Source organism: Phodopus roborovskii, unplaced genomic scaffold (assembly GCF_943737965.1).
Source record: "Phodopus roborovskii unplaced genomic scaffold, PHOROB, whole genome shotgun sequence".
NCBI classification, from domain to species: domain Eukaryota; kingdom Metazoa; phylum Chordata; class Mammalia; order Rodentia; family Cricetidae; genus Phodopus; species Phodopus roborovskii.
Genome location: NW_026125397.1, coordinates 10,510,016 through 10,582,104, shown reverse-complemented (window position 1 = coordinate 10,582,104; position 72,089 = coordinate 10,510,016). Strand labels below are relative to the sequence as shown.

General features: G+C 40.4%; 2 protein-coding genes across 3 annotated transcripts in view; both read right to left on the bottom strand.

Annotated features, from left to right (window-relative positions):
* Positions 1 to 1,857, bottom strand: part of Kiaa0408 (KIAA0408 ortholog) — an 11,912-nt gene extending 10,055 nt beyond the window's left edge. Inside the window, exon 1 of the mRNA XM_051175476.1 lies at positions 1,579 to 1,857. Within this exon, the coding sequence (XP_051031433.1) occupies positions 1,579 to 1,752 (174 nt within the window). The 5' untranslated portion in view covers positions 1,753 to 1,857. The remainder of the gene's footprint in view (positions 1 to 1,578) is intronic.
* Positions 1,858 to 18,144: 16,287 nt separating this feature from the next.
* Soga3 (SOGA family member 3) lies at positions 18,145 to 54,560 on the bottom strand. Of its 2 annotated transcripts, none has more exons than XM_051175475.1 (6): positions 53,426 to 54,560; positions 52,734 to 52,958; positions 51,259 to 51,417; positions 27,276 to 27,347; positions 19,917 to 21,083; positions 18,145 to 18,483 (listed from the first exon to the last, which is right to left on the bottom strand). In XM_051175475.1, the coding sequence occupies exons 1-6, from the start codon at positions 54,521 to 54,523 to the stop codon at positions 18,373 to 18,375; spliced, it is 2,832 nt and encodes a 943-aa protein (XP_051031432.1). In that variant the 5' UTR covers positions 54,524 to 54,560; the 3' UTR covers positions 18,145 to 18,372. The 2 variants fall into 2 exon arrangements, with proteins under 2 accessions (XP_051031432.1, XP_051031431.1); XM_051175474.1 differs by having other exon boundaries at positions 18,146 to 18,483; positions 19,908 to 21,083; positions 53,426 to 54,559.
* Between the last annotated feature and the right edge of the window lie 17,529 nt (positions 54,561 to 72,089).

Below are 72,089 nucleotides of genomic sequence, written 5' to 3'. Positions count from 1 at the left end.
CTAGTTTCTTTGGCAAAGGACACAGCCGACAAGATCAAACGGCAGCTCACAGACTGGGAAAAGATCTTCACCAACCCCACATCTGACAGAGGGCTGATCTCTAAAATATACAGAGAACTCAAGAAACTAGCCACCAAAACACCAAATAACCCTATTAAAAAGTGGGCTATAGAACTGAGAATTCTCAATAGAGAAATCCAAAATGGCTGAAAGACACTTAAGACAGTGTTTAACATCCTTAGCCATCAGATAAATGCAAATCAAAACAACTCTGAGATACCATCTTACTCCTGTCAGCATGGCTAAAATTAGAAACACCAGTGACAACTTATGCTGGAGAGGATGTGGAACACTCCTCCACTGCTGGTGGGAGCGCAAACTTGTACAGCCATTTTTGGAGATCAGTATGGCGGTTCCTCAGGAAAATGGGAATCAGTCTACCACAGGACCTGGCAATTCCACTCTTATGCATATACCTAAATGATCCACATTCATGCAACAAAGACATGTGTTCACCTATGTTCATAGCAGCATCATTTGTAATAGCAAGAACCTGGAAGCAACCTAGATTCCCCTCAACTGAGGAATGGATAAAGAAGATGTGGCACATTTACACAGTAGAGTACTACTCTGCAGAAAAAAAGAAACAATGGAATCTTGAAATTTGCAGGCCAATGGATGGAACTTGAAGACATCATCCTGAGTGAGGTAATCCAGTCACAAAAAGAGGAACATGGTATGTACTCACTCATATATGGCTTTTAGACATAGAGAAAAGGAGTTGGTTAATGAAAATAAAATTATTGACTGTGTCAGAACCATGGTATGTCATTAAAAAAACTCATTTTCTATTAGCACTTTGCCAGAATAAATCTGATTTCCTCTATCACTTTTCTGTCTGACACATGACATACCTTTTGATACTGCTGTGTTATTTCCTATTATTGGTATAGATTACTCAGATATCATCTCAGAAAGGAGATGATATATGATGAGTACAGATTATAATCTTGATGCTGTATATCCCACCAATTATTTACTTTTTGGATTTTCATCCTAGGCTCTAGTAGCTGAAGAGTCATACAGAATATATACGTTACTTTGGTACTTCGGTAGCATGAATCTGAAATCAGAGTATAATAAATCTATACATTCTAGAGCATTAATTCTCAACCTGTGGATCATGACCCATTTCGGCCCACATATTAGTCTATATGTAAGATATTTACACTATGATTTATAGCAGTGGCAGAATTACAGTTATAAAGTAGCAACAAAAAACATTATGGTGTATGTGGGTCACCACAACATGAGGAGCTACATTACAGGGTCACAGCATTAGCAAGGTTGAGAACCATTTCGTGGTCTTTATTTTCATGTAAGGCTATAAAACCAATGCAGTCTCAAAGACACCTCTAGGTGTGGCTATGCTGGTTTTGATCTAGGAAATGTCACAAGATGTTTATTTCTTTGGTGGAAGAAGAGAAGTGAAAGTAGCCCCAGTGTGAAATGAGTGTCAGCAGGATTTTCATGCCTAGCTTGGAGTTTTACGGCATCTTTAAACAAATCAAGTCATACCTCTTCAATCTTCTGCTGCATGACCTTCCACTGACTTTCCCATTCTTTTCTTTCATTATCAAACTGGTCGAGTAATTCCATCCTTTCCTTGTGCCAGTTGGTCTGTGTGTTCGCCCGCTCCTCATACAGGTCCACGGCAAGTGTGTGAGTGTCAGCCAAGGGGTTTCTGCTCATCTTTGCCTTCTCTCAGCTGTTTCTTGGAAATGTGGAAGTGTTTGATTTGAAGTGGTCTCACTTGCCTTTAAAATAAAGCCTGAAATAAACATAAGACGACAGAGTTCCAAGTTTACGTACTCTGTGGAAATATCATTTTGTCAAGAGCCAATAACATAATTAAACTATAGAAAATGAAACATAAAAGAAGCAAGACCCTCCCCAGGTCAAGTGGAAAGACTCTACCAAGACCCAAAGCAGGTAGTCACTCGTCCTAGCAGAATCCCTGCCAATCTTAAAAATGAAAAAAAGGTCATTATTTTACTTCCTCAAATAAAATCTCAGGTATCTGTGAGACATTTCTTAAAGCTTATTCATAGTCTCTTTTCTTTCATCTGGACTACACATGTCTAGAATAATTATTATAGAAAACTGAAGAACAGCTTTCTTATGTTATACTAAGTAGTAACCAAAATGACTTGATTTCTATTATTCAGGATATGAATATTTAGGGTTTGATGAGACAATTTAAAATACCAGACATAGGGGCTGGAAAGATGACTCAGACCTTACGATTGCATACTGCTCTTACAGAGGAACTGCATTTGGTTCTCAACCCCCTTATTGGGTACCAACATTCAGGGAATCCAACATCTTTTTCTGAACTTTGTGGACACTTGTACTGACACACGCACATGTCCCATCCCCAAATGTACACATAATTAAAATTGGCCTTAAAATACCAGATACAAAATTCTGTTAAAAGATTTGATATTTTATTTACATTAAAGTGAGGATGTTCATAGCATTATTATGAACTTTGGATAGTATAATAAATGTACAGTAATTTGAAAACTTAAAAATACTTTGAACAAAAATCCTGCTTTATCTGGAGAGTTTTTATTAATAACATCATGTGTCTTTGAAGTGAATAGAAAAGCTTATCAATAATGCACGATTTTTAAAAAAATAATTGTGCCAATAAGAAACAGAGTTATGGGTAACTCAGCAGGCTCACATGATTATTTTGTCAGGGGCCTGGGTGAACTCCAGCATATGCATGTGTGCAAGGATGTGTGCATGTGCACTCACACACACACACACACACACATACACACACACACACTGGAAAAAGAATAAAATGAAAACTAAACAAAACCCCAAACCCCAATTCTTCATCTTACTAATCCGTGGCCATAATACCATTCCCTTTCTGTTACTTAAGCACGGATTTGCCAATAGTCAATGTTGTGGTGTCCCTGGCAGAATTAGGTCTATATGATTATGTAGCAAGAACAGTTTTGCCCTCATCCAAGACTGATGCATATTTCACACCCCATATATTAGATTACCGTGAAAGGTAACCTTATTTTTGTCAGGCCTCTCCAGTCAAGATAGGAATGAATTATTTAGACTAGAAGAAATTAGAAACATAACTCTTTATGCAGGCTCCACTTCTTAAAAAACAAACAAACAAACAAACAAAAACTCTGTTAATGGTAAGATCTATATTTTCTCAAAAACATTTACCAATGTCACTTTGATAGTTTTTGCATATTTCTTTGGCACTCACAGTATCATTATTAATTCAGTCAAGAAAAGTAAACAATTTCAAATTTAGTTACACACATGCCCTCATGAGCCCTGTGCCATTTACCCATGCTGTTTCTAACGTCATTTTGTTCCTCGTTATTGCTGGTTCTCTTTTGCTACTGTCCCCACTTATAAAGGCAAACCACGAAGTTCTAACACAATGAAGGTAGTAAAGAATTTACAGAACGTGGGTTTTTGTTTCAATGGACATAATCTTTACTAGTGTTGATAACCTAGTAAAATTTTAGGTTCACCTAAAACCCATTCCCAGGAAACACAGATGTCTTTTGTGAGAATGGAAGACTGCTTCAAAGTTATCTGTAACCAACTGTGAGCAGGATGCACCTCAGTGGCCATAAAGAATTGCCTCTGGGATGTCTTTGGAACGGGTAGAGGTCTGAGACATCAAGAAGAAACTACAAATTCGACAAAGGGGATGTTTTCTGACAAGATAGTCACAAAAAAGGTTTTATGATATTCCACAGTTTGTCCCAACTGTATTTAAAACTGGAGATACTCAGAAAGTATCCTCACAAGTATTTACGAAAGTCATGTAACAATGAGTGCAAGTTTTCTTTTGTTTTAATTCCTACTGAACCACAGGCCTCTTGGAGTTTAAAGGGGTCAAGCCCTTCTATTTTTATCTACGAGAAGATCATCCAGAAATACTCTAGATCAGTTTCGTCCCTAATAACAGGAGTATGTCAGCCCAGGAAAGAGTTGTGCAGGCCCGAATCCTGAGCTCCTCTGCAGAGTGTCAAACTTGTCAGCTTATGATAAAGGGCCGATCTTCACAGCCTCCCCTTTCCAGAATCAGAGTAAAATCTAGTTTGTGAAAGGTGATGGCCACCACTGAAAACCAATTATTGCGTATTAAAAAGAAAGCTTTATCAAAAAATGTTTATTTACAGAATGTCTACCATTTTTTTTTTGGTAGGGGGATTTCTTTATCTTTGCTAGCATCCGTGACTTGGATTCAATACATACAATTATCCACTGTAACACAGTAAGAGATACTGCACTGCTTTCTAAAAGCAAAGTGAGTGGGAGGCATGGAAACATTCTAAAGTGTAAGTTATCAAGTGAGAGAATGTGTACAAAGAATCTAAACACTACACATAATGAGTTCTTGATAAATGATGATTTCTTCCCCTTGTCTTTTGTCTTTTCCCCTTCTCTTAATCCATTCCTTCATGCATTTCCATGTAACCCACTTCCTAGAATAATACTGGTTATTTTGAATTTTACTTCCTTGGAACCAAGCATAACAGTGTAAATTTTTATATATTTTAGATTGTATCTTGCCTTAGCAGTTTTCAACTTTCTTAAGGATGTATACCAAGTATTTAGTGCAAAACAGTTTGTTGCTAGCAAAAAAGTTGAATAAATATATAAAATTTCTTTTGCTATCATTCTCAATCAAGATTTTAAGCTGTCAAGCTAAAGGGTCAGTTCTGTGGGGACAGAGTGTTCTGTGATGAGAAGTTTCAGGGTCAAGGGGATGAACACATCCAAAAGCTCAGTTTTAGTGTTCTGCACTGAAGCAGATATAAAAATTCTCTGTTCCTAGCTGTCCCTCTTCCCCTCCCACGGATGCTGGTATCTATGTGGGAGAGGGGAAAGGATTTTTGCATTCTGCATCTTCTTTCCCATATTCCCTTGCTCTCTGTTTTATTTTAGCTTTCTCATTCAGAACAGAAGTTGATTAGAGAAAACGGGGAAGGACAGAGGTAGCTGCATTTGTTAGTCACTCATGTGTCCCTCCCCCAGCAACAAGAATAAACTGGCATTGTATAATTCCTTTTAACCTACTTCTTCTCCCCAAGGCCAGAAGCCAAGACTGTAAAGGGCTGAGAGTGGGTTGCGCAAGTGTGGTGATGGAAGGCAAAATGCTTTAGCTAATGGTTCAGCTCTGCCAGGAAGCAAAATATAAGAACAGCAAAGGGGGGTCTCACAGAGGAAAATGATAACATGCAAGCTTTGGTGCAGGACAACTACTTTTGGCTTGGAGAAGCAAAGACGTGCTAACCTTGAGCATGTCCTCCTGCCTTGCCACAGCCCCTCCCAATCTGCCTCAGTTTGGTCAAGGCCACACTTCTTCACCTGAGGCATGCTCTCTTTTTTCTATGTCACGGTGTGATCATCTCAAACTCCGTCTTGCCCACTGAAAACTGGCTGTTAGCCAAGCAAGCCTTACAGTGCTAGGAGAGGTTACTGTGCTATTACTTCTATCTTAGTAGGACTCTGCTCTGAGGACTTGTTTTTTTTCTTCACGCACATGAGGATACATACTCCAGAAGGAATGTATGAGTCACCAGATGCTGCCAACTTCACAATTCCTAGAAGAGATCATTTGGCCTGGGGATGCTTTGCTCTTGATGAATTTGGAGGAATTAGGAAACCCCATGCCTGTACCTCAAAGTAGAGCATCATTTGTCTGCGAAGTTCTCTAGCTCACTTCCCAGGTTATTGTCAATCACTGATACCGTTTCAGTCAATTAAGGATTCCTATCCTTCTTGCACTGTTCAACAGCAAATGCATCTATTCAGAGACCTCCCCATTGGACTTGTTTAGAAGATAAAATGAAAAGTCTCCATTCTTTATTGCTATTTCTGCCTGATCTTCATTTCTCAGCAAGGTCAGACAGTTACAGCACACCCAATACCAAAGAAATCAAGTTTGGTTTTGCTATGATTACTGTCGTTTATTCTTGGCTCTCCACTTACTTACTCATACTTTCAATGTAAGCGGTAGGCACATCGATTTCAGTTCCCTTAGCTGATAAAATAAAGGCTCTGATTAAAAACAGCAACTTTTAGCCTGGGGAAGCCAAGATCTAAGAGTAGTAAGTAACCTTGGGCAGAGGGTGTACCACTGCTAATTCTGGAAGACTCCAGTACCTCTGAGATAACACTGCAGTAACACCCTGGAGTCTAATGGTCATCTTGGATGATGCCACATTTTTTTTTTTAATTGTGGGTTTCAAATAGCAGCAGACTTGGGGGTTGTGAATTTTATCTTGCAGGTTTTAAAAATCACTTCATCCTGCCGCAAATTGCATTCTAATAAATAGTTAAGGAAACTTATAGTGAGCAAAGTTTTTGTGATCTACTGAGCCAGTGAGAAACACATTCTCAGGGTGAGGATGGCAGGATCAGGCCAGGCTTGGGAAATCTACCCTCAGCAGCTGAACAGCAGCTTCCCTGAGTCAGTTGAATCCGTTATGTACCCCGCCCATTGTCCTAAATCCCAGACACAGGCATCCATCAGCTCAGGAGATGCTGAAATCCCACGTTACTTAAACCTCATCCACTGTCTAAAACGCAGCAACTGCAGCCCCTCTGTACCCTGCCATAATCAGTGTCTTGCTTTCAAATTTGTCAGAAAGAAACATACCTTCTTGCACTTGGGGGCAATCCTGCAACAGGTCAGGCTCTGTGGTTAAGTCTAGCAATGTAAGACGTGGGCAGAGAGCTAGTTGTCTGAAAGAACAGTCTCGATGATTCGTCTTTAAAACAAAGTCCGTCTATTCACACAGTGGTTCCGACAAGCCCCTTTGCAAACTTCACCATCAAAGGGCCACTCAGCTCAGTGTCACAACAGCAGCTGGGACTACTGTGACGTCAGGGACTTGGAGGCGGCCTTCTGGCCCTGGCTTCCAACCAGAGCTCTGTAACTCTAGAGCAGTTTGCACTCTGAGTAAACAACTCCAGGTCCAGGACATTTTTAACTTTTATAATGGAGCCCAGCACTTTCAAACTCGCCAAGAGAGAGCGAGTGAGCGAGCAAGAGCTGCTTGTTAATGGCACATGGTGATAATGGCCATATTTAGATTTCTCTTATTTGGAAAGTCAATTCATTTTCTAGGAGCAAGAACTATCTCCTTCCTCTAGCCTCTCTCTTTCCCTTTCTCCCCTTAGCTAGTAACAGGATGTAGTCATCAGTGCCTTTAGAAATCTGACCTGGGACGAAGTGAGAAAAACACCAACAAGCATGAATCAAAAATTATGTGAAAATAAACTGAATGTGTCTGCCTTTACATAAAATAGAGAAAGGCCATATGAAAGCGTTATACCAGTATCTGTAGTATAGTGTGCTTTTACATAGAGGAAGAGGAACCCGCAGGAAAGGATGGTGGCTCCTACCAAGGATGGCAAGGGAAATACCAACAGTGAGATGCCTGTATACTTGACCCCAGTGAGGTGTGCTGCAGTCCAAATGGGGTCCTGTAGACCAGGTCACATAGGCCTGTTTTGGATATGTAAGTCAACTTTGTCTCCACACAGTTAATCTACTTCTTGTTTGTTTGTTTTCGGTGTGTGTGTGTGTGTGTGTGTGTGTGTACATGTATATTTGGATTTATATAAATATATAACCATCTTATGGATTAATTTAGCTGGTAATGTCTCTATGACAATTTGAAGCTAACACAACACAAAGCCTATGCTAACTTTTAAATAATAAGATCTGATCTTGTTGAAGTTTCTCACCTGTATACCCTGGTATTGGAAGCATGATATACTTTCATATTAGTTTTTTCCTGCTTCCAGGTACCATCTCATAGGTAGCTAAAATGTTTAATGATTGTTACCTGCTCATGGCAAAAATAAACTTAATTTTATCACTAATTAATTAATTTATACAATATGTTTTACTCTGTTAACCTGGCTAGCCTGAAACTCACTGTCGTAGCTCAGATTGGTCTCAACTTGATATAATCCTCTTGCTTCAGCCTTTCAAGTCGTGGAATTATGGAAAAAGCAACCAAGCTTAGCTCAGAGTTGGACTTCGTTTCTCCATAGAAGGACTTTAATACATGCAGAATAACTGAAAGACATGCTTGCCCATGTTTAGGGAGCCAGGCTTCTTAATTCCAACAGCAACAACAATGATAACAGTTAACAGTAGTAACAACAGTTTTTCATTGTGAGCAGCTTTATGCCAGGCTCTGTGCTAAGGACTCCAAGTGGATCTTTGTGTTGGTTTACCCCCTTAGCAACGGTCTCTACAGTTATTATTAACCCGATCTTACTTATATCCATGGCTTAGAGAGCTAAAGCCTCTTGACAAAGCCCAAGAAACACTTCTGCCAGTGGGGGGTGGGTGGGGGGGGTAAGACTTAAAACTGTTGCCCTAATTGGGGACTCTGGAATTTTGTAGCAGGGATCTATCTAGGTTTCAATTCTTCTGCCATCATTTAACTGTAAGCTTAAAGCCTCTGTCTTTGCCTTAAACAAACAAATACATATACTTCAGAAGTTTGTAAAAGGCAAGGGGATGCATGGAGGGACAGACAGTTGCTCCTGCTTGCCTGGGTGATAATGCAAACAGGAGGGGGAAGGGGAAAGTTTGCTCAGAACCATTAACTACAACTATCAAATATTGCTCTGTGGACTCTCATTTCAAACCACTCTGTTTCTGTGCGTTCTCTGCAAGTCAGTTTAGGACTTTACAACTGGGCATGTCGGCACAAGCCTGCAATCTCAGAAGAGTAGAGACAGAGGCAGGAGGATCAGAAAGTCAAGGCCAACCTCAGATACTGAGGAAGTTCAAGGCCAGTCTAGGCTCCAAGTGATTCTTTTCTCCAAACAAACAAACATAAACCCACAAATAGAAACCAAAGAGAAGAAAGAGAAAGGACTCTTCCCAAAGTTCTATCAGATAGCATCTGGCCGACTTAGACAAGTTATGTTGTGCTGTGGACTTCAGTCTGTCCCAGTGCTATTTTGGTGTCCCGTCTACTGGCTTCTTGTCAGGTAATTGCATTGTATGTAGACTTTGAGCAAGGATTTGCTTCAAGTTGGACACTCATGTGAACATACAGTAACCCTTTCTGTTGAATAATTTTGTGTATAAGTGTGTGTGTGTATTATTGATCTCTCTGTCTCTGTCTCCTTCTCTGTGGCATGAACATGAAAACTAACTGATAGGATACAAAAGTAACATCTGATCAAAACAGCTTTCAAGAGTTCCCAAACAATTCCATTTTACGGAGAGCAGCTATTGTTCTATGCACAAAATCCATGAACTGAAAAGACTAATGATGATGTAATCTGTCCCACAATAATGGTAATACTTTTACTTATTAAGCCATTTGACATTTTTAAGTAGGTGTTAGAATAACAGAACATTTTTGTGGATAACATGATATGTTGTGTAATGCAGATGATTGATGTATAAGTCACTTGAGCACTTGATTTCATCTTAAAATAAGAAACACACCCAAGTTATTGCTCTCATTTTAGAAATAATTATACACTCACTCACAATTGAATACCTGCTAATCCAATGTCTAAGTGTAGCAGAATATACACAAATATCATAATAAAAGGAAATGGAGACGCACTAGCTGTTATTAAGGGGTAACCCAGAGAATGATCAAAAAGGATTTAAAGGCATTTGTGCTAAAGCTAACATTATCCACAAACTAGAACATTTTGGAAAGGTAGAAGACGGGTACTGAACACATAAATGGCACCAGCAGGTGTTTCCAGAGTTACAGAATTTAGAGCCAAAAGGAGCCTCTGAAGTCATCTAGCTAACCTTCTCGTTTTACAGTGAAGGAAGAGGCCTTGATGCAGAGTCATCTGCTCAAGGTCACAACACTAATGAAGCTGAGAATAGAATCCAGGACCTCTCATTCCCCAGTGTGGTGCCTTGAAACTTAAAATTCTACCCAACTCAAGAGAAAAGAATTAAGGTCAGGGTTAAGGATGCTGGTTGTGACTGGTTTTGTCAAATTCTGTTTTCATCTATGTTGAATGAAGGTAGGAGATAGTCTCTCCATCAAGAATGACATAAAGGCACATAACTGAGTGTTTATTTTGGTAATCAAGGCCGGGACATAGGGAGATGGCTCCATAGGTAAAAGTGTTAGTCATGTAAGCCTGGTAGCCTTAGTTCAATCCCTGAAAGCAATGTAAAATTCCTGGATGAACTGGTGTGCATCTGTAACGCTAGCACCCCAGTGGGGATGGGAGGCAGGGTTAGGGGATGTGTCCTGAACCTAGTAATACATGGCATAACAGCAGAAACTAGACACTCTATGCCAACAAGGTGGAATGTGGGAATGGACTCTTCAAAGGTGTACTCTGGCTTCTACTCATGTGCCTGTGCATGCAAACACACACACACACACACACACACACACACACACACACACACACACAGAGGGAGGGGGCACACGAAACAAGTAGTAAATAAAATGTTAAAAAGGTTTGTGTCCTCAGCTATAAAAATAAATTCTGGACTAAAATACAAAGACATAAGAATTCTAGCTCAGTACCTGAAAAAATCTGGCCATAAACATAGCAGTATGCCTCTAAGCATGACATTATACAATCTATAGTTTTCTGCAAGCTGGATAGTTAGTTATGTACTTTCTTTGACCCAGGACAGTTGTGGCTGCTACAGGACTGGGGAGTGTCTGAATTCATGCCTATACAGCTTTTTTCCTTCTTCTCGCTTTACCATTCAATCATATCTAAGAGTAAAAAGGGCACTGTTTCTGTTTTCTTTAGAAATGACATGAAAATGACTGGGGAAAGGAATGACTTTAAGGGGAAAATGAGATCATTATTTTCATGCTAATGTTGGAGGCCACACTATAGGCGATGTGTTGTACATAGTCATTCCTTCCAGAAGAATGTCTTAATGTGCATGACCTCTATTGTTCAGTAGAGCTCTTCAACCATAAATTATCTTTCCAGTTTGTAAGGAACAGAGATCTGGGACATTTCCGTTAAAATCTTACTTCAAAAACATTGATGAGAAACAACAACATCCCAGCTCAGACTGTGGGGATTGGAAGACTAAGACAAATCCATGCTCTTCAGCAGCTGTCAACCCCAGAAGAGTGCCAGAGATTGGGTCTACAGCATGAGTCTTCACATCCGTGAAATGAACCAACAAACAGATGTGGGAGCCTTTCTGTAGTGAGACATCATGTTCCACCCAGCTCTTCAATTGAGTGGTACAGCCAGCTGTAGCTCACACTGCTCAGAAACTTATATTGAACTACACATAAAATCTGGAAAGTTTCCTAATTTGAATTGTTTCAATCAAGTCATCCAGTGTGGAGTCCAGGCTTTTGATACCCCCCTACCCCGGTCAAATGTAGTCTTATGTTCTCTGCATCCTAGAAGAGCAAAGTTTTAAATGTGTGTTAATGGGAAAAAAAATGACTCTGATGCATATGAGGCTACACCAAGAATATTTTTTCCTTCTAAGTTATATACATAGAACACTACATTTCATCCAGTGCACTATTTTTTCCAGTGTTGGATGTTTTCCCTAGAATCTTGGGATGCTGGCTCCTTCTAGTCTGAGGTCTGGTGGCATGTCAATAGATATTTTCACCCAGCAGATCTGACGTAGAGCTTATATATAAGTGTTTCCAGATGTAAGAAATACTCCAAAGAAACACCTTTAATTATCAGATTTTATTTTAAGTGCTGGTCCAGATTCTGAGAGAAAAAAAAAGCAACATTTGAGAAATGCATGTTATTTAAAGTTAGGAAAGATCTTCATTCAACTTTTAAAATTTGTGTTCAGTATCTCATTGTATTGTTTATAGAATGTGCTTTAATGATGATGGCCATAGATCAAGATGATGAAGGGGTTCAGCTAAGGTTATCTATTAACTGTTCACCACAAGAGGGCCCCCTGAGTCGTTTCTCTTTGCTAGTAAGTTTGGAGACAGGTCATTTAGGGGACATGATTTGGAGGAACAGGAATTAATCCACAGTGTTCTAGAAAGTATATAGCCCCCAGGTATTTAATAGAAGTGCTAGCCTTACCAATCTTGGCTATTATATTTCCAAAAGTTGTCTGACAAAAGTGATTGGAGAAGCCACTTGCTGGCTCTTCAGAGCTGGAGCAGAGAGGGAGTATCACAGTCACACAGTCTGAAAAGACCGGAAGGCAGAAACTAACCTAAGCATTGATGGGAGCTTGGGGGCAGTTGGCTGGTTCATTTTTAGATCATGGGTGAGAAAATGGAGCAGAAGAAGCAGCAATGGGAGCTAGATGTTGAGGCCATCATGTAAAGTGAGAAGAACTATGGCATTGTTGGAGACAAAGTCATAATGATGAGAGACCTGAGGTCACACTTCAGAGAACCAGTATACCTAATGTAACCAGAGGACTTTGATGGCTGCCAGACTCATTTCCCTGAAGCGAAGGCATCTCTGAGTCCGTGTGAGCTTGTAAACATACTGCTCTGAAGGAAAGCTTGTCTGCCAGAACTTCAGACATCCATGAAGAGAGATTAGAAAGTTGTGGTATCTTATAGATAGTTTAGTACCTATATACAGTAGGCGCTTAGTATATATACCTGCCAAAGAGTCCATGCCTGACCCTTACAGTATGTTGTGGTCTTTGATGCCTTTGAAGGAATTGCACAGTCATATTCCTATAGCTTTGTCTTTTTGAGTTCAGCTATTTTGGAACCCATGGTAATATTTTGAATCTACTTTAATCCTAAACAGTCAGTAACATCAAACAAGGAGCTTTTGGAGGGTATCAGTTCATTCTAAAGTCAGGGGTATGATCAGAGAGATGACTTTATCTCCTGTGCTGTATTCTCACAGCACAACTGTGATGTTCAATACTCGGGAGATGCTCACTTCCCTCCATCTCTCTCCTTTGCCTGTCACTGTGGAAGCACGTGAGGACAATGTGAAGGTCTTCCATGTGGTAGCTTTGACCCCAGTAGATGATATACCTCCAAATGAAGGTGCTGAGATTCATGCGGTTAACTCAACTCCAGAATAAATAAAGTAGTTTTGGTGCTTTGTCATGTAAAAACTCCTCCTTGGAAATGCTAAATAATTGATATATTTTTAAAGTATGGAATTTTTTCCTGTCCATGAGTTAATACTACATGAAATGGCAGAAAATGTTTTTAAAAAAAACAAAAAATAACTATAGATGGTCATGAAAAAGAATGACAAACTATACACAGAACTGAATTATTGGATTAATATACAAAAAAGTATGTACATAAATATTTGTGTATCTCTGTGTATATATATATATATGTGTGTGTGTGTGTGTGTGTGTGTATACAGAAATTTTCAAGCAAAGAAGGCATGGACAGACTATATTAGGAAAATAGCAGAAACCACTTCAGTCTATGATTCTATGAACTTTCAGAGTAGCCATCACAAAAAGGAGCCACCATTACTTCTTCCCTCCGAACTAGCAACACAAAAGCACTATTTAGAAGCACATGGGATGCTACTGCACTCATCACAGTACATATGGGACCTGGCATGTTCTTCCATTGTGTTTCTCTGCTCTTACAAATATCATGAGCATATTGAGACATGTTGAGTTGATAAAGTGTTAATTTCATCGAAATGTATACGTAACCATCTCCCATAACCCAAAGCCAATTACAAACAGATTCAAAACTGCTCATCTCACTGTACCTTCAGGTTTGTAAAGAGGGCTCTAGAAGGTATTTCTTTATGGATACTGTTTTCTAATTATACCAATTCCATTATTGTAATTAAACAGTTAACTGGTTACTTTTCTCACATTTTAATTTAACCATCTGCCACTTCCTGTTTATTCCCTCCAATCAATTGGGTCACCATATTCTACCAGGTGAGTCTGGGCCATAGCACAATGAGAATGTAGCTAAAACACTGCATAGGCTTTTTGGAGTTAAGGCTAAGCTGCCAGGCTGACATTCCAAACTTCAGTGGCAGATAATTAAATAGCCACATCCCAGCCTAGCGCATAAACTGCACATTCTTGGCTCACCACCAAACTTTTCTATTTAATGAGTTTCAGTCATTTTTCTTTAAAAATAACTGAGCAGATTCCTGGGTTTTTTTTTTCTTTTCTTAAACTTAGGGTAAATTAATAGACTTTTGTTCCTATGCCCAAGGATAGGTCAGAGAAGTGAATCTTCTCAATAATTTTTGCTTTGCAAAATGATTTCCATCATGGCATTTAAACAACATAGCTTTGAACATGAGAATAGAAGATTCTTTGTCTCAACAATTGGGAGATTTTATGAGGTGGATCACTTAAAGACAGCAAAAATAAAATAATTGTACACAGAACAAAGTAACAAAAATAATGCAACAATGAGATCAGAGACTCCAGTGGGGGAGTGTCCCTGGTGGTGGAGGGAGAGGCTGAGGGAAAGGGGAAGCTGGGGAGTCCTCACAGGCCCTGGGCACCGTCTTTCTTGACGTTTCTTTCCAACTCTAGGCACTGGGTCCCTACAGAAGAGCCTCAAGTTACAAGAAGATGGGGAAAGTCACTTGACTGGTATTTCCTGAGACCTTCTTCCTTCTTCTCTCTAGCTCGCCAGCAGTCTCTCTTTGACACAGGAAATTCTGACCATCTGACTCCGATGCACTTATTACCCACCATAGCAGGCTAGCTCTCTCTCTCTCTCTCTCTCTCTCTCTCTCTCTCTCTCTCTCTCTCTCTCTCTCTCTGTGTGTGTGTGTGTGTGTGTGTGTGTGTACATGCTGAAGCACAAGTAGAAACCTAGCTGGACAGTAGATGAGCCAGAGTTAGAGATAAGTTCCTTAGAATTCACTGGGGCATTCACATCCTTAAGGCCAGAGCTGTTGTCAGAGGGCATCCAAAGCCCCCAGAATATGTAGTGGTGGTCATAACAGTCGGCTCTCCCCTTCTCTGCATGCTATGAGGGTTCTGTCTATGGAAGGCGTGGTTGGGAACTAACAGTCACATAAAATTCTTGTATAAAAATCAGTTCAAGGCAATCATATTAACATTGCTGTAGCCAGGGTATACATGGCTACCAAAAAAGATGATGCTATTTGGTTAGCTCAGATAGCACAAGTTGTTGCTGAAGTACTTTCACTATTATCATAGCAGATATTTCCAGTAACATTAAGAAAACCCACAGACATTGTTGTTACAGCCTATTGGGTCATTGTGAAGGTTTGATTTACTGTGCACATCAACTCAATGGTGAGTGTGCCTGACTCTGAACTCATATTCTGTTCTTCTTGGCTCTCCTTCCTGTTAAATTAGCATTTCTTGTATCTTCTTTGATTTTGTTAATTTTGAGAAACTGCATTAGTGAAGAGAATTTTTCTTTCTTTTAAAAATTTACTTTTATTTATGTGTATTCATGTGTGTGCTTGTTTGCCTTCACATCTGCATATGTGCCATGTTTGTGGTGCTGGCATTGGGTAGAATAGGACATCAGGTCCCCTGGAGCTGGAGTTGTAGACAGACAATTGTGAGATGCCATTTGGGTGATGGGAACAGAGCCTAGGTTCTCTGCAAGCACAGTGAGTGCTTTAAACCTTCCCTCCAGCCCTGTATTGTAAAAAATAGTACCAGCACTGTAGGGAAATTCCTAGTCATTGTGACATCATGCTTTTGCAGAGATTCCACATTTAGCTAAGGAGCACTGCTTGGCTGTGGGGTCTCTTGCTCCAAGTGCCATAGACATGTCAGGCAAATTCAATTTCAACCCTTAAACATCTATGTTCAGTTCCAGGTATGGATCAGAAAATTATCAAAAAGTCTAGCAGACAGATTTGGGTTTTTGAAGCCTGTGGTATTATTGTTTTGAATGTTTCAAGTTAGACTCAAACCGTAAACCTAGCTGACTTCTAATCTGCCATGGTTCCTGCTTCCATCTCCCAATTGCTATGACTGCAGGATGTGCTCCCAGTTTGACCAAGCATAGACTTTCTCTTTCTTTCTTCTTTTCTCATGAAAGCCTACCCGGTGCTTAGCCACTTGCATTTTAAGATTAGAAGCCAAATGTGACTGGGCATATATTTCTATGGAGCATTTGCCTGTCATATAGAAGATCCTGTGTCCCACTACTAACACAGAAAACCAAAGGAAAACCACCCAACCAAACAAAACGTATTTATTGACTGATTCCAACTGCTGGTAAACAACTCATCAGACGATGCCTTTTCCCCTCTTCAGAAACAATTATAACAACATAAACAGAGTACAATAAAATCCCAAGCAAAGACCAACCTAATGGACATTAAGAGCAGTGAAATTGAACTTTTCAACTACTATAAACTTTTCTAAATTTAAATGTGTGTGTGTGTGTGTGTGTGTGTGTGTGTGTGTGTGTGTGTGTGCAGGTACTGTATGCATGAGAGCATGGAGGTATATGAACTTATGGAAGTCAGAGGGGGATGTTGTGTGCATGTATGTATACTGTATTGTGGTGTGTGTATGGTATGTGGTATGTGTTCAGGTACTGTATGCATTAGAGTGTACAAATACATGCACTTATGGGGATCAGAGGGAGATGTTAATGTGTGTGTGTGTGTGTGTGTGAGAGAGAGAGAGAGAGAGAGAGAGAGAGAGAGAGAGAGAGAGAGAGAGTATGAGTGTGGTATGTGGTGGTGTGAGTGTGGTATGTGGTGGTGTATGGTGTGTGATAGCTATGGTGGTGTATGTATAGGTACTGCATGCATGTGAGCATGCAGCTACATACACAAGAAAAGGCCAGAGAAAGCTGCTGAATGCCTTCCTCTATCACCTTCTTCCTTGTTGCCCCGTTCCCAATGTCCATGCACAGCTGTTTATGTGGGTTCTAGGGATTCAAACTTGGGTCCTTGTGTTTGCATAGCAAATTCTCTAACTCACTGAACCGTCTCCCTCGCAAAATTTTCCTAAATCTAATATTGAAGGAGAAATGGAGCTATAGCAGGGTAAGGGAAAACACTCTTCTGCAGATTAAGTTCCTGAGATCCCAAAGGCCCTCCTACACATCTTTAACTGGAAAATTTCCCCATGGGATATTTCCCTGTGGTCAAGAGTCCTCTTTTTACCACAGATTTTCACATTCAATGACCAATATGTGAACTGAGAATATGATTTTTCTTATTCTTTTCCCCCCCCCTGAGATCTGCCTAGATAGTTCAGGCTGACCTTGAACTTACAATCCTCTTGTCTTAGCTCCCCCAGGATTGAGGTCACAAGTATGTACTACCACACTTGGGTCCAGTGCTGGAATTTCCATGTATTGCAGGATCCCAGTGGGTAAACTACCAACAAGATGGGCAGAATACAATCTTTGATATGTAGAATCCACCCAGGTGACTTTAGGTATAGACATGACAGATGCTAGGGTTCACCAAAGTAGGTTTAAGTTTACAGAGTAGATCCACTGAAACTATGCTTCCAGGTTTGGATTGTAACTCAAGGAAATTCCAGATACAGTATTTATTTCCCTTCTTATGTAGTTCCTCAAGATATGTTGCTAGCATATTTTCTTCTGTGGAGGCAGTCTTGTGTAGTAGTTTATTGTAGAAAGGAAAGGACTCCCAGCAACAAGGCCAGCAATACATAGCTTCATATATAATACATAAATGGAGAGGTAGCTGATTTAATGAAAACTTGGATAAATTAAATGGAGAGGTGGACTATTTAGTTTCTTATTGAACTAAAAGATCAGTTACACTCATGCATTCAAAAATATCCCTGAAGGCAAAACATGTCAGCTTCAGAACATATTATTTACTTTAATTTACTTTCCAGGAGAGCTATATTTCATCATTGAGTATACTTCTTACAGATACTTATTGAACACTAATATTTTCTTTTTGGTCTAACAAAAGTAATACTGTACTCATAAATCTATGTAACCTAGATCAGATAATGTATAAAACAATCTATATTTATACTCAATTTCACGACATGATTTTGCAATTGCAACCAACTTAAACATTTCCAGATTTGAATTAATACTCATTTCCTAAGAATTAATTATGAGACATGAGACATGTTTTAGAGCTAACCTGTATGAATTAAAAGTTATGAGGCAAAAATATGGCTTACACAAAAATCTGCTACACTTTGTTTTCCTTACCTGAAATCTTTTGGTCGTTGGGGTTTTTCTATTGAATTTGACAGTGTAAGATGAGTTGTGTCTTTTTACAGAGATATGCAGTCTTCAGTGTTTTTACAGCATCGGTTACTACAAAAATGATACTTCTTGTATGTCTTGTCTTGAAGGGTGGACAGAATAAAACAACTAAAAACACTACAACAAATGGTAAATGATGAAGAATTTACAGGACAAAAAACAGCGTAAAAAGGAAGACAAGTTTAAATATTGTTGTGTAAGAAAGTGATGAAAATAATACAAGGATGAGAATAAGTAAAATGATGGGCTGGAACATCTGGGAAGGCAAATGTAGAGAGAAAGAGAAGAGTTAATTAATAATCATTTAAATCTTGTATTTATATCAACTTACCAAAGCTCTGCCTCAAATAAAGATACTTCCCCAGTTAGACCTATGTTTGCTAAGTCTTAAAACACTTCATTATAAACAGCACTTTCTCACTCTGCTAAACATCTATACTGCCCCTCCCTCCACCCAAGAGTGTAGCTGAAAACACCACATGCTTGGTATTCAAAAACCTGCGAAATGAAAACCCAAGCTGGTACCAAAACGCACTCAATAGAAAAGAGTAACATTTACCATCGTGAAAGCCAATGGGTTCCCTCATAGCCCCCCCACCTCCACCCCCAGCCCCTGCCCCATAGCAAAGCATAGCATCATGCAAGACAAGCGATGGGGTTGCCCTTCTCTAGCCGTGGTCAACAGGCAAGAAACCTAACCGTCATGCTGATGCGCGTAAACTGGGTTTTAAACATCGGTGTCTCGAGTGTGTTCAAAGCCATGCATGCTGTTGTACTTCGGTGGGTTCTCCAATGGATACAGGGCATCAGGCTGCTGCCAGGGGATGGTACTGCCTGCTTTAATGTGGTAAACGTGGCATTGATCTTTCAGTGGCCACCATACCTGGCCAACGCTGTTGAGTCCCATTCATCCGGTATGCCTCTACAAGTCAGCAGGGAAATGCTGCTTTCCCCTGTGCTGGAATACTTATTATTATTTCTTTGAAGTAGTATTGCCTTGAAGCTATGCTACAAGCTTCTCACTGTGGATCTCCACTATTGAACTCTGGGTGTTCTAACTGGAATTAACCACCTTGTTGCTTCAACTTAGGTAGAGGGGTGACTTGAATGTGTCTTCTCCATTGGGCTCTGGGCACAAGATCATGGCGCCTTACTATCAGTTTGTACACTTATCAGAAGTTTCGAATAATCTTGTTTAATTCGGAAAAAAAAATTAGAGTGTCACTCCCAATTCCTGGGATTTGAGGGGTGCACCAACTTTACCCCAGTTTATTTAGTCATTTTTATGATCTTAAACTCAGTTTGGACCTTAATCACAAACCTCAAATAAACACTTGAGGTTTCTTATTGAGGACCTTTATGCCGGCCAACTTGTTAGGGAAATACTGAAAAATGTTGACCTTTTAAAATGATAATGTGCATTAAAACTCATCAGTCCTTATACAAAACTTGGTTGTGTCAGTGTTAAATGTCCCCTTCAAATAGAACAGGAAGGAATAATTGTTAGTCATCTATCGGGTTTCGGGTAGGACACACTGTGAAAACACAGGGCTTTAAAGCCCAGGAAGGCTATGCGATGGATCTTCCCTAACATGATGTGTAAGTCAGGGTTGGAGACGCCCCACGAGGGACCGCAGCTCCGTGGGCCATCGCCAAGGCTCGCAAAAAGCAGAACTGTACCTGACTCACGGATATGGGCTCCTCGGCGCCGCGATCATCCGCAGACTTGGGTACCTCCAGGCGGTCGATGAAGGTCTGCAGCTCCTTGCGGAAAGCCTTCATCTGCGCGTTGATGCGGTAGAGCAGCTCGTGTTCGCGGATGCGGCTGCCATCGTCTTCCTCGTCCATGAGTCCGAACAGGTCCCCGTTGGCCACGTAGATGCGCGCCTCAGTGATGATAGTGCTCGTGTCAGCGATGAGCCGATCGATGGTCTTTCCCAGGCGCTCGGCCTCGGAGCGGATGTCCTTCATCTGCTGTCGATCGGAGAAGCTCTTGGGCCAGGGCCCGGGTGCGGGGTAGAAGGAGCGGGTGGGCGTGAGGGAGCGGATGTTCCGCACCTCCTCGGAGTCGCTCTCCCCGCCAATAGGCCCTTCGCGCTTGCGGTGGGGAGGCCGGGAGTCATCGTCGCTCTCCTTCTTGCCGGCATCGCTCTCGGCGTCGCTGTCACGGGGGCTGCCACGGATACCCAGGTGTGAGGCCAGGTCGTAGCGCTGCATGTTGGACATGAGCACGCGGTTCTCGTACTGCAGCTGCATGACCTTGCCGCTCAACTCGTTGATCTGCAGGCGCGCCGCCTTCAGCTCCTCCTGCAGGGCCTCGGTCTTGGCGCTGTCATGGTGCCTGGAGCTGTCATGGCCGCTGGATTTGTACTTGTACTTGTTGAGCTCGGCAGTGATGCGCTTGTTCTGCTCCTCAAGGTCAGCCACGTTCCTCCGCAGCAACTCGGTCTCGTCTTCCACCAGCTGCAGGTGCTGTCGCAGCTCCGACAAGGACTCGCTCTGCTCCCTCATGAGGGGGTTGGCCGAGCCATTGAAGTCGTCGCCTCGCAGGTCGTCCAGTTCTGCCTTCAGGCCTCGGTTCTCCACCTCGAGTTCCACTATTTTCCTGCCCAGGATGTTGGCCTCTTCCTCCACCAGCCGCAGCCGCAGCTTGAGCTCAGCCTCCCTGGTGCTGGGAGGTCCCCCAGCTTCTCCCTTGGGTAGAGGACTGTCCAGATCCCCATAGAAGGATCTGTACTTCTGGAGTTCGTGCTCAAATCTGTCCTTTTCTTTGTCGATCTTGGCCATTTTTTTTCTCATCAGGGCAGCCTCTTCCTTAACGAACTGCAGCTGGCACTTCAAGTCCTCGTTATCCTCCTCATTAGGGGAAAAGTGGGGGAGAGGACAGGAGGTCATTTCTATGCAAACAGAGAAAACAACCGAGGAAGGACATCTGCAAAAATAATTTCTTTTTCTTGTAATTACCACCGAGTGGCACAAATAGAGGTGTGTGTTTTCTCTGCATCCCTTACTTCTTCATTCAGTTGAAAAGTAAGGTAGTGTAGCTGGCCAGGTGTGGTGCATGACTTTAATCACAGCACTAGGAAGGCAGAGGCAGGTGGATCTCTGCGAGTTGGAGGCCAGCCTGGTCTGCAGAGTGAGTTCCAGGACAGGTTCCAAAGCAATACAGAGAAACCCTGTCTCGAAAAAAAAATAATTAAGGTCGTATGTTCTGGAAACCAAAAGAAAAGAGGATAGGGGAAAGCTCGTTCACCACTATTCAGGGCTCATTATATGTGCTAACTCCTGATATTTTGTTTGTGATCTAACAAATGAAGCTTGCCTGAAGAGCAGAGAAGTAAAGGAGCCAGCCACGGGAGGGACTTCTGAATCCTCAAACCATATTGGCAATCCTATTGGCAAACCTATTGGCAATCCTGTCTCTACAAAACCTCCCTCAGACTTGAATCTCAGAGATACTGTCTGCACTGCCTTATATTCCTCTCTCTGCCCAGCCATATCCCTTCCTGTGTCTTCCCTAGTGGTGGGATTAAAGGCCTGTGGCTTCCAATTACTGAGATTAAACTTCTGGCCCTGTTTCTCTTTTAGACTGGATCAATTCCGTGTAGTCCAGCATGGCCTTGAACTAACAGAAATCCTTCTGCCTCTTTCTCGAGTGCTGGGATTAAAAGTGTGTGCCATCACTGCCTGGCCTCTATGGCTAATTAGTGTTGCTAATTCTGCACTCTAATCTTCAGACAAACTTTATTTGTTAAAACACAAACAAAATCACACCACACTAACTGCTGCCAACCATTTCACAGTCCTCTCAGCAATGTTCTTTTTATTTTGAACTCCCTCCCCCGCCCCCCGCCAAAACTGCCCTAAATATAAAACCTATTTGCTCTAAGGAACATGGAGTCCCTTCACACTCATTCACTGTCATTTATTGAGCTTGAGTGTGAACCAGATGCTCTTCCGCTCTTAAAAAAAAAAAAAAAAGACTTGATTTAATAGTCAGAATGATTGTATAATTAGGAATCAATGATGTATTCCTTACTTATATTCTCCCTGGGTTAAAAGTGTCAGGTGACTTGCTCAAGGCTACACAGTGGGAGAGAAGAGAAATAGTCTATGACTTACTTCTCTCTGAAGCTATAACTCCTGAGCATTGTCAGAGAATAATCTTCTATCCACTGCTATTTGAAGGAAGATTGCTTCAAAGCTCACACAAAAGGGAAAGTCTCACACAAAATGATCCATGCAAGGTGAAATTGGTAGGTTCTCTGCATGGTTTCTTGAAAAAAGATGCAGTGTCATCTGCTAAAATGGACAGAGTTGACTCTGCCTGTTGAGTTGTAATTGTAGTGAATCTTCTCATGCATTCTCACTCTGACCTCGAAAGCCTAATCATCAACTAAATTGAAACACTAACTAAGAAATAGGCCTCTCTCTTAAGAACATTCATAGAAGGTCTTATTATGTCTGTAGTAGTTTGAAGGGTGGTCCCATAGGCTCACAATTCTGAACACTTGGTCACTAGGTGTAGAACTATTTGGGAAGGATTAAGAGATGGAGCCTTGTTAGAAGAGCTGTGTCACCAAGAAGTAGCTTTGGCATTCCAAAAGTCTCAAGTCATCACCTCTGTACTCTCTCTTCCTTCTGTTTGTGGACCAAAATGTGAGCTCATGGCTGTGTCTGATTTACCCTGCCATCATGAACTCTAACCTTCTAAAACTGAAATCACAGTAAAATGCTTTCTTGTATAAGTTTCCTTGGTCATGTCATTTTATCACAGCAATGAAAAGGTAACTAATACAGTATCCAAGAATACTTTTTTCCAAAGATCATTTCTCAAAATTCACTTTAGTGTCCTTATTTAGATAAACAACTATATTAGTAGATAGGCAGAGATAAATAGATGATAGATAGATAGATGGATAGATAGATGATAGGTGATAGTTTTTACAGCATATTTTATGGAATCCAGGGCTTAACAATTCTATGCAAATATTCTGCCAAGCAACATACTTAATCCTTCTTTTAAAAATTGAAATAAACATCCCTTCTTTACTCAGACACAGTTTTTGAGGTGCACTCTGATAAACAACTATGGAGGATGGACTTCTGGTAGAGAGGTTGTGGAAGCAACGGTCAAAAGGTATAGATCTTTTGCCCTCCTAACTCCTAATGAGAGAAGGAAGGGTTGGAGAGCTGCCGGTGGTGCAGAGGCTGAGCTCCACACTCCTTCTGCCTCTATAGGCTCACTCCAGTCATCAGAGCAGCTGGAACTTTCACCTCTTTACAGATGAGAAGGCTTATCATGGCAGAGCACAGGTCAGTAGGTGGCAGAACAGAATCTGTATTCAGGCTGATTGCAAAAGTAACATCATTTGATCTGTTTCTAGAACAGAAGTGCAAATAAGGAAACTAGGGCAGTGGGTAAAGTCGAAGAACTAGGATGTGCTGCCCTCTGTTTTCCTTGAGAAACCATGTATGAGCACTGAGGGGATCACAGAGAGCGGGAGTGAAACAACCTTCAATAATGCACCAAGGGGATACATCACAGAAAGCTTTCATGGGAGAATCCAGTCCACAAGGAGAGAGAGAAACAGCCTTGCAGGAGGTTCTTGAGATCAAGGACATCTTACTGTGTTTAAGGCCACATCATCCAAAGATGAAAAAAAATTACCCTGGAATTCTGAACTTTAGGGTCTGACTCCAGGTACAGAAAGAACAAAGAGTAACAAATTCTGGGTGACAAATATGGATTTAGTTGTAGGACAGCACTGAATGGAGACTATATAAATATCTACCGGTAGCCATGTGGAACCTCGGGGCTGAGATCATGAACATTTATGCTCTGAGACCTAGAGAAATCTTATGTTTGATCAAAGGACAAGATGACTTGATGTGATGACTGAAGCTATTGCAACAGTTATGGAGGCAACCAAACAAGAGGAGAAAAGAAAGGCACAATGATAAGAAAAGCTCAATGTTTGGCAGGTAGTATAGTGTTGTAGGGTATTTGTATACTATGTGAAGGCATGTTGCTGTGATAGTGTAGGAGATTTGTATACTGTGTGAAGGTGTGTTGCTGCAATAGTGTTGTAGGGTATTTGTATACTGTGTGAAGGTGTGTCGCTGCAATAGTGTTGTAGGGTATTTGTATACTGTGTGAAGGTGTGTTGCTGAGATAATGCTGTAGGAGATTTGTACACTGTGTGAAGGTGTGTTGCTGTGATTGTTATAATAAAGAGTTTTGGAAGTTGCTTGCTCTGCACTTTCTGTTTTCTCAGACAATAGTGTATCTTTCTCAGATCTCTGATGGGATTAATGATGAGATAGTTATAGTTTTCCTTGTTAAGAATTCAAAAAAGAAACCCACAAAAGAGGTGTAAAGTATATATCTTTTAAGATATAAAAACTTAAGTTATTTATCTAAGAAAATGTTTTGAGGTCTAAAAAGAGTTTTGGGTTGGTAATACAAGTTAGGATAGGAAACAAATTATGTACAAAACTTTGGACTCACCAAGATAGGATAAATAATGAAGAATGTTTTTCTGAATTTGCTAAATGCAAGTTGACTGGACATTTTGAATGTAATTCTTACTCAGTAATTGTTCTTATTGCAGATAGTTTTACTATGTCAGAGTTAAAACATTTCCTTTTTGATTTAGATGGAAAGGGGGAAATGAAGTACTTGTACACGATGTGAAGGTATATTGCTATGATTGGTGTAAAAAAGAGCTGAATGGTCAACAGCTAGGCAGGAGGTATGGACAGGGCTTCCAGGGACAGAGAGGACTCTGGGAAGAAGAAAGGCAGAGACACAAGGAGATGAAAAGCAAAGAAGGTACACAAGAGGGGAAGTAACAACCATGAGCCACATGGCAGAATGTAAGTTAATATACATGGTTAACTTAAGTTATAAAAGCTAGTTAGTAACAAGATTAAGCTATAGGCTGAGCTTTCCTAATTAATAAGAAGTCTCCATATCATTACTTGGAAGCTGGTGGGATAAGGAAATACTTGTTACATAGTAGGCCAACAATCAGAGAGAAAATGACTAGTCATTTTCATGCATAGGCTAAGTTTTATAGGCAAGTATACTTAGCTGAGATTCAGTACCTGGGCAGTCATCTATATGGTAGAAAACTTTATTTTCTATTACAGAAAATCCTTTATTCTACTGACATATGGCATGGTTTAATCTAGTTAGCACATGAGTGGGTGGGATACAAACCACAGAGCAGAACAGAACAGAACAATTCTGCACTTTGCTGTGTCAAGCAAACCAAAGACAGAAGCATGTCTGATTGGTATGCACACCAACTCTCCTACCTACCCAAAGGGATAAAAACATATTCAAGACTGGGAAATATCCTATATCGTCATGTTAAAGGGGATGTAGTAAAAGAAAGTGGGCTCAGAAACTCATTTTACTTATTAGAAGCTAAGTCTTTTTAAGATACAAAGTGTGCTAGCTTGTGCAACTTCGAGAGTAGAACTCTGCATGTCAATGTGCTTTGTCTCTTATGTATAACCTACTTACAGGCTGCATTTAAAAGTAGGCATAAAAAATACCATACATAATTATTGAAAAAGAAATGGTTCACAGGAATTTGTTCCATCCAAAGTAGAGTGGTAAAATATATGTTTCACTTTTCTATATTAAATGAAGGCAAAAAAAAAAAAAACTGAGAATTCCAAGGTGAGAAACGAGTTGTAATTTCAGTCCATGCCAAAGACTCACTCATAGGAAGGCAAAGATGATATATGAAGAAGGAAACACAATAAATGTCCAGTAGGATGCAAGCTGATCCTGGTTTTGATCTGAAAGACTAATGTTGGAAGTCAATTTGCATTTAACCAGTTATATATATTTACTTCTTTCGGTCGGTGCTCAGTAACTCTCAACTAAGATCTGAGATATGTATGTATGTATGTATGTATGTATGTATGTATGTATGTATGTATGTATGTACACACACACTGAAGGCAGCAAGTAACAAAGGTTTCAATACAGGCAACTTGTTCTCCATTAATCCACTTAATATTATTTCTCACAAAACAGAGCCATTCTCCTGCAGGGGGAAGGCACAAGGAATAGTAGATGCACACAATCATATATGATGGGAGACAAAATATTGGCTTTTGTCTTCCACCGGCTGACCCCATACTGATGGACTGGCTCAAAAAGTTCATGGCCAGATCAGGACTTATGACACAACAGTTGTGGGCTAATCAACAACCTAAAATCAGAAGAGAAAAGTTCTTCAGAGACTTTAAAACTCCAGGACACAAGAAGAACTGGATTTCTCAGCTGTCCAAGTCCCTGCTCTGCTTTGCAAAGTGTCCTATTCTCCAAGTGCCTGCTGCATGTGTGTGTTTCCCTAATCCTCCAATAAACACCTTTCTTCAACGGCCAGTTCTGTTTGTGGTGCTTGACACTTCATTGTGACCTGCTGCACATTAGATTTTACCACCCTTTAACTGTTGAACTGACAGAGAAAACAAGCTGATCAAGAGCCCTAGACTGTATCAGTACTAGTTTAGCTTCCATCCACTATTCTCTCGTTCCAATGGTCCTTAGCCCATGTTAAGTTTATTTTTAGTACTTTCTTTCCTTCCTTTTGTCTTCTTAGTCACTGGTACCAAGAATGACATCATCATCATCATCATCATCATCAGCCTGTCTGACCCTTCAATTGTCTCTTCCCACAGCATTCTTTATTCTGCAGATAGTCATTCCACTGACTTCATTAATTATGAAAGAATGAAATTAGCACTCTGCTACAGTTTTCAAATAAAGCAATTCAGAGAGCACTAACAATGTGTTGTTATGGGCTTATCATGTAAAAGCTCATATGGTATTAGTTAGTGCTAGCTTTATCAGCAACTACTCTAACAATTTACCATCTGTGTCTACAGCTACATAGTTCATATACATAAATGCTATGTTTCACATACAACCATCTAGCCATTAAGTCTATTTATATATATAGCTTATTAACATGTACATTAGGAGGTGCTTGATATGATCTTTAAATTTTTATTTTGACATACCTCTGTGGGTGTCTGTTGAGCCTTTTTTTCAGATTTTGGCAAATCTTTACTTCCTCTTCTTTTTAAGGATAACTGAAACAAAGCAAGAACATGATTAGTTTGGTAAACTAATAAGTTTTAACTTAGTTGTTTTTTTAAGTATCCTAATCTCATATGACAAGACTAAGACAAATAAAAAGAGTTCCTAAGGAAGGAAGAATTCCCGAGACAGACAGCTTTAAATATAATTTTCCCAGAAGCAGAGGTGTAAATCACAGTAGAATGTAGCTAGCAATTAGCCATTTATTGTGAAATGCAGAGAAATAACTCAGACAAAATACAGAGCTGTGACTCAACATGCTATAGAACATGTAGGCAAGTACTGTTAGCGCTCTTTTATCACTAAGAGAAAAAGCAAGAGGAGGTTAAAGTGTTATTTCTATTGTTGGTTAAGTTGCGATAATCTCATCAAGACGGTTTCAGTGGATTCATGTGGAATCTGCAGAAGTCCATCTTCTCATTTCACACCCCTTCAAACAAAGACCCATGTGATGCAATGGGAAGTGGGAAGTGGGTGGTGAGACGAAAAGAGCTCTCCATCTCAAGGAGTAGGTGGCCTGGGAGTCTCAGGAATGAGGGCTTTTTCAAGGGAAACTTGGAGTCTGGACCATTCGCTAAAATCTTCCATATTTAAAATTCAAGCAAATACGAATTCACAGAATATTGACAAGTGCCCATGTCATGGACCAGCACTCTGTAATCAGTGATGCTCACTTCCATTTCTCGCTCTAATAAGAATGGCCTGTGCAAATACTAATTACCCATGTGTAACTACCTATCAAATGCAGTAGGCATTGAGCTACAGAATCAAAGTTCAATTAGATAGCACACATACCTACAGAAGCTCGTTAGATAAGGGAGAGAGAGGAAGCCAAGAATTACAGTGCATGGTGGAAAATGCAATGATTTGGGCTCTAAGAAGCATGGATTTTTTTTTTTCTTAGTGAAGTATCACCTGCATAACAAAAATGCTTGCCATTCTATTCGGCCTATTTGTTATCCTGATCCTTATTTAACCACGATACAGGTCCACACCCTAACCATCCATGTTCCCCAATGAGAGCAATGGCCAGATACTCTGTCTTCAAACTCACAGCTTTGCTGTGAGTTATTCAGAATATCCAAGTGGTGACTTGGGAATTTTTGCCATTTCTCTTTTAAGTTGTCAATTAGATGCTGACTTTAACTTCTAAGTTCTTGCTCCTTATGCAGGAGTCTGATATAAATAAATAGCTAATTACTGTTTCCTTATTCTCTTACAGTACTCTGGTGCATGGTCTGGCCAGTTGTACAATTGCATTTAACCTTGTGTTAACTTTATAGTTAACCCTATATGACCTATATGTTCATCTTGATACAATTTCTTCTCTTAATGTTCTCCTCAGAGTTATACAGTTATTACCTCCTGACTTACAATCTTTTTTTTTTACATATTTATTTGTTGGTTTATTTATTTATTATGTATGCAGGGTTCTGCCTGCATGTATGCCTTCAGGCCAGGAAAGGGCATGGATCTCTATAGATTGTTAGGAGCCACCATGTGGTTACTGGGAATTGAACTCGGGATCTCTGGAAAAGCAACCAGTGCTCTTAACCTCTGAGCCATCTTTTCAGGCCCTGACTTACATTCTTGACCATTGCTATCCATTAAGTTTTGTAATGGACCCTTAGATAGAGCCCTCTGACAGCTGCCCCCACCATTGTCAACCGATGTCAACCAGAAGCAATTAAAGAGATCAGCACCCATAAACCCCTGAAAGCAATTTGGGTGACTAATGGATCATGGGCCACCCCACTTATCTGTCTTCTTGCTACTCAGGACTCAGAATTAAAGATGCTAGACTGAAGTCTTCCCTCAACCTTTGGTCCCATCAACTCTCAGAAAATCCTTAGAGAAATCTGAGACCAGCTAACAACATCCATCAGGTTCCACTTGATTCCGTGGTTGCTGCAGCACTCTGAAATGAAAAAGACTAGATCTGACACTGCTAGTGTGTTTCCTCCTCCACAAATGGTGCTGCTTCCACATCAGTGCATCCTACCTGGTTTGCCCTAGACACGGGGAACAGACACAAATTCATCCACAGGCTTCCTAAGGATGGGCTTCTAGCTCCCCCCTCCCACTCTGGATCCTCCCCACCATCACTTCTTTATTCCTCATGTTTTCACCCTGTCTTTTAAAACGATTTACTTCCTGCACTTCACCCTATAACCAAACAGAATGTTCTATGTAAGCTCCCCAATCGATGGCTCTCACCCTGTAACGTTCCATTTGCTCTGTTGTGTGCTGATACATCTGCAAAAGGCCCTTTTAGACACTGCAGAGAAACTCTGGTTGCAAGAGACCTTCAACCTTCACCCCAGGCCAGATCCTTTACAATGGGCCTCTCCTTTCCCCTGTCCCCTTCCTTTGATGCTCTGTATCTTCCAGTTAGTTCTGCTAGCTCATTTTGGTGCAGCGCCCCTGGCAGTGGGGCTAGTCACTGTCACTATGAGTCAACTCTGTGCCCACGTCCTCTCACTGACCCACTCCATCTCACCCACCTCTTCTCTTCCCTCTGCCTCCACCTTCCTGGGAAATCTCAGTTTTACTCTGTAATCAAATCATCTGCATAATGATTATTTTTCAGTAAGTCTTTCCAGAAATACAGGATGGCATTTGCGTGATCCATCGTGACCAATCAAGTTAAAACTCCCCTCCAGCTAAGTCACCAGAGGACTCCTCTCTTCAACAGACCTAAAACTATGCCTGTCCAACACTGACCCTCCATAACAGGAAGCAGCTAAAAATCTATGTCCCCACTTTTCTGTATCTACATTTTGTTCATCTCCTTAGAGTTTGAAATGATAGTTTTCCTACTAAAAGACCATACCTCCCGGCTTCCTTTGAAGCAAGGCAAAGCAACTGCAAAAGAGAGAACAGGGGCAGAAAATGTGGTTCAGTCATTTCTGCCCCTGTAAAGGGTTGCAGCCATCTTCTTCCTCAGACATTCTAATCCACTTTTGTGGTATGAGATAGTCTCAAGCATTCAGGTGAGTGAAATTGCGACATTATGCCCGCCACCTCAGAGATCTTCTTAGAATTGGAAGCTGTGCAGTCTGACTCAGCAGTTGGCAAGAAATAGTCCCAAGAATACCAACAATATAGGGGACTAAGTTAGAAACTCTGGAACATTCTATATAAAGGCTATCTAAGGGAACACCCAAATTTATTTTCACTGAATATTGAATTCTTTTTATAAAGAACTTATTCTATTATTGTTTATGGCTCACTTCATTCTATACCACAGCAATAATAAAACCAAGGTGATCATCATTCTTTGAGGAGTTCCCAATTTGGCCTGTTCACTGGATAATTCAATAATGCCACAAAAGCATTGATGATGTAAAATGATTAACTGGCCTTGATTGTGCACTAATTTATGTCAACATTCTACATGTACCTCAACTAGTCACTTTGAAGATGCTGAACCAAGAACTTAGCAAAATAGATAAACATTTTTTTTTTCAAGTGCAGTCACTAAAACAGCATCGATATGTCACCAGGAAGCTGGTACAAAAGCAACTTCTTGAGACCCATCCTAGGTCCAGCAAATCAGAAACACTGAGGCTGATCTACAACTTAATAAAGCCTGTAGGTTTTTTTTAATCTTCTTTTCTTGAGACAGAGTAATCCAAGCTAGCCAGAACTAGCAATCCCCCTGCTTCATCTTCTTAAGGGTGCCCAGATTACAGATGGAGGCAGCTCACAGCCTCAACCAGTGATTCTGATACTCAGTCTGCCTCTGTCCAAAATTACTACTAGGATGCAAATAAGATTGCTTAAGCCTGACAAGCTGAATTGGGTTCCCAGGCCCCTCATAGTGGAAGACAAGGTCTGATTCCTGCAATTAACTGATTACCTTATATGCACACCCCAACATGCCTGCCTAGACATACACCAGACACAGAGAACTCCCAATAAATAAGTAAATAAATGGGGGGGGGCAAGTAACAACCTAGTATGTTGAATCCTATTCAGGCCCAAGTCTGTGATTCCCTGATCGTTACCCATTTGATCACAAAGGAGAAAGGTTAACCTAGTCTCTGGCTAGACCTGGTAGGGAAAGCTAGGAATGACTTCTGGAATAAAGTAACATCTCATATTGAATCTGGAGCATAAGTAGACAGGCCATGGTAGACAGAAAGGAAAAAAGAAGAGAGAAAGAATTGTAAAGGTTTTATATAGAAATAAAATCTATTCCTGAGAAACAGAAATTCAGTGTGGGGGGTGATGGGAAAGGAAGATAAGCATGGCATGAAATTCATAGTGGTCTAAATTAGACCCGGAAAGACACGAAAAAGGTCTCCATATATCTCACTAATGTTGCACAATTGATTTAATTAGAATCAATGGCAGCTTTTAAGGGAAAACAATGTCATTAGAGCAACTCAGTTCAGATGGCAGTCCAAATGGCCACAAGATGAAGGGCAGATGTGCAAGGGTTATGAGGGAAAATGTGTTCTCGTTCTGAAAATATTATCCTTATTTGTGCCATATCCATTGTGTGTGTGTGTGTGTGTGTGTGTGTGTGTGTGTGTGTGTGTATGTATGTATGTATGTATGTATAGTTAGTTTTTAACTGTCAACTTGAAACATCCTAAAATCATGACAAGAAGGAAATATTAATGACAGATTGTCAACTTAGCTTGGGAGTAGGCATGCCTATAGTAAGAAAGTATCCTGATTATGTAAATTGATCTGGGAAAACCTGCTTAGCTTGTATGGCTTCATTCTCTAGGCAGGGAATCTTGAACCCTTGAACTGGATGAGTGGAGAAGGACCCAAATACAACCTTGTATGCATTTACTCTCTCCCTGCCCTGGTCTTTGGCCTCTTCTATCTGATTCAAGTTTTTGTTGCCTTGACTTCCCCGTGGTGATGGACTATAACTGAGAACCAAGAGCTAAAATAAACTCTGTCCCTTAAGTTGCCTTTGTCGCAGTATTTTATCACAGCAACAAGAAACTGTAAGGAAATGTAACTGTGGTAGTTTAAATGTAATTGACCCCCATAATCTCATAGGGAGGGACACTCTTGGGAGATGTGGCTTTACTGGAGGAAGTGTGTCACTGTGGGGGCAGGCTGTGAGGTTTCCTATGCTCAGGAGACCACCAGTCAGACCAGGAGGCCTGAACAGTCTATGGGGCCTCTGGTAGTGGATCAGTATTTATTCCTACTATACGAATTGACTTTGGGAGCCCATTCCACATGGAGGGATACTCCCTCAACCTGGACACATAGGGGAGCGCCTGGGCCCTGCTCCAAATGATAAGACAGACTTTGATGATCCCCCATAGAAAGCATCATCCTCCCTGGGGAGCAGATAGGGGATGGGATGGGAGCTTGGTGGGGGGCATGGGAGGATGGGAGAGAGAGGGAACTGGGATTGATATGTAAAATTAGATTGTTTGTAATCTAAGTTTTAAAAAATATGTTTTCCTGTAAAGGTTTTGTATTGACTAAAAACAGAATGAAATTATTTAAAGAACAGCAAGCAGAGATATCGAAAGGCAACCAACAAATAACATATGAAAGATTGAGAATAATAGAAGAAACTGTTATTCTAGAATGGAAGAATTATAGAAAGTCATCCAGGAAGCCTGACTTTTGAAGGATTTTGCAAAATTAAATCACATAAGATGCATTAACGTCAGAGGAGAAACAGTAGGGGCAGGGATCCTGAAGACAGGGGATAGAGGAAAACATGGAAAAGATGGATCTTCTTTCAGAGCTAAGAACTTTATCCTGTAGGAAATGTTAGCATGAGACCTATGAATTAGTCCCGGAGAAATGCTGAAAGTAGGACATTCTTTTCTGGGAGGCACCTTGTGTTTTACTCTCAATTAAATAGCATTTAGGTAGGGGCGCTAAATTGAAGCGCTGTACAAAACCCTTCCCCTTGAAACCAAGGTTTATTGCTTTTAATAAGAACTAGGATAACTTTAAGTGTCAGATTCAATTTTTCAATAAATCATCTATTCGTGTCCTAGTATGATTTCATTAACTTTCTGACTTCTGTAAAACGATGATGGGAGACTGAGAAAGGTAGAGAAAGAGCAGTGACCTCTCGTCACCATTTCTACTCACTCAACCTAGAAGTCTCTCTCTCTCTCTCTCTCTCTCTCTCTCTCTCTCTCTCTCTCTCTCTCTCACACACACACAGTTTGTGTGTGTGTGTGTGTGTGTTACAATCAATGTGGGAGGCGACCACGACTTCTCTGTTGGCAGCTCAGGCACTTCAGATGGCTCTCCAGAGATTTTTGTGGGAAATATTCCTTGTTCATGTTTTTCTTTGCATTCCCATCCCCAACTTGTCCAGAAGAGGCTGCTGTGCCTTTTCCCATGTGAGAGCCAGGAAACAGAGTGTTTCTAATAATTATGCAATCACACAAAATTGATTGTTTACATTCCAAAAGTGCTAATAGATTGCCTTTTTAAAAAATTGAAATTGGGTCTACTTCTGCTTCTTTTCTACTGCTGTTTGGGTTCTTTTAACAATGAGTCTTGCTATGCAGCTCTGACTGACCTAATTCTCACTAAGTTCCCCACCCTGGTGTTGACTAGTCCCAGTAATCATCCTGCACCGGCTCTCAAGTGCTGGGATTACAAGTGAGCCCCTGATCAGGCTATGATCCTCTGAATTGGTAGCATCTTTATCTTTTCAATAGTTTAAGAATCAAGAAGAACTTAAAGTACCACCAAAAGATATTATTATGTATATCGTAACATAAAGTGAGATAGATCCATTTGTATGGTGATTAAATCAATGAACTAACTATATTAATACCTATAATTTTTACAGAGAAATAAACATGGCTATGTCATTTTCTAAACACTTTGTGTGTACCTCTTCTTTGATTCTGAGCACTGTTTTATGAGTTTGACATCATAGTACGATGCTATATAGCTGGATAAACTACTCAGCTGACAAACATTAAACCAGCATTCATGACGCCAGTTTCAGAGCTCTTGATGTGATAACCACATTTAACTGTGACCCACAGAAACAACGGTATAGTTGAGGAACCAGATTTATTATTTCTGAGCCTACCCTTCCCCATGCTTTCAGAGTGTGGCTGCACAGGCATGGGAACCTCCTTTATTCATATGTAATGCGTCTCTGTATGGAATGTACAACAAAAGTGACATATACACTGGTCCTCATCATCTTAATTGCCTATCATATCAACATTGGAGGGAGGTCCAGGGATATACCACAAAACTCTGGATAGAAACAGAAAGAAGCAGAAACCCTGTCTCAATTAAGTCTTGGAAACTAGGCATGGCAGCACATACCTCTCATCCTAGTTGTTCAGGAAGAAGGCAGGAGGATCAGCAATTCAACTTCACAAACTTAACTAAATAGCAAAGTTTAGACTAGCATAGGCTATATGCAGCCACGTCTCAAAACAAAACAAAAACCTAACAACCAACCAGGCCTTAGAAGGGCAGAAAAGTGTCTCTTGTCTCTAAACTCATCCTTTTCTTCTCTAACATGAGAAAGCTTAGAAAGGCAAGCATACCCAGACCTTAAGAGGGTGAGATAATTTCTAAACTTTATACCAATGCATGGTCATGTACCTAAAAAAATATGTGGGTAAGAGAGGCAGAGAAGCCAGTGTGATGGGCCAGTCCATTCTGCACCAAATCAAGAATGAGCCTTCAGTTCCACAAGATTCCTACCCTGTATTCAAACATCGAATTCATCAAAGGACTAAACCACCCATTACAAAAGTTGTGCTCTTCCTTGGAAGTGTCCTCACTTTCCTAATCCCATTAAAATCCAGTTGAGTTAACTATTAATATTCACCATTGCAACTTAATGGAATAATAGTCATCTGAAAAAGGATGGACTTTTGTCAGCTGTGGAAATAGAACTGAGTTGCATTATGTAAAGTAAAACGAGGCACAAAGGGATAAGAAGAACATAGACTGGCTTGTTTTGGAAGCTAAAACTTGTAATCACATAGACATACAGAGTAGAACAATGACAACAGAAGGTTAGAAAGGGCAGAAGGAGGGAATACAGAGGTCAGATAAGTAGACTAGATAGAGAGTTTAGTTCTAATACATTATAGTAAGGTATTGTACCAATAGTCTGCAACCCTTTACTATATACTTTAAAATAACCAGAAGAGGTTTAAGCTAACCAACACACAGAAACTGATCATTTCTGAAGATCTGTAAATGCAATGTGAATTACCTTGAATTGATAATTATATATCATATACACATGTCAAATTATGATATAATGGTCTATAAGAACAAACATTATATAGCAATTACAAATAAAAAATATTTTAAAAAACCCACCTAGGGTGCTGGAGAGACATAGCTCAGTGGTTAAGAATGCATACTGCTGTTATAGAGGGTCCAAGTTCAGTTCCCAGCACCCACATAATGTAGCTTACAATGCTGTGAACTCCCACTCCAGGGAGGTCTTATGCCTCTGGCCACTGCTGGCTTCTGCACTCACAGACAGGCACACATACCCACCCACACCCTAACTAACATAGACATAATTATTTTTTGGTTGTGAGCCCACACATACATAATTAACAATAAAATACATATAAAAAATTAAAATCAAAGAAACAAATCAAATCATTACATGATAAAAGTCTGGTACCTAAAATATAAAAGGAACCTAAATTAGACTTCAAAATATGTGTGAAAACAAGACTAAAAATAGATAAAAAATAAAAATTACATAAAACAAATAAGTGGACAATAAACATATAAAATTATGTTGAACACAGTTAAGAAATGCAATTAAAGCACACTGGTATTTTGTTTAAAATTAGTAACATGACTACAATAAAAAAAAATCAATCAATGGCGAGTACTAGATGAGTCGGGGCTCTCATTCATTATTGGTGGGAACGACAGTCGTGAAGATGCTCTGGAAAATAGCTGTCAGATCCTTTTCAAAGAACTTGGTCCTGCCTCACCTGGATATGCCAGGCTTAGCTGACTCCCTATGGGAGGCCTTACCCTCTCTGAGGAGCCAGTAGGAGGAGAGGGGAAGTGGAAGGGGGTAAGGACAGAGAACTGTGGTTGGTGTGTAAAATGAATACAACATTTAAATTACCCACTTAAGAAAAATAGAAATAAATTCACTGTGTGACATGGGTTTTCCATTTAAAAATGTGGAAACAGACATTTACATAAACATGTGTGTGATCTCAGCAACCCTGATCAGAAAACAGGAAAATATGCCCATTTTCTCTAGGTGTATTGCCCCACACTGGAAACTGAGAAAATAGGGTTGCCATGAGTCTGAGAACACTCTAGATCAGATAATACTCAGCCTTTCTCAAAAACTGCAATGTTTATTTTTTTAATGAATGAAAAAAAAAAGTGTGGACATATAGTTAATAGGGCAGCATTTGAAAAGAGATCTGTGCCACAGGGAAGAACCACCTAACAATCTTTAGCCTACATTAAAGAAGTCACATGCAAAGGCCACTTACTGTAGTATTATTACAGTCATAATAAACATCAGAGCAGTACAGGAGAAGTAAGGTTGAGAAAAAAATGTGGACACAAATAGCCTCAAAGGATCATTATGGAATGATTTAAATGTTTCAAAATTGCATTAGGAATGAACAATGCTGTATATTTGCTAAAAAGCCATTAAATCCTATGCCTAAAATTGAATTTATGGGTTGGTAAATTATACAGCCAGCATCAAATAAAAATTGCCAGGTTGATTTAAAAATTAGCAAGAGGAGAAGTACAAGTAATCCAAGAAGATTTCGGATATCTACTTTGAGGAACAGAAAACAGCTTTAGCAAACACTCCACTCTTAAATGAAAATAGATGGTCTCTGTGGACTAATAGTCAGAAGAGGAGGCTGTGAAGGCTAAGTTGCTGTCAAGGATAAGAAAATTCAGACACTAAAAATTCAATGCAAGAGTTAAATATCTATGATGGTCTGTGGATATCTATTAAGTCTATTTGTGTCGTCACATCTGAAAACAGCAGCCTACAGAATGGGAAAAGATCTTCACGATTTCCACATCTGACAATGACTTGTTCTCCAAAATACATAAAGAACTGAAGGAACTGGATACCAAAATACCAAATAATCCAACAAAATGGGGTACAGATCTAAACAGAATTCTCAACAGAAGAATCAACCTCCTTAGCTATCAGGCAAATGCAAATCAAAATGACTCTGAGATACCAACTTACACCCATCAGAACAGTCGAGATTAAAAAAAAAACAAACAAACAAACAAAAAAACTCTAATGATAGCCCATGCTAGAGAGGATGTGGGATAAGGGGAACTCTCCTTCACTGCTAATGGGAATGCAAACTTATACAATCACTTTGGAAATAAGTATGGCAATTTTTCAGAAAATTGAGAATCAATCTACCACAAGACCCAGCAATACCACTCTTGGGCATATACCCAAAGGATGCTCAATCATACCACAAGGATACTTGCCAACTATGTTCATGGCAGCATTATTCCCAGAACCTGAAAACAACCTAGATTCCCCTCAGCTGAAGAGTGGATAAAGAAAATGTGGTTCAGTCACACAAAAGAATATTACTCAAAAGTAAAAGCGAACAACAACAACAAAAAGTGGCATCATGAAATTTGCAGACAAATGGAGGGAACTAGAAAAAAATAATCCTGAGTGAGGTAACACAGACCCAGAAAGACAAACATGCTATTCACTTGCTCATAAGAGGATATTAGATGTAAAGCAAAAGATAACCAGGCTACAATCCATAGCGCCAGAGAAGCAAGGTAACAAAGATGACTCTAAGAGGAACAAATGTATTTCCCTAGGAAGGGGAAATAGATGAAGTCTTCTGGGCAAACTGGGTGTGTGTGTGTGTGTGGATTTTGGTTGAGTTGGGGGCCAGACTGAGGAGGAGATTAATGAAAGAGATACCCTGATTGGGGGGGGGGGCATTTGGGGATTAGGAAGAAACTTGGTGCTAGGGAATTTCCTAGAAATCTACAAGGATGAACCCAGCTAAGACTCCTAGCAATGGTGGAGAAGGTGCCTGAACTGGCCTTCTGTAATCAGATTGGTGACTACACTAATTGTCAACAGAGAACCTTCATCCAGTAACTGATGGAAACAGATGCAGAGATCCACAGTCAATGAGTGGACTGAGGTCCAGGAGTCCAGTTGATCAGAGGGAGGAAGGATTATATGAGCAAGGGGGTTGGTCAAAATCATTAAGGGAAACCCACAGAAACAGCTGACCTGAGCTAGACCAACAACTAGGGAGCTTGCATGGAACCAACCTAGGCCCTCTGCATGTGGGTGGCAGTTGTGTGGCTTAGTCTGTTTGTGAGGTACCTGGTGGTGGGACTAGAACCAGTTCCTGGCACGTAAGTTGACTTTTTAAAACCTATTCCCCATGCAGGATGGCCACCCAGCCTTGATGCAAGGGGAGGAGCTTGGTCCTGCCTCAGGGTGGTATGGCATGCTTTGTTGAGACCCAAGGGAGGCCTCCCCTTCCTGAGGAGGAATGGATAGGGGGATAGACAGAAGGTGGTCTTGGGTGTTGAATGATCTGACTTTTTGATTTCTCATTTTATTTTTAATCTTAGGAATTAGGAAAGCTGAAAATTATATATATGTTACAAAACCACCAAATTTTAGAGTTTACAAAAGTAGAATTAAAAATAGGATAACTACATCCAGTGACTTATAGAACACAATTACTCTTATTTACAGTTAACCAGACTTTGGAACAAATGAATCTAATAGCTGTGTGTATAGGAGAGAATATCTTCTATGTGAGCTTTTCCTAATTTAGTGAGTAGATCACACTCTGAAATTTTCCTTCCATGCACAAGAAGGCAGATGATATATCTGCATATGGCCATATTAACTGTAAATAGCAACGCAACCGAGTCATCTAATTATTTATCCTACAATTTAAGATTCTTGGCCATTGGTATGATAACAAACTTTGTGAAGTAAAGAAAAGATAACAAAGCTAATTTTATGAAGCACTTACCGGTATGATTAATCAACTGGACAACTGGAAATAACCAAGGCAGCAGATGAATGCAGAGGGCTTTATTTTTATTTTATTGAATGTTTTATTTTAATTGCTTCTAAGTTGAACTGTGTGGGACATAGATAGGCCTATTAAGTGAAACATGTAAATGTAAAGTGGAATGTCAGGAGGGAAGCTTAATGACATCTTCAAATGTCATCTTCAAATGACACTTGTCATCTGTATAAAGATCAATTTAAATAACCATAGGATGTAAAAGTTGGATTATATTGAAAATCAAATAAATAATTGTTCATCTATTAACATGCACTCAAATCCAAAAATTACCAAAATTACCAGATATTTAATTCAGAAAATACTTCCCAATATGCATTGAAGTTGTGTGGTATCTATTCCAAAGCAGCACAGTGTTATGCAACAAAGGAACCAAGTGAATTCTGATTTAAACAGATGACAAGATGCTACTATGGCACATAGTGTATTTTCTCGAAGTCCTCCTCTGCAGCCCCAGTTTTTTACAGATGTAGTATGTATGTGTGAGTTCAGTAGAAATATGGTCCTTAAATTCTGAGAACAAAGATGGTAGCTGTGGAGTCCATAAAGCCACAACACAACCTAACACATCTTGTGCTGTAGCACATTTGATAACTAGAGCCTTCCCGTGTTCTTTAGCATTCATAGAGCAGTGAGGCAGGAGAGCGAAGCAGGGGAGGTGGCATTTATCCACCTGCTCCCTCCTCATTTTGTTCATATTGCATTAAGCACCATTGAGAAATCGTCTAGTGTTGAGTCCCTGTTTGGGTGGTTTTCTGTTTTGTTTTTAATTCTCAGACAAAACACCTCTTATCTACAATTTTATAATTTTTGGTTTTCAGACTCACTTATTGCTCATCAGCTTTGTGCCAGATTGTCCTCTGGTTGCTATGGAAACGATGAAGATAGACTCAATCAAGTCCGAGGGAATTTATAGTACAGCACTTGTAAAACATGCATCCAAGTTAAGTATAAGCAGGCTTACTAGTAAATGTCTGTAACCCCAGCACTTGGGAGTTGGAGGCAGGAGGATCAGAGGTTCAAGGGTGTCCTCAGCTACATGGTAAGGCTAGCCTAGGCTATATGAAAAACAAACAACAGAACCAAAATGAAAAAAGGAAATACTCACTATGAAACAGAAGTTACTACATTGCAGGTAAAGATGGTCAAATTGTCTGCATCCTGACACCAAAGTGCGTGTTGAGGAATCTATGGGGACAAAAACCAGTCTGTGCCCAGGCCTCAGAGAACTCAGAGTGAATGAATGTACTTCTGTAAACCTGACATCGTGGATATCAAATCATTTGGTATAACAAATACCTGCCAAAGTACAACCCTTTCCAGGTTGTCATTCCCAAAATTATTTTATTTCATAAAATAATTATCTTGAATGCATAGACATCTCCATGATGACAATCAGATAGCCCTTAAAAATATATGTTTCTGTGTAAATATACATATATACTTAACAGTATGTGGCTTCGGGGGCTGCTAGCCTTATGAAGATAGCTAGTAACATATGAGGAGGAGGCTGGGAACCAGGCATCACCTTCAAATATACTGGCATCACTGACCTAATTCTTCCTTCTAAGCTTTACCTCTGAAATTTCTAGAATCCCCTCAAAAAGCACTGTCAGTTAAGGATAGGCATGAGACTGGGGACATTCATATTCAAACCATAATTGGCCCAAAGTCTAAATTAAACACCAGTAATGTAGATCTCAGCTATAAATTTGGAATTCTTAAAGGTGAAGACTGAGATTCTTAATTAGGGGTTCATTTTATGAGGTTTATATCTGTCATACATAAAAACCCAAGCAAAATCAGACAATTTTATTATGCCTCCGGGAATATATAGCCAACTTCTAATCCCATCAAATTTGTGGGATATTAACTAATTAAATCTCAGTAATAGAGAATTACAAATGTTTGGATGTGTAACCAAAGACCAGTGATCATCAAGTCATGAACCATACTTTCAGACCTTCAGTGGTGAGAGACTGGCAGTTAATAGATTTTTATTACTGAAGAACCCACCTGTTATGATACCATCATTCAATGCTCTGGTTTTGTTATAAAAGATAGTGAATTTTTTGGTTACTATATAGATTATTGTGGCTTCCTAGAACAGATCACTAAGTCTACATAAGAAAGCTATAGCTCAGATTATGAGGAAAGCTCTACTTTTTCCTCAACCCCAAAACACCAATTTCAATTCTGATTTCTACAACATGAAATTAGAGAGTGACCCACAGTTTAATACAAAGTCCTCCCCATATCTTCTTTCTTCTCTGTCTTAACTATATAGTCACACTAAAGTAAAAAACATGAAAAAGTATTTATAAAGACGAAGCTATGGTGATTTTGATTGTTAATGTTGATTGCCACTAGATAGATTGCCAATACCTAGAAAACAAGTCCTGGGAGACACCTGTGAGGGATTATCTAGATTAGGTTGGGGTGAGAAGACCCACCTTAATTATGGTGCTGGTGTCCTGGGCTGAATGAAAATGAGAAAGTGATATGATCTTGGACAATCATTACTCCTTTCTTTCTGATTGTGGATGCAAGGTGACCTGCCACTTAGAGGTCCTGCTGCCACCACATACTGTGTCTCCTTAAACTGAGCTAAAAATAAACCATTCCTTCTTAAATAGTTATTTTCAGCTGTCTTGTCACAGCAAGAAAACTAACTCAGTAATCAAGTTCAGTTTTACCAGTGATTATAGAACTCCAGTAGGGAATATGGATGGATAGCTGATGAAGTGGAAAACCCGTTTTAGAAGGACCTCTGAGGATACTGTTTAACTTAGGTGCTAACAAACGAAGAAATGTAGGATTACAGATTTCAAATGTTTGTCATAAGAAATGACAGGTGAGACTTCATGTAGTTTCTAGACCCCAGAGCACAAGCACTATCTCATAATTTGCATCCAAGTTTATGGGTCATAACAAAACACCCGATTTATTTTCTGAAAACATTTACTCACTAAGTTTAATGATTGTGTTGCTGAGAAGCAAGTATTTCTTAGAAAGCTTATTCAGTCATGCTGGCTGTCATAGGGTCTGCCTGAGACTGTCAACACTTTTCAGAAGTTGAGTGTGGCCTCTATATCTGGCCATGTCTGAGAAAGATATTCATTCAATTTTTCCCCCCACTTTGATTTCTGCTAAACTCAGGAGAATCCCACAGTAATGCACATCCTTTAAATTAAGAGCACTTTCATCTTCTCAGAATTTTTGCCTGACTTAGTTTTTAAACCTTTGTTTCACTAGTTCTATTGTGAAGCTTATAAGTCACTTTTTGAAACAAGCTGGATACAGGAGTCAGAGAGGTGAACAACTTTCAATGACTGTAATAGTTATTGTAGTGAAGATTTTTGTATAGGTAAACTGCTGGCTTGCTCTCTTAGGGGTGGGTCATCCAAAGCTCAGCTTGGAGCTCTGATACCGTTACACTGGACCAAGTAGAGACCAGTGACAAAGACTCAGCTTTCATGATCATGTCTGATCAGCAAACTGAGCAGCCCTCCAGACACAGCTATTGAATGGCAGTGCCCATAATGCTTTAAATATTAAGGATGTTGGGGATTTTAGATAGGAAGTGGAAGGGTGCTCACAGAATGTGTTTAATCATATGAAATTATATTTCCCTTCCCTTTTCTGTAATGTTTGAATATGAGGTTAAAAGTCACAACCAAAAAAGGACCTGGGGTCTGATCAGCCATATATGTATGTCTTTGGGGGAGAAGGTTAGTGCTGACCTGTATTTTTATGTAAATAATCATAAATTTTATATGTATGTTATGAAATAAGTACTCAGTTTATTTAACAAAACAATACACTAATTTCTTTTTTAGATTCCCTTTCACCTTTATTTGTCTTATTCCTGCTGTTCATGGTACAAATTACTGTGCAATTATAGATTGAGTCATTTCTCTCTTGATTTCTCCACTTGAACACACACAATGATGGCATTAAAATGAGCATGACCACTCTTGAGATGACAAATATTCAAAATCTGTCCCTGAAAATAGGAGAAAGAGCTGATTTATACTGTTTGTGATTTTCCATACTGTAAGTACTCTCATCAAGGCCTAATCATAGATGTCATTCTGTAAATATGTTTCTCATATTGGTTAATGAATAAAGCACTGTTGGCCAATAAGAAATCAAGATAGGTGGGGCTAGGAGACAAGGAGGAGTCAGGAAGAGGTAGGTAGGAGATTTATCATGGAGAATGGAGAGAGCAGAACTCTGGACTCTCTCTCCGGTAAGCCAAGACCACATGGAAACATTTAGATGAATAGAAATGGGTTAATATTTAAGACAGAGCTAGCCAATAAGAAATGCTAGTAACAGGCCAACAGCATTATATCTAATATAGGGTCTCTGTGTGTTATTTGGGGCTGGTGCGGCTCTAGGACAGGCGGGAGGAAAAACATGCCCATAACAAAGGCCAGTCTCCCTAAACCTACATTTAAACTTTGGATGCACAGCCAGGAAAATTTCTCATAGACGGGGCTAACATGCACCTACATACTACTACACTGTGCATACACTGTGAACATGGCTGACCTCTCCTGCCCCTCAACCCTGGCCACAGGATCAAGGTCAGATAAAACAGTTTTTACCAGGTCCCATTTTAGCTACCACAATGTTTTGGCAAACTAAGTGGAGTGACCCCTCTGCTTTTTAAAATATATCTTAATAGTTCACTTTCTCCCTTCTTTTCCAACTCTGCTCAATGCCACTGCATTAACAAAACTTCCCACCACAAATATAAATTTGGGCAACAAAGAGGTAAATCATCTTTCAAACAAAGAACATGTTAGTTACTTCACTGTTGCTGTGATACAATACCCTGACAAAACAGTTTTAAGGATGGAAGGATTGAATGTGGGTAATTTTCTCTACATTCCATTTGGGGATTTCAAGGTGACAGTAACTTGAAGAATTTGATCACATCACATATACAGTTAAAAAGAAAAAATGGTAAATGTTCCTGTTAAGCTTTCTCTTTTATCAGTTCAGTATCCAAGGGAATGGATTGGGTCATCCCTCTCAACTAACCTAATCAAATTATCCTACATGGGCATGGCCAAGCACTAACATAATCTGCAGCATTTCTCACAGGTGTACCCAGAAAATTATCTCCTATATGATTCTAAATCAAGTCGATAATAAGTTCTTGACCAATAGGTCCTGAAAGAAGGGATACAATGCATCAATTTTTCTTTTAATCTAAGAGATACTTGGCTTCTGCTTGACAATGGGGAAAAGAGTCACTTGTCTAACCCTAAATTAGAGAACTACATTTGAGTATATGCCACTACGCTGGTAATTTGGTTTAAAAGATCCAGTAAAATTTATAACTTCCCCAACCAACAATTATTTTCAAGCAAATATTTTTTGCTTGAAACAAATGATATTTCAAACTATTTTTAAAAATTATTTACTTAGTGGGGGAGATGTCTCAGCAAGTAAAGGTATATATTGCCAAGTCAATCCCTGGGACCCACATGGGAGAAAGAGAAAATCAACTCCCACAAGTTGTCCTTTGACCTCTATATGGATGCTGTGATTTGTGTGTGAGCACAAGGTAGGTGGTCTTCGTTAATCTATTACCCCCTTCCATGTTATTTCACACACTATTGGCTATAACTAGAAAAATGATGCTTATGTGTTTAAAAATCATGGTCATTTCAACAGCATGGAGTATTAAGAGTTGTTTTTTTAAAATGTGTATGTGTATGTATGTGCACCATGTACAGGAGACCAAGGAGGCCAGAAAAGGACATTGAACCCCTTACAACTGGAGTTGTAGGTAAGAAATACCATGTGGGTGCTGGGAATTGAACCCAGGTACTCGGAAAAAGCAGCAAGTGCTCTTCACTAATGAGCCATTTCTGCACTTCCTATTTTCCACAGTTTAATGAATTACCAGAACCAGGATAAAATACTTACTTGTTGAAGAATTCCCCATTAAAACTGCATGGCTACAATGTTACTGCCATATCATTCAGAATTGTTCTTTTGCTCCTTATAACTTAGATAAACATGACCTACCAAAACCAAGCATAGTTAATACTGTACATAATTTTACATAAGATAATACATAGAAAATTGTAAACATAAATTTATTAAAATGCCCTGTGTGTAAAAAGCACCAGATGTATTGATATGATCACAATGTGTTAAAAGAACAGTAGTATTACTGCTACAATTTATAGTACTAATTGTTTCTGTGCTCTGGAATAAAAACTCACTACAATAGATGGGACATATAAAACAAGTACACAGAAAATAAAAGTCCCAAGGCAGATGATGCTATTGCAGTGAGGCAGTTAAGAGCCCTCTAGAGCCAAGACTTGAAAACTTTAGGAAAATTATTTCCTCTAAGCTTCTTATGTAAGGCTGAGAGAAGAAACATCCAAAATAATAGGGACTCTAAAATGAAGAAGTCCGGTGACTATTTCCTATTCTCAGCTTGTTCTCTCTGGCCCTATTTTAATGATTTTTGTTCAAGTGCCTATCATGACTGTTTTCTAACCTGTAGACATTAAATATGACCTATAAAGATTCCCCTCCCCCATGAGTGCAAGGATGAGCATAAGGAACTTTGAAGCATTCAAAAATGATGCTGCCTTGAAGGTAGGGACTGATTTCACAGGAGCAAAACCCATTCTACCCAGAGAACATGTGCAGAGCCTCCCACAAAAGCCTAACTTTATGTTATTTGTGCATAAACCCATCCTGACATCCAGAGAGTTTGGATACAATGACTTTCACAGAAATCTCTCTTGCTCTGACTGGCTATGATGTTGATTGCCATTTTCTCCAGGTTATAGAAAGGTAAAAGCATTTTACTCCAGGAAGAAGACATACTGCTACTAGCAAATCAATGTTTCATAATGGGGATGAAAATGCTATTACGATTCAAAGGCAGCATTTTAAGAGGTCCCTCTTGTTTGCAGTTGGCAGAATATCAGCTGTTTCAATATAAGGAACAAATTGCAAAAGTCTAAACTAATTACCCCGTCCTGCCTCTACTCAGTTCTTTCTCCCAAGTGCCTACTACATTCTCTCAGAGGGAGACAATAAGCAGATGGATGTACGCAGGTGCACAGGACTCTATGCAGTCACCAGCTCTGAGAGCAATTGGTCAATACCCTTGAAGCTAGTTAAAGTGCTAGTAAATGGTTCCAAACTCTAGCAGACGGTCTATTGGTCTCAAGGGCACCGTTGTTCAACAACTATATAGATCCATATATGCAGCAAAAATCTTAGGATTAGAGGACTGCTTTTTGTTAATATTTCATAGTTTTACTCTATAACTAGTGTCTTTTCTTCTTCAGAATTTGACATGTTTCTATTTTTTCCTCCATGGACAGAATGACTTCAAGTTACATGATTAATTCGTTGTAAGGATTTAAATATCTGTTCTCTAGAAATGAGAAAGCTGGTGGTTAATAGCTCCACCCCACCAAGTATCCTGGCTACTATCTATGGCAGCTCAGGTTATTTTCATTATTGCTATATATATATATATATATATATATATATATGTACATATATACATATATATACATGGTATATATACATATATGTATATATGTATGTGTGTATATATGTAAGTGTGTATATGTATATATAACAATAATATATAACAATTTAAAATATATATTTAATAATGTATTATTGTATATATTACATAATATATAAATAATAAAATTAAATATATATTTAACAAATATAATATATATTTTAAATATATATATTATACTCAGAGGTCAAATATATATATTTGAGGGATACCACAGCACACATATGGAACATGGATGTCAATTTTAAGGAGTTGGTCCTCTCCTTTTAATGTGTGGGTTCTGGAAATCAGACTGATTGTGTCAGACTTGGAGGCAAGTGCCTTTACTTCCTGAGACACCTCAACAACATGAGCTCAGTTTTAACATTGTTCTCTTAGACAACAATATTATGCTTCCAAATACCTTATTAGAATGGGTTACTTCGGATTTTAACTATGTTTCCCACAGGTGCTTTTCTGACACTATAGTCAGCCTTGGTCAGGCGGTTATGCCTGCCAGGTTGTTTTCCATTTTCCTTCATCACACTTAGTACTGTTTCCATTTTCATATGCCAGACATCTGTTTCTCTAACTTCTACTTTTCTTCTCTGCTTCCATCACATATTTTTTAATATTATTTTTCTTAGAAAAAAAAAAGAAAGAAAGAAAGAAAGCTACTTTGAAAGCTAATGTCCTGGGCCAGGGGCATTGTTCAGTGAGGAAAGTGCCTGCCAAACAAGCATAGACCTTGAGTTCAAATCTCCAGCAATTACATAAAACCAAGTATGGAAGCATATAACAGCAATCTCAGCACCTGTGGGAAGAAAGTCAGAGACGTGAAGACCGGTCTCCAACAGTCAGGCCAAAGTGATACGCTCCATCCAGATTCAGTGGGAGACTCTATTCCAAACATATTAAGTGGCGTTTAATAAAGGTAAATACCTGATGGTAAACCTCTGACCTCCATGCATGTGCAAATGCAGGTGAGTGCATCTGAATATACGTGAACTTAAATATATGGACCCCACACATGATAAACCAGAAAGCTGGTGTCTTACATAAATGCTGCTAAACTTCCCTCGACTTCCATGGCTGTCTTCTTTAATCAGAGTTTGGGTTGGGGATTTCCCTATTCCTCAGAGAACATGAAACATCTTTCAGGCCACCACTTATCAGTGCGGGACGCACATTTTCCTAATAAAAGAGCCAGAGCCTTTGAGAAAGAAAATGTCACAGGGAAGTGATTTTTGTTTTCAGATGGAGAAAGAACCATCTGTCTAGTGGTCCATGAGCATTTTCCCCTTTTCAGGACATGAGAAGAAAAACCAAAAATACTTATGCCATTCTTTCTTTGCAGGCACCTATGTATGTGATTGTGTGTGAACATGCAGATAGGAGGTTAGTGTTGGTGACTTTTTATCACTTTTCACCTTTGGCAGGGCGGTGTGGGGGGAAGCATGACATTTTACTGAACCTGAGTTTTCTCTTATCAGCTAGGCTTACTGGACACAGAGGCTCTAGAATCTGCTTTGTCTTTGCCCTCTTCCCTCCCGCCGCCATCTCCCCAGCACTAGGGGTACTGGTGTGCAATGCATGTAGTGGCCTGCTTGGCTTTTTACAAGAGGACTGGGAATCTAAAAGCATGCTCTAATGCTTTCTCAGTGAATAGTTCATGCACTAACTAAGCCATTTCCCAACTCCTCAGCTTAAGCCTTTCTTAAACACAAGTTTCTGAATATTCAATTGAGAAATATCCACATACCACCAAATTACAAGGTAGCTAGCTCTCTTTTATCTCTAGGAATCAAGTAAGCTTTGTTTTTGCTTTGAATGTTTTTAATGGTGTTAACAAAGATCAAGACCAAAAAAGCAGTCATACACGAACAGGGAAGAAGCTTCCCTCGTTTTCCTACACTAAGCCATTAAGTGATCTTTCTTTACCCTTTTCCCCAAACTCATGTTGAAATCTAATCCCCAGTTAGATGACCCCTAGGTAGGAGAAATTATTTGTAAATAATTCCTTTACAAAGGTAATAAATTGAAAGTAAAGCCATTAGGGAAGACCCTGGTCTAATATGACTTGTGTGCTTATAAACAGGAAGTGTTGGGTGTTGGATAAATATGGCAGACAGTAAGGTGCTTGCCTTGCAAGCCCAAGTACCTGAGTTATATTCCTGGCATCACTCAAAGAGACTGGGTGTGGAGGAGGTGGAGAGAAGGATCCCAGGGGCTTCCTGACCAGCCAGCCTAGCCCAATCCTTGATCCACAGATGTTAGTGAGAAACCCTGTCTCAACAACAAGGTGGATGGACCCCAGGAAACACCACCTGAGGCTGTCATCTGCCCTCCAAAAACATCCACACAATGCACACACACACACACACACACACACACACACACACACACACACACACGGGGAGGGGGAGGAGACAACAGAGATGTTTCTAAACAAGTAGCTACAGGACACCTTCTTTGGGAATATAAAGATGACCAACAATCTGAGGAAAGGCATGTCCTTCTCTCACAGCCCTCAGAAAGGACCAAACCTGCTGAAACCTTGCTCGTGGGCCGCTGGCCTCTGGGATTGTGAGAAAGTAAAAGTATCTAGTACTCTGTGACAGCAGTCCTTGCAAACTAATCCAGCTGCTTACTTTATTCCCTCGTCCCACAGAAACACAAAGATGAAACTCTTCAACTGTGCATCATTGCTAAAGGTAAGACATGCATGAGTACACCAACTTCGGATTTAACTTCAGGGGGAAAGTATGAGCCGTTCTCTACATGGCAGTGTCCTGGACTGCAAGATAAACTAAGTCATAGGAGAGGACACTGAGAATCATCGGAAAAAACCTTTGCAATTTAGAACAGAGAAAAGTCAAAATGACAGGCTTTTCAAGGTCACCCAGTCAGTTACCGGTGAAGACATTTTATGTGATTCTCAATCTCTGTATTTCTCTACTGTAACACAGAGGCACTCTGGACAAGTGGCCAAAAAGCATATTTCAGCAGTAGCATTTTCCTTATTTTGACATGATAAAAAGATGTTTAGGTAAAGTGTAAGTGGCACATATCTGCAATCTCTGATCTTGGGAGGCAGAGGCAGAGGGACTCCCCAAGCCTCAGGCTATCCTAGACTACGTAGAAAATTCCAGACCTACACAGAGATCCTGTTTCAAAAAAAAATAATTTGTTGATGAATGAAATAATAAAAAATGAAAAATTTAAGGATATTTAAAGTTAGGGTGATATAAGAGTAAATGGGCACAAAGATCACAAAGAATAGTTTGTGTCACTAAAAGAGATTTTCAGAATCCTTCCATTTACAGACTCTTAATCACACTGCTGATGTTTTCACTGTTAATGGTGGACACAAGTGACTGGATACTCAGTACTCAAAAAGATTAAGATATTCTTTGGAATTCTATGTATCCAAGTAGAGGCAACTGTTCAGGAGGTCATTTCTGCTTATGCCTATTTTCACTCATAGTTTTCATACCTTCCACTCACCAATAACTCAAAGTAGCTTAAAAGTATTTCAATTCAGTGAAAATTTTCATCGTGACTCTAAAAACTTAATGATGGATTTTGTTTTTTGGTCAGTTTGTTCTCTTTTTATTTTCCATGATCACTATTCTTTCAGAAGATCGGATGAAAATGGAAAAGAGGATTTAGAATCCTCCACCCTAAAAGGTAGAACTAAGAGCAATCATTTAGAGGTGCAATTGGGTAGATCAGAACCGGAAACAACAAAAACCATTTGTCAGACTCTGATGGAGTAGACTTGGCTGCTGTGGAAGATCTCCAGGATAACATGTGGAGCATTAAACAATCTGGGAAGCTCTGCTATAGATAACACTCAAGTAATGGCTGGAATAGATTGACTGTGCTTTATAGCCCTGCCCATTCTAGGAACACATTGTTCTGTGAACACAGCAATAATCTCATAAAACGGTTTCCCACAACTAACACAGGCTTTGCTTTTTCCTTATCTTGATATCATGTGTGTGTTGCGTGCTTACTAATGTGTTTAATTCACACACATTCCAACAACATAAACATGCATTTGTAGCTCATAATAAGTTAAACTAGAAGTTCAAGTTAGAGTATTTGCTTTGCGATTTCCTGTTAGCATGAACTCTTCTATTTCTTACTATATGAAGTAAGTAGGTTGGCAAATTGTAACCAGAAAAGAAAAATTTTAAGCAGTTATGTTAATGTTTGAGATTCTGTTCTAAAGAGCTGGACACACGTGGTCCATCATGAAATAATCAGACAGATACTAACCTCCTTCATCTTTTCCAGTTCATTCTGTAAGGCTTGCTTTGCAATTTCAACCTCTATAAGTTGCTGTCTCAGTTTCTCATTTTCATCTTCTGTTGTTGTTCTTTTTTCTTCCACATTTTCCAACTCATGGTGAAGTCTCACAGACACATCCTTTGCAACCTAAAATGATGAGTTTGTAGCAATCAAATATAATTTTATTCATACTGAAGGCATTAAGAGCTAATATTCCCATAATACATGTTATGTGGCAGTGTTCCCAATACCTTATCTATAAACCATTCATGTATCAGTCATTTAATCCTCACAACAATCCCATGGGATAAATGATACAATTATATCAGCTTTTTTGTGGGAGGGGTAAATATTAAGTAAAACATTCAGGGTTGTACAACTAACAGATACCCAGATGGTGGGCTCAAATTTGTTTCTTTAACTTCATTACATCATAACAATATTCATTTTTTTCATATTCACTTATAGATAGATTTAACATATCTGCTTTAATTGTACAGTAAAACCATGAGCTATACACTTTCATTATTGCCCTCATTGACAAATGGGAGAAAATACATTTTTAACTACTGGGTAGTGGGGCTTAGTTTTCCCCCCTTGTAACTCTAGCTAGTTCCAAGTATTTAAGATTAGCAAGCATTCTAAGTCTTTGAGATAAATTTTTGTTCTAATACTAATATATACTTCTTCAACTTTTGAGATCTCGGAATTATGGAGCTTTGAGGGAATACTAAGCATTTGGTGTAGATGTTCAGGACATAGCCAGTCCTGGTTTAGACTGGATGGAGGGAGCACTCAATGGAAACATGTACTGCAATCTGTGAGCTGTCTCAGAGCCTGTCCTCTGGGATACATTCTGGGAGGTCAACTTCATTCCAAAATGAGATGCTTTCTTCTGCTTCATCTTCCTTCTTCAAATGGGTTGCTGTTTAGACAGGGGTGGGGAGGGGGAAGTCCTTTCGGGGAGTTAAAGAAGTGGTCAGTGTAGATAGGAAAGGGTCCCGAGAGGAAGCTGAGACTTGCAGCAAGAGACCTTGACCGTTTTCTCAATGCTATTCCTATTCTGTATGTCAGTGATCTTGAACGCCTGATTCCACTGGCCTTCAGTGGGAATACATCATTGCAAGCCAGATCACTGGATACAGGCCATGAAGAGTTTGGGTTTTACAATGGATGGCCTTGTTTCAGCCCAGGAGGGAGGCGCCCTCTTTCCATTACTTCTGGAAGTTACTCCCAGGAAAATACCCACTTCCACTACCACCACCACCACCACCACCACCACCACCACCACCACCCCCACCCCCCCACACACACCCCTGAACATTTCCTTCCCGTTTTGTGATGAATGCTAGGAATCCAAGGCCCTTTGCTGGTCATCAGTGAAGACCCTCAAAGAGCCCTCACCAAAGTCTCCACCCGCTGACCCCGGCGCACCCTCGCCCCTCTCCCGCACAGCTGCAGACCTTGAGGTCCTGCTCCAGGCTGCGCAACAGCTCGCCATCAATTTCTCCAGTCTGTGCATAACGGAGCCTTTTGCGCTCAGCTTTGCGGAGGCGGTACTGCAGGATCCGACAGTTTTTGTTGGCTCTCTCCAACTCATGGCGCATCTCCTGCAGCTGACAAGCGTCTTCCTCGAAGAAAGTATCCCTCATCTCGTCCATCTCGGTCCTCAGCTCATCGATCTCGTTCTGAGACGGTGACAGGCCATGGGTCACAATCAGCCTTGTTGCTAGCCCCTCAGATACGAATCGCATACATCCCATGCCTACTCCCAATACCGAGGATTGCTGCCTCCTTCTCCACCAGACAGGAGTGACAGGGGGCGGAGAGCAGAGACTGGAAAACCAGGCCCAGTTTAGGCCTTCTTTCGTTCTGTTACTCCACCTCTCTCTGCCCATGAGAAAGTGGGACAAATCATGCTAATCGGATAAATGAAGGCCTGGATTTGGTTTTTAAATGAAACGCAACGGTCTTAATATTAGGTTCCGTTTCAGATTGGGAGCAAGCCATGAACCTCCCTCACCTTCCTAGTTTCCCTCCCTCCCTGTGGCCCTAACAGGTTAGCAGCCTTCCAACCCTGCCGGGACACGCCCTAATCCTCGGAGGCCCCACACTTCCCCTCCCCCATTCCGTCCCCACCCCCTATCCTCCTCACCTTGAGAGTCTCATTCTCCTCCCGCAGCTTCTCCATCTCTTCCTGCATATCTTCCTGCTCCTGAATCTGCTGCGGGTGGGACTGCGATGAAGGGGGAGCCGCTGCCTGCATGGCCCCGCCGCTGCCGCTACTCTCTGCGCTCTGTTGGGGGCCTTCCGCGGCGGCCGCCATTGGGGAGGAGGAGGGGACCACAAGGGGCTCACAGATGGCAGGGGTGCCGGCGACCGGAGAGCTGCGGCTGCCACCGCCACCGTTTTTAGTGTGCATCTGAGCCGCGGCGGCCGCCGCTGCCGCCCGCTCCTTCTTGAGATGGAACTGGATGAGCTCAGACTGCAGACATCCCTCCTTCCAGTAGCTCCCTCCACCGCCGCTGCCGCCCCCTGCGATGCCGCTTCCAGAGTTTCTGCTGCCCGGGCCGGGGGCTCTGCTTGAAGCAGAGGTGTGTGGCGAAGGGGACACCCCCTCCCCGCCGCTGCTACCCCTCTGCGATGCGCGAACGCCTTTCGCTCTCCAAACCCTGGGCGGCGGCGGCTGCGGAGCGCCCCCCTCCCGGTCCCCCGGGCCGCCGGCGGCTCCTCCTCCTTCCCCGCCCCCTCCTCCTCCCCCTAGTGGAGGGGGTTCCCCGACTTTCGAGGGCACCGATTCTATCTCCCGGGGAGTCTCCTCCGGCGGTCCCGGCCTCCTGCAGCTCACAGAGGCCAAGCTCGCCGCGGGGGCCCCTTCAGCACCAGGCGCAGTCTGGACGGCTCCTGAAGCAGCCCCTTTGGGTACCACAGGCGTCTTCTCCGCCCCGCCTCCGCATCCTCTGGAGCCCGCCCCAGAGGTGCCGCGACCGGTTATCTTGTTACCCTGCTGTTGCTGCTGCTGCTGCAGCTGCTGCTGCCGAACGGAATTGAGTTTAGTGCCGACCCCAAGCGGGGACCGCGTGGCCGCCGAGGTCTGTCGGAAAGAATTGTCCCTCGGCCTAGCAGGTGACTGAGCCCTTTGCTGCTTTCTGCTGCTGCCCTCCGGGTGCAAGCGAGCCTCCGTGGCGGCGGCGGCGGCGGCAGAAGCTGAGGTTGCAGCTGGGGCAGCGCCCCCGGACGGTGGCTGACTCATAGCAGTCTAGGATGAGCCTACCAGATGCGACCTGGAACCATCCATCTCTAGATCATTCTAGATCCTTTCTGCCACCAACCTTCCTTTCGAAGCTGGGGCGAGAATAAAAGAAAAGAAATATACAGTATGTTTAAGCTGTTGCATATTCAAAGGTGAATTAGCTGGACAAGAGAAGCTATAGAGATTGAGATTTGGAAAGCCAGAATTTAATGAAACCATTGATTAGGAAAAGGGTGCAGGGCTGTTAGTTCTCATTTTGCCCAAAGTGGCGCTGTTTCTGTCTTACTCCATCTCAGTCAAAGGCAGCTGAAGCTTGTGTTCCCTAGGTGCACGTTTTGGAAAGGATTAGACACAAGTTTAGAAAGAAATGAATGGGAAAGAAAATGGTGGACAGGGACAGGGGGATAAGATCTGGAAGAGACTTCTGAAGTCGAAGGAAATGTTTACATATAATAGGTATCAAAGGGCTTTCTTCAGCATCAAATATGTATTTAAAACAGTTTAGTGGAGATAAATTTTATTTGATTAGTATTCCCAGATGTCACTTAAAAAAACGCGATTATGTATGCACATTTCTCATTTAGCTTCAGCCTCTAATGCTGTCCTTAATTATGGCCAACTATCTCACAAAAGAAAATGTGCTCTAGAAATCAACCCCAATCTCAAGGAAAAAGTTGGCAACCCCAAAGAGATTATTTTTGTAGCTTATAATTTTTTTTTTTTGGAAAATTGTCTACAGGTTGTGAAGTTTTTAGTAATGAGTCTGTCTACATTAATTTGTTGTGTCCTTATGAAGCACTCAGTTGTAAGTTCTGTGTGGAGAAGTTTCATTCTTAAACATCTCCTTAGGTGGTATCTCTTTAATGTGCCTACTCATGGGCCAGGAGAGATGGCACAGCAGTTAATAGCACTGGCCGCTCTTCCAGAGGACCCAACTTCTATTCACAACACTCACAACTGTCTATAACTCCAGTTCCAGAGAATCTGACACGCTCTTCTGGCCTCCCTGGACACCAGGTCCATATAAGATACACAAATATACATTCAGACAAAGTACTCATACACATAAAATAAATTTTACATTTAATAATGTTAGAATGCTCACTCACTCCTAAGGAGTCAAGTTCTTGAACAGAACACCCTGCACCCAGAAGGCTGTTCACTTTCCTTTATGGTGGTAAGATATACGGTGTTATCTTTCCAAACTAAGCATACTAGTATAAATTGGAAAAAAGCAAGCTACTACCCTGTGGGTTTTCCTTCTTAGTTACTCAGTTAATTCATTTGGCCCCCTTTCCAGAAGAACATTATTTATCTACAAAACACAGGAAGGCCACGATTATACACAAACTTCTCTTGTGCGTGCACGCACACACACACACACACACACACACACACACACACACCATTTAGCAGAGATGGTTTCCCAGTATCTTACTTACATTATTACTGATATTGTCTGTTTTAAGTATCTTAATTGAAGATGTGATCATTTCTCCCTCCACTGCTTTTTCTGTCTCTGGAAACTCTTGTCAACTCACTTGCAATTCAAAGATAAACAAAGACTACTTCAGAGGGGAAAACAAAGTTATTCTCTGGCCTACTTTACCACAGGTCAGACTAATGTGGGCCATCCAATAATTATACGGGCAATACAAAGTTATATTTAACTAAACAGATCCACTCAGTAGCTGAGAAGCCGGGCATTGAGGCCTGATCCCCAGACTACTTTAATCACAGAGAAAACTTGGGCTTCAAGAACTAACTTCACAATCTAAGGCACCTCGTAGCTGTCACTTGCTCCTTAACAAAGTGACAAGGTACTGTATCCCAAGACTTCCTCCAGTAGAAATCGCCATCCAAGCAATTTCAGTAAAGACCAAATCAACCCTTTCCATCTCAAATCCTTTCTGTCCCAGGAACACCCCTCCCTCCACCCCCGTTTCTCATCCTCATCTCTTTAGAAATCCAGAAGTTCTTACTTCTCTAGAGGCGCTGCTTCTGGGAAGCTGATGCAAATCAACACCGCTTTCTTCCTAATATTTCAGAGACCTCCGGGATTATTTGTCTATCTTCAGAGAAAGAGTTCAACTTCGTTGTATTATAAGAGACTTTCTTGCTGAGCAGGCTCGCTTGCATGGGATCCACACCCACTCGGGTTCTCCAAACAAAGGCGGTAACCACAAAGCCTCTCGGGACTCTGGGAGCCGGTTCCTAGCCGGTGGTGCTTGGCTGGGCTGCAACTGCGTGCGATTCCAGCAGGCCGATGCTCCGGGTACCAAGCCGTGCCAGACGCTCCCCAGGAAGTGCAGCGGTATTCATGAGCTGACCTCACTGGACTGGGCTAGAAAGAGGGAGGGATTGGAGGGAGGACAGGAGAGAAGTAACCGGAGTGGTTACTTAAAGAGGAAAGAGAAGGTGAAGATGGGGGACCAGGGTAGCAGCGGATGGGAGGCAAGAAGACAAAAAGGCCAGAGCCACGCCCCAGATGGAGAGTTATCAGCCTAGCTCATCAAAATCACTGCTCCACTCCCATTTCCTGTACTTGGCAGAAGATTCCAAAACCGCTTAAAATCTGATGTATTGGTTTCCTGCAAAGCTTTGTCTCGGAGCCGATCAATCTCCATCAATTATTTACTTGAGCTCTTTTCCTTGGGAGGCCAGTTGGAGCAGGCTACATCCTCAGGAGTCTCCTGATGCAGCTGAGAGGCGCTGGCGCACGGCTGCCGGGAGTTCTCTTTGTTCGCTCACTTTAATTCTCAGCCGATCTCTCCATGCGCGCGGCCTCTTCCCCACCCCCAGCTCGGGCGGAGTCCTGGGGTGGCATTTCCGCGAATAGACAATGGTTGTCAGACCCGCTGTCCCACAAACAAAGGGTTTTTGAAAAGATAGGAAGAAAAGACTAATTTAGTGCAAACCGAACAAATATGAGCTTCCAGGAAGATGGTTAAGTAGCACTTGGCACATTTTCTCTTCTTCCCACCAAAGGGCAGTTTCTTCAGTGAAAACAAACTGGTAGTTTCTCAGACCCACATTTTTTTTTTTTCCTGTTGTGCATGTGAGTAATAAGAGTCAGAGTCAGAAAGAATATATGTATAAAGTATCAGCTGAACAGGGAATTAAGAAAAATGTGTCAAACCTCTTACATTGTTGTGGTGGTTTTGTCCGGGCTACAACTTAGGTATTTTGCAACAATGTGTCTATGCTAGCGGCATTTTACCAGGATAAATGTTCCTGTCTTAAGAGAAATGACAATGATTTGGAAGTAATTTGCACACAGAGTTTGTCACTGTGAAGTGAAATCATGTTTAAGCCTGGGTTATTTATATCTCCAGTAACATCAAATATGCTATCACAAGGAAATTATTTAAGACTGCAAAACAGTCTATGAGCTGGTTTGTGGCCAGTACTGTCCATGGTGCTGGCGATACAAACAAAGTCAAGAAATCATCTCTGTGCCCAGAAGGCTCAAATGTATTGGTGTAAGTTGAGATAACTGAGATATTGTACTTATTCTTGAATACGGGGAAGATGGAAAAGTGATTCCTGTGATATCTATGTTGAGATATTCAATTGTTGATTTGTATACCAAAAATAGAGTTACAAGTTATTTTGAGTTGGTGTCAAACACTTCTTCATTATGTATACCAACATAAACTGCAGTTCTCTCTCTCTCTCTCTCTCTCTCTCTCTCTCTCTCTCTCTCTCTCTCTTTCTCTCTCTCTCTCTCGTGTGTGTGTGTGTGTGTGTGTGTGTGTGTGTGTGTGTGTGTTTCTTTGCTTTAGAGACAGGATTCCATGATGTAGGGCTGGGTGGCCTGGGGCTCACTACGTACACCAGGCAGGCTGACCTCAAACATCTGCCTCCTGGGTTCTGGGATTGAAGTTGTGGAGTTCCTTGCCCAGCCCTGTAAGCTACCATGTTCTTACGAAACAGTGACATCTACATTTCCCATCTAATGAAAACTAGGATAATGGATAAAATATCTCTTAGATCAATTTTTATAAATAAAACATTGACATAAAAATAGTCTAGGAGCACAAAACACAGTTCTGCTTGTCTGAGAACTAGCGATCAGCTTCAATGTCTCCATTTCAGTACTTATTTCCATGCAACCAGTAACTTTTACTCAGTGAAAGTCTAATGAAATCAAGAATGCTTACATCAGAGTTTACATGCCCCAAAAGGGGTGCATTCTCAGTGCTGAAACCATAGCCATATTGAAACAATATTGAAGTGTCTTTACAAATAAAGAATTTAAATAGCATTGCATTTCGGTTATTCCCTTATTTTCATGTGAAAATTATACTTTGGCATGGTGCTGGAGAGGTGACAACTGGCTGTAAAGACAGTTGCAGGGGATCTAATGGCCTCTTCTGATGACAACGCACACACATGTCACCCACACACATACTCCTAAACATAAGATAAAAATAAGCAGATATTTGAAAAGGTTAACCTTCCTCAATTAAGCGAACACCAAAGATGATTTCTTCAGATTTGAGAAGGCTTTGGCATTATTTTTGCTGTTTCTTAAGCAACCAGCTGACCTTTTACTGTTTACTTGTAATAATGAATCATTTTTTTGTATAGCACAGCAAGGTAATGGACCGATCTTCAGTCCAGGGAAGAAAGCTTACCTTTCAAATTTAAAACATTAAATACATAGCTTAGTACACAGATCTTCAATTTTGTGACTTTAATAAGGCCCAAGTATTATAATATTGACTAGTTTTATCATTTACTCTTAGTTTGTCAGACCTTTTCACTTTGTAAACTCAAATCCCCCCAAAGAAAATTCTCCCTTCCTTGGATATTGGGTATAACACAGCAGTATACCTGTGGTCCAGAGAGATTAAGTCATTTCTCAGCTTTGTAATTGGAGCTCAAAATTCCATCTTTCATTATCAAGCATGAATCTTATTTGTCTCAAAAAAAAAATAAGAAATTTGAAATGATCACAACTTAAAAACTACACATCTAAGACTGATTTGCCCCCACACCTCAGCTCAATCTCTATGTATGCATAAACAATCCATGTTTGCGGGCAAAACTATTATTTTACATTCTAGGAGGAAATTTTCTGTCTTACAATTCTATTCTACTTTCAGTCTAGAAAAACAGCCTGATATTCTTTACTTACTTCCATCTTAATGAAATTTTATAGATTTTCTCATTGAACCCTGTTTTTCATTGTTGTCTTTTCCCCTTGTTTCAACGTTTGCTGTATCTGGTGCTGGGTACCAACATCAGGGCCTTGTGCATGCCAGTCCTTAATCCCACTGTACCGAATCTGCAGCTGTTCTTGAGGAAGCTTAGCTCTGACCCTCTGTTCTTTCTTTTACAATCACCATCAAAATCCAGACAGTCACAACTCTGTCTAGACAGTGACAAACACTTCTTATTTTAAGTTATTGATGTTTAAGCTGGGTGTGGGAGTCCACACCTGTAATTCCAGCTGAAGAAAAGCTATTGGCATGATTTCAAAGCCAGCCTGGGCTATGTAGAGATTTCTAGTAAAACATGGGAGGCAGTGTGAAACCTTGTCTTAGAAAACATACCACACACACACACACACACACACACACACACACACACACACACAAACACACACCAAGAATCAACAACAGAATGATGTGCTCAATACTTCCAGTTTCCAGTATTTTCCTCACTTCACCACTGATAGTTATATTCAAATGGTGAATTTCAAAGAAGTGCTACTTCCTAATCAGTTACTGTGGTACTCCCATCCTACAAAGATTAAGTCTCTTCCTTTAATGATGCAAAGTTGAACTTTACTAATAAAATTATTTTAATACTGTTATGAGTATGGAAAGAGAAGGAAAGAAGGGGAGAGAGAAAGAAGAAAACAGTGAAAGTCATGTACATGCAAGGATTAAGTGGGAATTTCAATAGAAATAAGAGCTATTAAGTAATATTTTGTTAGCTTTTGATTAAGTAGAAATTATTATTGTATGACCATATTTATTTAAAGGACCTTCTTTAGAAAATGAGAATATACATTTCTTGTTTTTGTTTTGGTCAGGGTCTCACAGACTGAAAGGCAAAAACAATTTTAAAGGGTCAAAGGGACTCTGATTATTTATAGATCCGAAGATTGCCAGGGACCCTGTTTTGAGTGTGCGTGTAGCTCTTAATACTGTTTGTGAGATTTTTTTTCCTCAAAAACTCACAAGTTTACAGAAGAATAAAAAATAGGGGTAAATGCAAAGATCATGTGTGTTTTAATCATTAGTTCATTTTGGTATGGTTCATTAGTTGTTTTAATACCCTTACTGAAACATCGTTTTACATGGAGAGGTATAGAATATTGTTTCCATGCAGGCAATCTTCACAGTGTTGTTGTTGTTGTTGTTGTTGTGAGATGATGCAAAATTCTTGGCACTCAACCTGGGAGACATAAGCACGGTCCCAGAAGTGAGGGTTTCCTTTCATTTCTCAGGCTATCCTGATCTTTTTGGTCTTTCTATTCTGCCAGTTTCTATTTCTGAGACGTTGGTTCATGGCTTCACGGACTGGTGATATTGGTAGAAGTTCCAACATCTATAACTTCTTCATCCTTGCTAAACAGAGTTTTATGCCTTACCTGTCTACCTAGGGGGAACATGAGAAGGTTTCAGATTCAACACCCAAGTGTTATTTGATAGCAGTCTCAAAGAAAGCATGGCCTTACTTTAAATACTTAATTGCATAAATTAGGGTATGGCAAGTTTGGTCTACCTAACCCTTACTTTTGCATCAACAATGATTTTCCACCATGAGGTATCTTCAAACCCTGACTTGAAGTCATTAAACGTAAAAATCATTTACTTTGAATGCAGAGCCTCTAACATGGATGTAATTTGGTTTTACAGACTTGGAAGACTGAACAACACATTGGCCAGTTGTCAGATATGCATACAAAGCATTCGACTTTAATAATAGCAAATGTCCCCTCTTGTTCTTCTGTTCAAATATCAAGAGAAGTCTTTGTAGTATAGCTCTGCTCATTATCTTAACTTTGAGATTAAGACTAAGATCTACCTTTGGGTAGTACTGATTCAGAGAATTCAAAGACAGAATTCTTATGAAAAATGCTAGGAGAACTGGATGCAACTCAACATTAGTGGTTGCGTAGATTGGCCATTAGAGATCTTTCCAGAGACATATACCCCAGTGAAACTGAGGTTTTGATGCATGGTATGGAAAGAAATTTCATAGCAAAGTTGGAGGTCATTAAGACAAAGATTTTTATATAAATTTAAACTTGGGAGTGGAAGGTGGAGGAGAGGAGATGGTCAAGAAAACAGACTACTGTTCCATTTTGACATAAGCACACACATTCTTTCTGCTTTTATATTCCTTGTAGCCATCAGTTTATTCCTTTCTTGTCCGTACTTTGCTCACATTTTAAAGTTTATCTCAAATTTAAGTTTTTCATAGTATGTATTTAACACATTGTGATGGTTGATCTTGGATGTCACCTGGACCAGATCTAAGATCAATGAACAGCCACGGGACTCGCGTCTGAGGAATGTCCTTGATCAGGTTGCTTGAAGCAGGATGACCCACCTTGAATGCAGGTAGCACCTTCTGGTAGCAGCCCAGATGAAAGGAGGTTTGCGAGGAATGCTTTATGCTTTTTGCCTCTCTGCCTTCAATCTCAACCGTGATTTCACCTATGCTATTGTTGCCCCCGCTGCTGCAACTGTCACTATGTGGCGTCAGTAGTGGTGCTGCATTACTAGCATTCCTTTGCTGGGATTAGAACCCAGTCCTCCAATGTGGACGGAGGACTGCAGATATCTGAGAACGCCCCAGACTTTGACTGCCAGGTTGAGATTGCTGCAGTAGTCAGCCTTGTGGAGTAAACCACTATCAGAGTCTCAGCCTTTCTGGTATGAAGACAACCATTGTTGAACCTTGTGGATCACACTGTAAGCCAATTAACTAAGCCCCTCTTTGAAATATATTCACTCTGCATGTTCTGTTCCTCTAGAGAGCCCTGACTAATGTAGCTGTTTAATTAAATTTTGTGAGCTTCAAGTTTTTTTAACAAATGCATTTTTATTTATATGTTCATATATATCACATATATTGCTTTACTATCTGTGTGTGTGTTTGTGTGTGCATGCTTGTGTATATTTGGGTACATTGCATGGGGGGTGCAGAGAGATTGATGCTAGGTCCATTAATGTTTTGAACAAGATCTCTTCTGAACCTGGAAAGCATGGGCACAGCATGACTAGCCAGCCAGCTAGGCCATTTCCACTTCCCCAGAACATTTTATGTGGATTCTGCTGGTTGAATCTAGGTTCTCATATTTGCATGGCAAGGATTTTTCTTGTTGTAGTTTTGTGAAATGGTTCAGGAAGTTCTTATTGCAGTGTGTAGGACATGGTGGCCATAACTATTGATAAGTGGCAACTTCGGTAGGTATGGCATTGTAAGATGCCAAGAGATATTAGCTGTCGTTTTTTACTGTTAATAGTACTATGATTCTTTATACAAGTTTTCTATTCCTAAATTTATATTTAATTAATGCTATGCAGATAGATGCACACACTGCACTGCGCAGTGTTTTATGACTGCACATCTAAGTAGTGAATATCTTAAGGTAAAATCTTTTACAGAGAAGAACAGGAGAACCTGCAAGCTGATAAGTATTTGTAAATCCCTTAGAAGGGTCCTGCCAGTAAAAAAAGCTGCTAAGGTTGGATTTAGTCTCTTTCTTTCAGGAGCATTTGAGCTGGGAAATGTATCATTGTCCTGACCTTTACTGGCATGTGTATGAGGTCACACATCAAATTTGTTCTCTGGACCACACTTTATATAATAATGAATCACAGTGTCCTTGGGCTGTAGACACCATGATTCATCTTTCTACTTCTAAGTAGGCTACTCAAATAATATTAATAATAATGGAATTCAGCATGATTCTGGGCACCTCAATAATTGTTCTTCTATGGTCTCTGATTAAATGTACAATTTGTTCCTGTTGTTGCTTTCTTTTTGAGACAGGGTCTCATGTAGCTCATGCTGGCTTTGAATGTGACATGTAGTCAAGAACGACTTTAAAATTCTGATCCCCCTGCCTCCCTACTCCCAAGTGCTGGTATTGTAAGCTGGATCAGTACACTTAGATAAATGTTGCATTTTTGTTGTTATTTGTTTTGTTGTATATTTAATTGCAGTCTAGATTAGAGCTAGACTCGTGAGCTTCCTGCTTCAGTCTTCCAAATGCTGAATGAAGGCATGCAGCACCACGCTGTATTTCGTGTGATGCAACTTAACAGTATGACTTAATCTTTTAGTTTACTGCATATAGTGACTTTCGACAACAAACTGACACATTTACATTACCATGAACACTGTAATTACTCTTGCTCTTGCTGGTGCTTGAAGTTGGGTCTTACATAACCAAATGATGCATTATTTCTGTAAATGTTTATAAACACTAACTTTGGTAGTTCAGCACCATGTTGAAGCATTTATTGCAGCTAAAATGCGATTGGATTACTGGTTTCAAGTCAGTCTCATTTTCAGTCCTATCTGCATCTTAGTAGAAGATGTCGAGTCAATTATTTATTTTACAATTACTCATTATATTTATGATTACCATTAACTTTTCCTCTGCTATTGGTAGATTTTTAATTCACAACCAGAAGATTCACTGTGCAAGAACTTTAATGACCCTTGTCTCACCTTCTGTGCATTCTCTGGTAGCTTTTGGCACTTCTGAATAATTGGTGTGCTCTAAAATGAGCACAACAGACCAAGAAGAGTAACGTCACAAATTACTTCATATTTCATTGGGAAATTTTGGTACATGATTTGCATTTATAGTTACTATCTTCTGAAAATAAAATGACACTAAGACACATGCTTGCTAAGAACTTACTGTAAATCAATATGTCAAATATATATGAATATAAAACATATACATACACTCAATATTAAATGTAAGAAGAAATGGTGCTAAAATCTACAGATAAATTTATTAAAATGAAAGAACTTTATTCATGGTATATCATTGTAAGCTGGGTGGTGATGCACAGCTGTAATCCCAATACTTTTAAATTTTGAGGCAGGAGGATTGCCATGAGTTCAAGACAAGTCTGGACTTCATTGGGAAAACAGGCCACCCTAGACTACAGAGTTAGATGTTTTATTAAAACAACTCTAAAACAAGTCCTAAAATGGATTTGACACTAGGTAATGGCTTCATGTGGAAGGTAAAACTGGAAAATGATCAGGAAAGTGCATTTCTTCATTACCTCTGCTGTGCTTTAAAAATGATTGGAAAAGTATGACCAGAGTTAATGCTGTCATGAAAATGGAGCTACATGTTTTATGTAACTGGAAGCATTTTGAACTGACACAGTCCTTTATATAGAAACATTGAAAGCACCTGTTTCTACACCTGGTATGTGCTCTTTCTCTCTCTCATCATGAGGATGGAATTTCTTTTATGTTGCCTAGATATATGCTTTTATTACAAACATCCTCAAAGTTAAATGAATAATAAAAGGTTTTAATATGTTCACCCGATAATATTGCCATAAAATAGTGAAAATAAATGAGTATCTATAAACAATGTGATTATAGTGCCAGGCAAAATGTACAAAACACAAAACAAATGGCTTAAACATGTAAGAACAGCAAATGGAAAACTAAGCAATATATTACTAAGGATATATGCATAGAAATTAAATAAGAAAAAAATAAAAGTATAACAAAATTCTGACTAGTGATTAATGCACCATGGAGGTATTTCAGGGTTAGAACTAGTTTTCAGTACATGTGGTTTGGTTGAATTTCAGTCCTTAACCTTATCCCTATTTACTCTTTTCCTCCAAAATATACTTTCATTCGTGTTGGTTTCTAACCCAGGTAGTTTCAGGATTTTAAGGGAACTACTTGTGTGGCCAGAGTTAGCCAAACATGGAGAATAAGATATTCAATTTCTTAGTGCCTCTTCATTCCAGTCACTGCTGTCATCACTCAACATTAGGTTGTACATCTATCCCTGCACAGATTGTGAGGCTGTACAATGTCACTCCTAGATCTGTGGCATGACTTAGCTCCAGCTCATTACTAAGAAAAACCTCACTGGTCAATACAAATAAAATGGAGAGTTGATGGCTTTCCAAAGCAAAGTTAAGTGTAAAGCGAAAAGAAAGGGAACACAATGCTGAGATGCCCAAATAATAGACAGGGACTTCAGTCTCAAGGCAAATAAATGTAGCTATGTTTCTCAACAAAGGACCAAAGAAGCCTTAAGCGATGGTTACTAACTAACATGAACTTCTCTTCAATGCATAGTTGAAAACTGACCAGACCTTGCCATGTGGAAGGAAAGACAACTGTGTATTGCATGATCCCATGTTACTGTCTAGCATACTTTGAAAACTCTATGTTGAAGCAAGTTATGGGAACAGTTCATACAATGTCATTATGGGGACAGATCAGAGCTGATGGGAACTGACCCAAGAATTCTCACTACTTGTACTGTCATGAAAAACAGGCAGCTCAAGGCTGTCAGGCTATGTAAGCGAGTTATGAAATGGACTTGGGCTATCAATTTATATTCAAAGAGGTTGACTTGGTGCAACAACTACTGACCCTGAGAGTACACAGAGCATCCTGCTAAATAGACAGATCCCAAATACTTTCAGGAAGAGTGAGACAGTCAGGACTATTTAAACATACATTTTGGGGCTTCTCCAATGTCTGTTTACATGGAGCAGGGATAGTGGGAGTAGAGAGAAAGAAAGAAAAGAACAAAAGAACGAATTAAGGAAAAGGAAGGAAACTGAACACGAAGTTCAAATTTTCATCCTGAATCCCAGAGATTTGATCACCGCTACAAATTTAATCGGTACTCGGGGGTACAGTTGTATGCATAGCAAGATATTTCTATATGTGAGTTTTATGCAGTGGTAGAAATGATAAACATCTTAGCTCAAAAACCAAAGTTTAACTTCTTTTGGTGGCAATACCACCATCAGTTGGCTGGAATGTGTTTGCTGTGCTGGTATATGTGTCATGGAGAGGCAGGCAGAATGTCTTTCAGTACTGATACATGAATACATAGTAGCCTTTTATAAACTATGCACTGCCTCCTTAATAGAGTCTAACATTGTAGTCCAGGATAACCTTGAACATGCAATCCCAACTGTCAGCATTACAAGCCGGCACCATCAGGCCCATCAGCTTCTAATAGCAGCCAGCAGCAGTGGCAAACAGCTCTTAGCAGCATCAGTTGACACCTCTATTCCAGATCTCCTGCAAGTCTGCTACTAGAAACAGTTCAGACCATGATCACAGGGACAGCATGAGAAGCACACGCCCACACAGTGAGCTCAATTGCCTGTTTCCACAGTGAGTAAAAGGATGTTTGTATCTCAACAGATCTCCATTAAAAGGAGGGATTGCATTCATGCCAATATGTCATGGTCCATCTTGCACTAGTCCTGTGAATCCTTCTGCTGGGCTATCTTCTCTTCTGGGTAGAAATGATAGTAACTTTCTGGTGGTTACAGTGAGAATCTGTGCCATAGGCTTCCACGTTTAAACACTTTGTCCCAGTTGGTGGGATTATTCATGAAGGATTAGGAGGTGTGGTCTTGTTGAAGGGGTTGTATCACTGGGGGTGGCTTTGGGGTTTCAAAAGACTTGCACCACTCCCTGTAACTTTCTCTGCCTCCTACTTCTGGCCCAATCAATATGTGAGCTCACAGCTGTCTCTGCAACACCTTTGCTCCATTGTCATGGACTCCAGCTAATCTTCTGAAACCATTGGGAGCAAATGGAATGCCTTTTGGTTTAGAAGTTGACTTGGTCATGGTATTTTGTCTCCACAACAGAAAAGGAAAACAAGGGTCATCCAAATTTCACCAAGATTTGTGAAGACACAATTCAGCTTTAGTTGTTTGAAGTAATGGTAGCTTGGGCCTCCTTTTCCAGAGCTGGAACCCTGTTTTAAGAGCAAGCAGTTGTTGTCATGTTCCTTAAGGCTTTCTTGGACTGTTCAAAACATCAGGTAGAGTCACAAATGAAGTCTGGATAGCTGCTTGACTGACTGCTCAAAGCAATGAACACACCAAAGTAGAAACTCTCAGAGGTCGAGGGAGTCAAATCACCCTATCTTTGCATGTTTATGGAAAAACAAACATTTGAAGGAGTGCTTACAAGGACCTATCATTAACATCCATGATAATTTACAAAGTGTTTTAGTAATGCTTAATGCCCTCTCTGCATGCTCTGGAAAAGTGGAACCTCCAGCCAGTCTCAGGGATTGCTGTTCTGGTCAAAGTCATCACATCCTGAGATATCAGAGTCCAAATGGAAAGGAGGTGGATTGAAGACTTTTGCTATTATTTGTTTGCATGTTTGTTGGTGATATATTCATGTGTGTGTGTGAGAGAGAGAGAGACAGAGAAACAGAGACAGAGACAGAGAGACAGAGAGATGCATGTGTAAGCCAGAGACAACTTGCAAGAGCAGATTCTCTTTTTCAAGCATGTGGGTCTCTGAGACCAATCTCAGGTGGTCAAGCTTGGTAGCAAGCAACTTTTCCTTCTCAGCCATCTTACCAGCCCTAATGGGATGTTCTTAAGAGATAGATTCATCTTTTACAAAGTCTTAATCTTATTAGTACCAGGATAATTTCTGAGTGGGTATGAAGCATCTTTTAGTCATGCCTTTAAGAAAGGGATTATGCTATATAATCATAATCACATTTCTATGCCCTGGATTTGAAACAAAATGTGGCCAAATTAGGCAATGAGGATAAAGGAAAGCTGAGTTCCTTTTGGAGGGAAATATTTAGACATTAGTGAGGCACAAGTAATTCCTATACACATGCTTATCTCATTTTTTACAATGCAGAAGCATTTATAGCCAAGAATGAGAACTCCAAGTTACATTTTCCCTGTAACTTCAACCTGATCTTAAAATTTGTCAAGTTTCACAAATTTTTTAAGATCATCTGAATTTTATGTTTATGCAGAAAAGCTAATGTCTTCATAGTACATAAGACTTACTTTGTTTTTAAAAATATTTCTTGATAATGTTTAAGGCTTAAAATTAACACTCATTTAGTTTGAAATGAAAGATTGTTACACTGTTACACATTTGGGTTTTGGGTCAGTTTTCTTCAAATGTACACAGTATATATTTTAAAAATTTTTATTTTATTTAACAAGTATAGAAACTATTGCTGTATACACACACACACACACACACACACACACACACTACTGAAGAATAAAAGAATAAACCTAGAGTCTTAAGTAGTGTAAGTACTTCATCACTGACTTATCCTAGTTCCAGTTTTTTACTTTTATTTTTATTTATTTTGAGACAACCATCACTATGTTGCCCAGGCTTGTCCTGAATTTGTGATCTTTTTGCCTTGCCTTGTCCATGGTTGGGATTATCAGCCTGTGCTACTGTATCCCATTATTGGTTGATTTTAAACTCTAGAATATATCTGAGTACACTTATAAGTTACAATTGCTTGCTATAGTTTGCATTTTTGAATGCCTGGCAAAACCTAAATGTTGAAAGTATCATTCCAGGATCATGGCTCTTAAGAAGCAGAGCATTTAGGGGCAGGGCATAGTGGAGTGAAGCTGGCCACTGGGGCATGCTTTTGACAGACCTAGGGAGACTCTGGTCCATCCTTTCCGTGCTTTCCAGCCACCATCATGTGAGCAGTGTCCTCCACCATGTGCTTCGTCCTTGATATAACATGGTGCCGTAGGACTAAAGCATGGAATCAAGTGTCATGGACTGATACCCCGAAGCAAGGAAACCATATAAACCTTTCTTCCTTTTGATATAATTGTGTGACCTATTTGGTCACAGTCATGCCAGGCTGACATATTGTTTATCTGTTTGTTATTTTAACTTTATGTTATTCCCCAACTCAACCACTGAAGTAACTAGATTTCATAAATTTGGAGTGAGTTGATGTGTATGCAAGCTAATTTCCTTCAGTTGGATGCTTTCTTACTTTTGCTGTTGTCTGTTTTCTTTTTGACCTTTTCCTTTTGCATTATAAAATATCTGAAAATTCAGTCACTAGGACTGGACAGATGAAGGACACCTACATGTCCACCTGGGGCCATCTGCCCTGGGTGGAGAGGAGAAACCACAGAGGTCAGGCACCATTCTGGTGAGCAAATATGTTGGGGGTACAGGATAGAGAGAGGAGGAGGGGGTGGGGGCAGGATGGTTCATGTCCAGTGGAGAGAGGCAGATCTGAAGAGGTGAAGGTGGTGAGGAACATGTTGATGTGGGGGACCTGCTTGTCACACAGGGCCATGGTGTTGTCTGAGCCCATGTTGCTGCTAAGGGCTATGCCTGAATTCTTAGCCCTACTGAAGCCAGGATCTGTGTTGATGTCCATGGATCCTGTTACCACCAAAGCCCATGCAGATGCTCCATATCTGGGCTGACACCTAAGGCCATATTGGTGTCCAAAGTTTATGCTGCCACCAAGGCCATACAGAATCAAGGTAGCCTGCACTACCACCCAGGACCATGGTAATATCTGAATCCAAACTGTGGCTAGGGGCCATGTCTGGGTCCATGGACCTACAGAAGCCAGGGTCTGAGTGGATGTTCATGGCTCCTGTTATCTTTGAAGGCCATTCAACTGCCACTTGGGGCTCTGTTGGAATCTGGGTACCATGCTGCTACTAGGTCCAAGCCGATATGAGGGTCCACATTGACAGCCCCTGGACTTCCAAGCTCAAGCTGCAGCTGATGGCCATATCTGGGTCTGTGATCCTGCTGCAGCTGGGTTCTCTGCTGATGTCTGTTTTCTGGGTTACCACAGAGACCAGTTCGAACCATGTGTATTGAACCGTATCTTGAAGCATGAGGACCATGCCAAGCTGGTCCCATCCCTCACAGGAGAGCTGACACCCCCCCCCCCAACATGAGAAAGCACTGACTGACAAGCTTGGCACTCCACAACATCTAACCTATCTGTGATCTGCTGGAGCATATAAAGAGATTAATCCTGGGAAACTAGCTGCAGGATCTCTGTGATTTGGGAAAATAGCAGAATATCCAAGAGGCGTTTTAGTGAGGGTCCAATACTGATGGTGTATAAGAAGCAAGAGGACTTGAACCTAACCTACAATTCTTTACACAATGAATACTTGCAAATAAAATGGTTTGGACAAAAGGGTATACTGTGTGATACACAGCAGCTCCCATTGTCACTAAGGCCAATGAAGAGGAGATGGAGAGTCAGAAAAGTCAGAGAAGCAAAGTGTGGCTTTGTTATTGCTGTTTGCTTTTGTTGTACATTTGTTTTTTCATTAATATTCTCATTTATATTATTAATTTTTTTATCATTTCTCTTTAAGTTTTCCTTGGGGGGGGGGTCCTATGTGCTCCCAGGAGACAAATACAAAAGACTACTGGACCTTGCCAAGTCAGGGTAAGACAGCCATTCTACCTCCCTACTGTTGTTGTGGTCTTATTGCGGTAAATAAGGATCAGGATAAACAAATAGGCCGAATAGATGTTTATTCAGGTAGAAATAACTTACAACCTAGACAGATGAACACCAGGAAATTCAACCCGATCCTCTCCTGTCCGAGTCACACCAGAAAGAGAGAGCGCCTTCCTGGCCCCCTCCGACCTCCTTCCTCAGGTCACCTCCGCCCATCGCTCCACCCCCCAATGGGCGTGGTCAGTGCTACAGAAGGACTACCTCACTACATGGTCTGTCAAGTTCTCTTGGCCTTAGCCAAATCTGGGTGTACCAACGTTGCTGTGAGACCTAGGGTGACTGTCCAGGTGGCTTGCTGTTTCTGTCCTTGCTGCACCTTTTGGAAGTTGTCCATCCGCACTTCCTGTCTACTCTAGCCTTGTTATTTTCCTTCTCAGGTCTTGATGAGGTTGAAGATTAAACTATCACAACTATTATTCTCTCTTCCTAGTTAAATATATTAGGTACTAGACTTACGTTTTCCAGCTTAGGACAACTCCATTGTAAATTCCATTATGCCTTCACCCTAGGACTAGATATGTAGGTCATTTTGTTCTCAATTTTCCTTTTCTTAGAGCACACTTGTTATTCACTGTTTTGTATATAGTTTTGTATTAATCCTAAATCTTTTCTTTAGACTAAAAGGAAAATTGTAGTGAGATAGTCCTTCTGTGGCACTGACCACACCCATGGGAGGGTGGAGCCATGGGCGGAAGTGACCTGTGGAAGGAGGTCAGAGGAAAGCCAGGAAAAGCTCTCTTGCTGGCGGGACTCTGACAAGAGAGCATCCGGTGGAACTTAGTGGTGTTCATCTGTCTAGGTTGTAAGTTATTTCTCCCTGAATAAACATCTATTTGGCCTATTTGTTTATCCTGATCCTTATTTAACAACAATAGTGAAGGGTAGATATGGAGGGACTGAGAAATGAGTGGGATTGGGGTGCATGATGTGAAATTCCTACAGAATCAATAAAAATTTATGTTTAAAAAAAAGACAAGAAAACTCTGTCAGTTTACACTATTAAGATGACCTCAAACATCACTTAAATGA

Bases quoted from the DNA above. Each gene is read 5' to 3' on its own strand.
- Soga3 (XM_051175474.1), bottom strand. From the start codon at position 54,523: ATGAGTCAGCCACCGTCCGGGGGCGCTGCCCCAGCTGCAACCTCAGCT. The intron at 27,348-51,258 runs GTTAGTATCTGT...GCTTTGTTTCAG, and splicing joins AACTGGAAAAGATGAAGGAG to TTATCCTTAAAAAGAAGAGG. The intron at 21,084-27,275 runs GTATGTCAAAAT...TCCCCTAATGAG, and splicing joins CTCAACAGACACCCACAGAG to GAGGATAACGAGGACTTGAA.